The sequence below is a fragment of the Anomaloglossus baeobatrachus genome, chromosome 2 (assembly GCF_048569485.1).
Source record: "Anomaloglossus baeobatrachus isolate aAnoBae1 chromosome 2, aAnoBae1.hap1, whole genome shotgun sequence".
NCBI classification, from domain to species: Eukaryota; Metazoa; Chordata; class Amphibia; order Anura; family Aromobatidae; genus Anomaloglossus; species Anomaloglossus baeobatrachus.
In genome coordinates this window covers 347,989,629-348,061,717 of record NC_134354.1, presented here as the reverse complement: position 1 = coordinate 348,061,717, position 72,089 = coordinate 347,989,629, and the positions used below count along the sequence as shown (strand labels likewise).

The following is a 72,089-nucleotide window of genomic DNA, read 5'->3' as shown; positions in this document are numbered from 1 at the left end:
TGCCTGCGTTGCACACTCCAACTAATTATAACTAAGCCATTATACTAGCACACACTCAGTGTACCTAGTGGCATCCTATACGTGGCTATTGGACTTTGCTATAGTCCCACTAGTGCCAAGACATTTGCAGCACGTCTGCCTGCGTTGCACACTCCAACTAATTATAACTAAGCCATTATACTAGCACACACTCAGTGTACCTAGTGGCATCCTATACGTGGCTATTGGACTTTGCTATAGTCCCACTAGTGCCAAGACATTTGCAGCACGTCTGCCTGCGTTGCACACTCCAACTAATTATAACTAAGCCATTATACTAGCACACACTCAGTGTACCTAGTGGCATCCTATACGTGGCTATTGGACTTTGCTATAGTCCTACTAGTGCCAAGACATTTGCAGAGCGCATCTGCCTGCGTTGCACACTCCAACTAATTATAACTAAGCCATTATACTAGCACACACTCAGTGTACCTAGTGGCATCCTATACGTGGCTATTGGACTTTGCTATAGTCCCACTAGTGCCAAGACATTTGCAGCACGTCTGCCTGCGTTGCACACTCCAACTAATTATAACTAAGCCATTATACTAGCACACACTCAGTGTACCTAGTGGCATCCTATACGTGGCTATTGGACTTTGCTATAGTCCTACTAGTGCCAAGACATTTGCAGAGCGCATCTGCCTGCGTTGCACACTCCAACTAATTATAACTAAGCCATTATACTAGCACACACTCAGTGAACCTAGTGGCATCCTATACGTGGATATTGGACTTTGCTATAGTCCCACTAGTGCCAAGACATTTGCAGCACGTCTGCCTGCATTGCACACTCCAACTAATTATAACTAAGCCATTATACTAGCACACACTCAGTGTACCTAGTGGCATCCTATACGTGGCTATTGGACTTTGCTATAGTCCCACTAGTGCCAAGACATTTGCAGCACGTCTGCCTGCGTTGCACACTCCAACTAATTATAACTAAGCCATTATACTAGCACACACTCAGTGTACCTAGTGGCATCCTATACGTGGCTATTGGACTTTGCTATAGTCCCACTAGTGCCAAGACATTTGCAGCACGTCTGCCTGCGTTGCACACTCCAACTAATTATAACTAAGCCATTATACTAGCACACACTCAGTGTACCTAGTGGCATCCTATACGTGGCTATTGGACTTTGCTATAGTCCCACTAGTGCCAAGACATTTGCAGCACGTCTGCCTGCGTTGCACACTCCAACTAATTATAACTAAGCCATTATACTAGCACACACTCAGTGTACCTAGTGGCATCCTATACGTGGCTATTGGACTTTGCTATAGTCCTACTAGTGCCAAGACATTTGCAGAGCGCATCTGCCTGCGTTGCATACTCCAACTAATTATAACTAAGCCATTATACTAGCACACACTCAGTGTACCTAGTGGCATCCTATACGTGGCTATTGGACTTTGCTATAGTCCTACTAGTGCCAAGACATTTGCAGAGCGCATCTGCCTGCGTTGCACACTCCAACTAATTATAACTAAGCCATTATACTAGCACACACTCAGTGAACCTAGTGGCATCCTATACGTGGATATTGGACTTTGCTATAGTCCCACTAGTGCCAAGACATTTGCAGCACGTCTGCCTGCGTTGCACACTCCAACTAATTATAACTAAGCCATTATACTAGCACACACTCAGTGTACCTAGTGGCATCCTATACGTGGCTATTGGACTTTGCTATAGTCCCACTAGTGCCAAGACATTTGCAGCACGTCTGCCTGCGTTGCACACTCCAACTAATTATAACTAAGCCATTATACTAGCACACACTCAGTGTACCTAGTGGCATCCTATACGTGGCTATTGGACTTTGCTATAGTCCCACTAGTGCCAAGACATTTGCAGCACGTCTGCCTGCGTTGCACACTCCAACTAATTATAACTAAGCCATTATACTAGCACACACTCAGTGTACCTAGTGGCATCCTATACGTGGCTATTGGACTTTGCTATAGTCCTACTAGTGCCAAGACATTTGCAGAGCGCATCTGCCTGCGTTGCACACTCCAACTAATTATAACTAAGCCATTATACTAGCACACACTCAGTGTACCTAGTGGCATCCTATACGTGGCTATTGGACTTTGCTATAGTCCCACTAGTGCCAAGACATTTGCAGCACGTCTGCCTGCGTTGCACACTCCAACGAATTATAACTAAGTTACATTGTCAGGGATATTTATTCTTTATTATTCTGCTGTTAATAAAGCTAGACCACCACTGCAATCTTCACCACCTCTCAATTTTTACTACCACATTTTCAGTCCACAATCTTGTCGCAATCAACATGAGTGGCAAAATGACAGATGCTGGTGGAAAGGGGAAGAGGCGTGGTGGAAAAGGCAAAAAAGGTTTTGTCAGTGGGGAAGGTGCCAAAGCTCCATTATCATCTGCTGAAGATAGACCATCTACTAGCAAAAGTAAGATGTCTACTACTTATTGTGGACAATCCGATGTGCTCCCTTTTTTACGGACACGAACAAGAGGAACAAAGGTAGATGATGGGCAAAAAAGGAAAATGCTTGAATGGATCTCAAGTGGTCCAACAAGTGCCCTCTCAGCCACTTCAAGTACCGCATCCAAAAAACACCATTCCTCTGAGTTGTCATCCCAATCACACTTGATTTCTCCCAGCTCTGAAGTCTCCATCAGCCCTGCACAGTATGGTGGAACTGAGATGGCTGAGTCTGCAGAGCTGTTCAGTCACACTATAGCCTGGGAATCAGAGGTCTGCTCCCAAGCTACAGTGAGTACAGAACAGGAAATGGTCTGCAGTGATGCCCAGAACCTTTGTGACTCAGATTCAGGCCGTGAGGACCAAGTTTCTGAGCATAATGTTGACCCTTTGTCACAAACTGTAACACCTGTGGTTATAGACAATGAGGAACATACTGATGAAGATGAGACGCAGATACCCGATTGGGATGACAACTTAAATATTCGGTCAGGGCAAGAAGAGGCTCGGTCTGAGGGGGAGGGGAGTGCGAACACAACAATTGATGATGACGTTCTAGATCCCACCTACTGTCAACCCCCAGTCAGGCACTCGAGGAGGTCAACAGAGGCGGTGGAGGAGGATGCAACCGACGACGAAGTTACCTTGCGCCTTCCTGGACAGAGTCGGAGCACTGGTAGCACGTCTACAACTGCATCCTCAGCCACCACTCTGCCTATGAGCATTATTCGGGGTGGATCAACAGGTCGCATGGCCTCTAAGCCTTGCCTAGCCTGGGCCTTTTTTCACATCGAAAAAGATCGCCCAACTCATGTGATATGTAACATTTGTCATGATTCTGTTAGTAGAGGTCAAAACCTCAGCAGTTTGACAACTTCTTCCATGAATCGTCACATGAATAAATATCATAAGTCCCGGTGGGAAGCTCACCGTGCTGCAATGCCGGCTAGCGGAGCGAACCATCCACCGCCCGCCCCTTCCAGTGCATCCGCGCGCTCTTCATCTTCTAGGACTGTGGGGACAGCTGTCACACCTGTTTTTCCACGCAAAACTTCCACCACTGTAACCGCAACAGGCAGTTTGCTTGTAAGGTCGTCAGTTGGTTTGGAAGGGGAAACAAGTGAGTGTGTACAGCTCTCTCAGACATCGATAGCACCAACGTTGGATGAAGGCAACATCATGTCTCCGCCTGCACTTTCCTCACAAACCTGCATTTTTCCAGGGACACCCTACTCAACACCGTCTACACACAGCAGCCAGATCTCTGTCCCTCAGATGTGGTCAAATAAAAGGCCACTTCCTCCGACCCATGACAAAGCTAAGAGGTTGACTCTATCCCTCTGTAAGCTGTTGGCTACCGAAATGCTGCCTTTCCGCCTAGTGGACACACAGGATTTTAGAGACCTTATGTCTGTCGCTGTGCCCCAGTACCAGATGCCTAGTCGCCACTACTTCTCTAAGAAAGGTGTGCCCGCGCTACACCAGCATGTCGCACACAACATCACCGCTTCCTTGAGAAACTCTGTGTGTGAACGGGTGCATTTCACCACCGATACTTGGACCAGTAAGCATGGACAGGGACGTTACATGTCGCTGACTGGGCACTGGGTAACTATGGTGATAGATGGTGAAGGGTCTGCTGCACAAGTCTTGCCGTCCCCACGACTTGTGTGTCAATCCTCTGTCTGTCCAAGTTCCGCCACAGCTTCTGCATCCTCCACCTCATCTGGGTCCTCCACCTCCGCCCCAAGCCTGCCTGGTCAGGCCACCAGCGTTCTCACTGCGCAGAAGGAATCACGCACGCCTCATTACTATGCTGGCAGCCGAGCGCAACGGCATCAGGCGGTCTTTAGCTTGACATGTCTTGGTAATAAGAGTCACACAGCTGAGGAGTTGTGGTCAGCTCTGCGGTCCGAGTTTAATAAATGGTTGTCTCCACTCAACCTGCAGCCTGGTAAGGCCGTGTGCGACAATGCTGCAAACCTGGGTGCGGCCCTTCGCCTGGGCAAGGTGACACACGTACCTTGTATGGCTCACGTGTTGAACCTTGTCGTGCAGCAATTTTTAACACACTATCCCGGCCTAGATGGCCTTCTGAACAGGGCACGAAAACTGTCTGCTCACTTCCGGCGTTCAAGCGCCGCAGCTGAGCGACTTGCATCGCTACAGAAGTCTTTCGGCCTGCCGGTTCATCGCCTGAAATGCGATGTGGCGACACGCTGGAATTCAACTCTCCACATGTTTGTAATACTTATTCTATATTCTGAGGATTTCGATAGCGTAGGGCAATGACAATCAGAGACGAGTTCCGGGTACAAGATGTTTTATAGTATGTCACCACGGTAGAAACAGAACAAACACAACAATACAATAACACATACAATACTTTCCGGAATAGACGCGCAGGGGATTCCCGGGACCACGCACCGGACTCCCCCAGGGAGACCACCGGAGCGAACCCCTATACAGGGACTGTCCGGCAATCTACCCCGGAAGGCCTAAATGCGCAGCGGCCGGGATAAGGAGCAAGCGGTAAAGTCAATGAGTGTCCGTACGGAAATGTTTGTCCAGGATGGTTACGAACCAAAAGAGAACCAGGCGGAGTGCTGACCGAAGATGGTAAACGGAATCCGGGCACAGCCTTAAGAGCCGGGTACAGTCCTGAGACAATCGGTAGGTAGTCCTTTAGGGGAATCCCGAGGCAATCCGGAATAAGCAGCAAACACAGCAGGAGCACACAGCAGGCAGTATACTCAGGCACTGGACTGGGCTGGGAGGCGGCCTTTTAAGCTGCTGGACAGGAAGTAGGGCAACAGAACGGTAACCTCCATGTTAACCGAGGGCAAGGGCAGTCAAAAAGAGAACTGGAAAACCTGGAAACCTGACAATGTTACAGCGACTGTGGCAGCACCGCAGAGCCCTGGTGCAATACGTCATGACGTATAGCCTGGGCCAACGAGATGCAGAGGTGGGGCAGATCACCCTGATGGAGTGGTCTCAGATCAAGGACCTATGCACCCTTCTGCACAGTTTCGACATGGCGACGAATATGTTTAGCTCTGACAATGCCATTATCAGCATGACGATTCCAGTCATTTACATGCTGGAGCACACGCTAAACACTATTCGGAGTCAGGGGGTGGGACAACATGAAGGGGAGGAACTACAGGAGGATTCATATGTGCAAGGGACAACAACATCACCAAGGTCCAGACGTTCATCATCACCAACGCAGCAGGCATGGGACCATGGGGAACAGGGATCGACAAGGGCGCATAGTAGCAGGCGAAATGTTGAGCAAGGTGCAGGAGAACATGAAGAAATGGAGGACGAACTGTCCATGGACATGGAAGACTCAGCGGATGAGGGAGACCTTGGTCAAATTTCAGTTGAAAGAGGTTGGGGGGAGATGTCAGAGGAAGAAAGAACGGGTAGCACCTCTATGCCACAAACACAGCGTGGACTTGGTCCGCATGGCTGCGCAAGACACATGAGTGCCTTTTTGTTGCACTACCTCCAACATGACAGTCGTATTGTCAAAATTAGAAGTGATGATGACTACTGGATTGCCACACTATTAGATCCCCGGTACAAGTCCAAATTTTGTGACATAATTCCAGCCATAGAAAGGGACGCACGTATGCAGGAGTATCAGCAGAAGCTGTTACTCGATCTTAGCTCGGCTTTTCCACCAAACAACCGTGCAGGTGCAGGGAGGGAATCTCCCAGTTGTAACTTGACAAACATGGGACGGTCTCGTCATCTTCACCAGTCTACCCGTACCAGTAGGACCGTATCTGGTGCCGGTAACAGCAATTTTATGGAATCTTTTCATAATTTTTTTAGACCCTCTTTTGCAAGGCCACCAGAGACAACAAGTCTGACACATACTCAACGGCTGGAGAGGATGATACAGGAGTATCTCCAAATGAACATCGATGCCATGACTGTGCAACTGGAGCCTTGCTCCTTTTGGGCTTCAAACATAGAAAAATGGCCAGAGCTCTCCAGTTACGCCTTGGAGATTTTGTCGTGTCCAGCTGCCAGCGTTGTCTCTGAACGTGTCTTCAGTGCTGCTGGGTGTGTGCTGACAGATAAGCGCACGCGTCTGTCCAGTGACAATGTGGACAGACTGACGTTCATCAAAATGAACAAGTCATGGATCCAGAAGGAATTTACTACCCCTGTGTCATCCTGGGGAGAGTAAATGCTTGTGGATTTGGAATGTGCTTGATGCAAATCAAAACATCCTGTTTGCAACTAGGGCCCAAGTGCTGCCACTGATGGGGTGGGTGTCTGTGTGGCCCAATTTTTGGAAAAAAGGGAGACTCCGCTTGGAGTAACCCTTGCTTACATTGTTTTTAAAAGAAGCCAAGATGAACAAGTCATGGGTCAGCAAAGACTTTGCTACCTACCCCGGTGTCATCCTGGGGACGGTTAATTATGGGGTATTTTTGAATGTGATTGATGCAAATCAAAACATCCTGTTTGCAACTAGGGCCCAAGTGCTGCCACTGATGGGGTGGGTGTCTGTGTGGCCCAATTTTTGGAAAAAAAGGGAGACTCCGCTTGGAGTAACCCTTGCTTGATGTGTTTTTAAAAGAAGCCAAGATGAACAGAGCTGGGATCAGGAAAGACTTTGCTACCTACCCCGGTGTCATCCTGGGGACGGATAAGAATGGCGTATTTTTGAATGTGCTTGATGCAAATCAAAACATCCTGTTTGCAACTAGGGCTCAAGTGCTGCCACTGATGGGGTGGGTGTCTGTGTGGCCCAATTTTTGGAAAAAAAGGGAGACTCCGCTTGGAGTAACCCTTGCTTGATGTGTTTTTAAAAGAAGCCAAGATGAACAGAGCTGGGATCAGCAAAGACTTTGCTACCTACCCCGGTGTCATCCTGGGGACGGATAAGAATGGCGTATTTTTGAATGTGCTTGATGCAAATCAAAACATCCTGTTTGCAACTAGGGCCCAAGTGCTGCCACTGATGGGGTGGGTGTCTGTGTGGCCCAATTTTTGGAAAAAAAGGGAGACTCCGCTTGGAGTAACCCTTGCTTGATGTGTTTTTAAAAGAAGCCAAGATGAACAGAGCTGGGATCAGCAAAGACTTTGCTACCTACCCCGGTGTCATCCTGGGGACGGATAAGAATGGCGTATTTTTGAATGTGCTTGATGCAAATCAAAACATCCTGTTTGCAACTAGGGCCCAAGTGCTGCCACTGATGGGGTGGGTGTCTGTGTGGCCCAATTTTTGGAAAAAAGGGAGACTCCGCTTGGAGTAACCCTTGCTTACATTGTTTTTAAAAGAAGCCAAGATGAACAAGTCATGGGTCAGCAAAGACTTTGCTACCTACCCCGGTGTCATCCTGGGGACGGTTAATTATGGGGTATTTTTGAATGTGATTGATGCAAATCAAAACATCCTGTTTGCAACTAGGGCCCAAGTGCTGCCACTGATGGGGTGGGTGTCTGTGTGGCCCAATTTTTGGAAAAAAAGGGAGACTCCGCTTGGAGTAACCCTTGCTTGATGTGTTTTTAAAAGAAGCCAAGATGAACAGAGCTGGGATCAGGAAAGACTTTGCTACCTACCCCGGTGTCATCCTGGGGACGGATAAGAATGGCGTATTTTTGAATGTGCTTGATGCAAATCAAAACATCCTGTTTGCAACTAGGGCCCAAGTGCTGCCACTGATGGGGTGGGTGTCTGTGTGGCCCAATTTTTGGAAAAAAAGGGAGACTCCGCTTGGAGTAACCCTTGCTTGATGTGTTTTTAAAAGAAGCCAAGATGAACAGAGCTGGGATCAGCAAAGACTTTGCTACCTACCCCGGTGTCATCCTGGGGACGGATAAGAATGGCGTATTTTTGAATGTGCTTGATACAAATCAAAACATCCTGTTTGCAACTAGGGCCCAAGTGCTGCCACTGATGGGGTGGGTGTCTGTGTGGCCCAATTTTTGGAAAAAAAGGGAGACTCCGCTTGGAGTAACCCTTGCTTGATGTGTTTTTAAAAGAAGCCAAGATGAACAGAGCTGGGATCAGGAAAGACTTTGCTACCTACCCCGGTGTCATCCTGGGGACGGATAAGAATGGCGTATTTTTGAATGTGCTTGATGCAAATCAAAACATCCTGTTTGCAACTAGGGCCCAAGTGCTGCCACTGATGGGGTGGGTGTCTGTGTGGCCCAATTTTTGGAAAAAAAGGGAGACTCCGCTTGGAGTAACCCTTGCTTGATGTGTTTTTAAAAGAAGCCAAGATGAACAGAGCTGGGATCAGCAAAGACTTTGCTACCTACCCCGGTGTCATCCTGGGGACGGATAAGAATGGCGTATTTTTGAATGTGCTTGATGCAAATCAAAACATCCTGTTTGCAACTAGGGCCCAAGTGCTGCCACTGATGGGGTGGGTGTCTGTGTGGCCCAATTTTTGGAAAAAAAGGGAGACTCCGCTTGGAGTAACCCTCGCTTGATGTGTTTTTAAAAGAAGCCAAGATGAACAGAGCTGGGATCAGGAAAGACTTTGCTACCTACCCCGGTGTCATCCTGGGGACGGTTAATTATGGGGTATTTTTGAATGTGATTGATGCAAATCAAAACATCCTGTTTGCAACTAGGGCCCAAGTGCTGCCACTGATGGGGTGGGTGTCTGTGTGGCCCAATTTTTGGAAAAAAAGGGAGACTCCGCTTGGAGTAACCCTTGCTTGATGTGTTTTTAAAAGAAGCCAAGATGAACAGAGCTGGGATCAGGAAAGACTTTGCTACCTACCCCGGTGTCATCCTGGGGACGGATAAGAATGGCGTATTTTTGAATGTGCTTGATGCAAATCAAAACATCCTGTTTGCAACTAGGGCCCAAGTGCTGCCACTGATGGGGTGGGTGTCTGTGTGGCCCAATTTTTGGAAAAAAAGGGAGACTCCGCTTGGAGTAACCCTTGCTTGATGTGTTTTTAAAAGAAGCCAAGATGAACAGAGCTGGGATCAGCAAAGACTTTGCTACCTACCCCGGTGTCATCCTGGGGACGGATAAGAATGGCGTATTTTTGAATGTGCTTGATGCAAATCAAAACATCCTGTTTGCAACTAGGGCCCAAGTGCTGCCACTGATGGGGTGGGTGTCTGTGTGGCCCAATTTTTGGAAAAAAAGGGAGACTCCGCTTGGAGTAACCCTTGCTTGATGTGTTTTTAAAAGAAGCCAAGATGAACAGAGCTGGGATCAGGAAAGACTTTGCTACCTACCCCGGTGTCATCCTGGGGACGGATAAGAATGGCGTATTTTTGAATGTGCTTGATGCAAATCAAAACATCCTGTTTGCAACTAGGGCCCAAGTGCTGCCACTGATGGGGTGGGTGTCTGTGTGGCCCAATTTTTGGAAAAAAAGGGAGACTCCGCTTGGAGTAACCCTTGCTTGATGTGTTTTTAAAAGAAGCCAAGATGAACAGAGCTGGGATCAGCAAAGACTTTGCTACCTACCCCGGTGTCATCCTGGGGACGGATAAGAATGGCGTATTTTTGAATGTGCTTGATGCAAATCAAAACATCCTGTTTGCAACTAGGGCCCAAGTGCTGCCACTGATGGGGTGGGTGTCTGTGTGGCCCAATTTTTGGAAAAAAAGGGAGACTCCGCTTGGAGTAACCCTTGCTTGATGTGTTTTTAAAAGAAGCCAAGATGAACAGAGCTGGGATCAGGAAAGACTTTGCTACCTACCCCGGTGTCATCCTGGGGACGGATAAGAATGGCGTATTTTTGAATGTGCTTGATGCAAATCAAAACATCCTGTTTGCAACTAGGGCCCAAGTGCTGCCACTGATGGGGTGGGTGTCTGTGTGGCCCAATTTTTGGAAAAAAAGGGAGACTCCGCTTGGAGTAACCCTTGCTTGATGTGTTTTTAAAAGAAGCCAAGATGAACAGAGCTGGGATCAGCAAAGACTTTGCTACCTACCCCGGTGTCATCCTGGGGACGGATAAGAATGGCTTATTTTTGAATGTGCTTGATGCAAATCAAAACATCCTGTTTGCAACTAGGGCCCAAGTGCTGCCACTGATGGGGTGGGTGTCTGTGTGGCCCAATTTTTGGAAAAAAGGGAGACTCCGCTTGGAGTAACCCTTGCTTACATTGTTTTTAAAAGAAGCCAAGATGAACAAGTCATGGGTCAGCAAAGACTTTTTTACCTACCCCGGTGTCATCCTGGGGATGGATAAGAATGGCGTATTTTTGAATGTGCTTGATGCAAATGTAGCTGTGAAGTGTACAACTGGGGCACAACTGCTGCCACTGAAGGGGTGGGTGTGTGTGTGGCCCAATTTTTGGAAAAAATGGAGACTCCGCTTGGAGTCACCTTGCGGTGTTTTACATGATTTTAGAAGGGCGTGCCATGCCTATATCTGTGTGTCCTCCTCTTTTTCCTTGTCCAGCTGTTTTGTTTTCGCATGAGTATATGTCCTTGTCACTTTCCAATGTGTTTGAGTTGTTTGTCACCTTTAGGACACCTTTGAGGGTGTTTTCTAGGTGTTTTTCTGTGTTTGTGATTGCCTGCCATTGTTTCCTATGCAGTTCGAGTTCGGTTCGTCGAACGTTCGACGAACCGAACTCGAACGGGAGGTCCGTTCGGCGAACCAACCTCGAGCCGAACCGCGACCGGTTCGCTCATCTCTAGTTACTATATCAGTGATCAGTGATTCCATCTATGATACTGGAATCTTCCTTCCTTCCTTTCTTTGTCCCCTGGGCCTCCTGATGATCCGACAACGGGCGGGGAAACGTGTCGAGGCCATGCGTACTGCATCAGCTTGTGGGAAGTACCTTTATTTGATTATTTATATCAATATGCTGTGGGCTCATTGTAGCAATAGCTTAGCTATTCATTTGTGTACCTAATTTATTATTGATTAAGACATTGTTCTTGAATACTGTTTTCAGTGGATTATTATGGTCCATGAATAATCCTTATTAGATGTAATACTATTAGGTACATTATTAACTTTTGATTGGTAGGGCTTATGTAGGGAGAGTGAGGGATAGCCGACGAGGAACGGGGGCGCCCAGCTACGTAAGGGTGTCATACCCTCCGTTGATAGGCAGGGGTCAGATACAGTGACATATTAGGGTCACTGGAGTATAGGTGTGTATTTTTGATTATTACACCATAATGACCTCTGTCTAGATACATTACAGATTCGGCTACCCCTAATCTATATGACCTCCCCATTATTTAAATATTTGATTAATTTTTGAGTTGGCGGGTTTATTCACCTGGGAGATTTTAATAATGTTACTAAAAACGATTTTTAGAGGGATTTGTGTTGTTCACTTATTAATCTATTTAAACATTCCCATTAGCATTGTTTGATTGTTAATTGAAATCTTTTTGTAACCAAATCCGGCTTTAAACTTCTCCACAACAGTATCACGGGCCTGCCTGTTGTGTTCCTTGGTCTTCATGATGTTATCTGCGATTTAAACAGAACAGGGAGGCTATCACAGAGCAGGTGCATTTATAAGGAGACTTGATTACACACAGGGGGCTTATATTTATCATCATCAGTCATTTAGGACAACATTGGATCATTCAGAGATCCTCAATGAACTTCTGGAGTGAGTGTGCTGCACTGAAAGTAAAGGGGACGAATAATATTGCATACCCCAATTTTCAGTTATTTCTTTTTTTAAAAAGTTTAAGATAAGCAATAAATTTTGTTCAACTTCAAAATTGTGTCCCACTTGTTGTTGATTCTTCACCATAACATTAAAATTTCTATCTTTATGTTTGAAGACTGAAATGTGGGAAAAGGTGGAAAAATTCAAGGGGGCCTAATACTTTCGCAAAGCACTGTACTATAGCTATCAGTGCAGCACTGATAGAAGCATCTGGAATCATGCTCCTGGCATGATCCCAGAGGCTTTCCATACCTTGGTGAACCGGATGTCATCATGACAACCTCGGGTCACCATGGCAATGACCGGGCGCTCATGATCTTGCGTGGACACCCATCAGAAAGGAGAAGGAGAGCACTCAGTCTCCCAGACCCCTTTATGCTGCGATCGATATTGATTGCAGCAGTCACGGGTTAAACAGCCAGGGACGACGAGGAAACCGTCCCTCATTGTGAGAGACGGGGCTTGGCTGTCGGGTAAGCCAAGTCCCCGGCGGCAATTGCGCCGAGCACAGCTCCTGTGCCCTCCTGATCACCAGGACGTACCCCATACATCATTGGTCAGGAATGCACAAACCATCAGAACGTACGGCGGTATATCCAACGTCGGGAAGAGGTTAATGCCTTATAAGTTCTTTCTGCCTGATACCTGCCTACAAACGTGGGAATTAAGGAGGTACCTTAACCTACATTTTAGATGATTTTTTTTTTTTTTTTTTTTAGCTTGTGAGGAAGTCCCTGTGCACACTAGAAAATGGAATTTTCTTTAGAAAATTCCTCACCCTCTGAAAGATTACCGCATCTACGGTAAAAAACTGAAGCAAACAGCACCCAAAAAACGCAAGTGGTTTTACTGTGAATTTTTTGCAGGTTGTTCCCTGCGCTTTTTTACCATTATCTATGGCAAAAACCGCAGGTACCTGCGGAAAAGAAGTGACATACACATTAATTCCGCAATGGAAATCCCGCAGCAAAACCCGCAGGGACAAAAAAAAAAACCAGTGTGCGCACAGCATTTTTTTTATCCCCGTAGGTTTTGCTGGAGAAGGACTGCAGAAATGTTGTAAACATTTTCTGCAGCATTCCTTCAGCGAAATCCACGGCAATTCCGTGGGTAAATCCGCAGCGTGCACACAGGGCCTTAACCCATCATGAACACCCGAAGAATGAAGCCTGCAAGGTCGCTAATGCTGCTACGGTATTATATGGTTAGTACAAGGATGTTAATCCTTTCATCACAAGCCAATTTTCTGTTTTTCACTCCTGTTCTTCCAAGAGCTATACCCCCCCCCCCCCCCTCTAGATAACCATGTTAGAGCTTGTTTTTTTGCTGGAGGAGTTATACTTTTTAATCAAACCATTCATTCTACCACGTATTATATTGGAAAATGGGAAAAAAAAATCCTAGTGCTTTGAAATTACATAAAATTGCAATTCTACCATGGATTTTTTAGGTTTTTATTTATATGTTAACAATATGTTAAAACTGACCTCTGCTGAGCGTATGAGATCGATTATGGTAATGACACTCAAGTCTGAGCAAGGATTGATTCACTGTGATCAGATTCTCTTGCTTGAAAGAATCGTTTTACAGGTGCAGAGAAGACAGAGAAATTAATTTCTCCATTGTCTGTGTACGCATAAATTGGACTGCACTCGGGTGACATCCAAGTGCAGTTTGATGTTTTACATGTGTACCGCTCCCGTGGAAGCAGCCGAGCTGCTCCGATCCGAGTTCACTGTGACTCGAGGGTCTCCGGACCTGGGGGTCGTGCGGCCACTTGAATGAAAAGGAAGGGGGGTATTTACAGGTGAGTTATAGTTTGTGAGGCCATCCGTGGTGTGTGGCAATTAGGACTACCACCGCTGCTGTTGGGAGTACCCGGGGATGATGGACGGGGCAAGGTGTTGGGGGATGCCCCGGGACTCGGTGAAAGGAGGGAAGTGCTATGGGGATGAAGAGGTCACTCTCGTACTCACTCAGTTCATAAGCAGACACCGACAACCGGGTAAACCAAGTCTCTGGATACCGCTGCCGCTGAGTGGAGCTTATCTGGGTCCCGTCCCCAAGTGGTGCTGCGTGGTGGTCCGTGACCTGCCTCCTGACACTTAGTTTAGACTTCAACTTGATGGCCCGGTATATTGGAACTACCGTAGCTGGGCCCCGCTCCCTACAATGGCTAAGTAAGGGAGCTTGCTCTCAGGGCTCACGCTTGGGATTTTCTGGACAGTTTTTGGTTGGAAAGTCCTATCCCCCTCGTTGCGCTAATGCCCCGATCCTGGAATGGGTGGGAACGGATTGTGAAGGCTCCGTTCTCCTCAGGTGAATTGTTGGGTTGCCTGAAGCTACTCCCCGACCTAGGGTCCGTGTGCCCAGTCGTGCCTTCGGTCCCGGACTGGTGATAGGACCAGGCTGCCGGCCGTGCTCCTCGACGGGGCCGAGCACCTTGCCACAATTCCCTGCGACCGGGGGTCCAGCTCGAGGGCTACTTCCAACTTCCTTCTCTACTCACCTTACCACCCCCCAGGTGGGCGACTCTATTCCTCTCAAGCCATCCACTGTGTCAGGTGGGTGTGGTGCAGGGTGTCTCTAGGATTTGGATTCGCTCATTGAGGCAATACCACTTAAGTAGGGACCCATAACCAAGAGGGAGGTGGAATACTGCACGGAAGGGCAGCTTGTGCAGTACCCTGTGACGACCTGATAGTCCAGGGGCATCACACATGCAAGCTTAATTGAATGGCCGTGTGAATCTGCATGAGGGGAAAAACAAGAAATAAAATCATTGGTCGGCACTGCCACATAGTATAACATTGGTGCAAGGTCCATAACTGTGTTATATGCTAGAACTGTGGATCTCTTGTTCAGAGACTGAAAGGGAATCTATCAGCAGGTTTTTGCTTCCCCCAACTGAGAGCAGCATAATGTAGAGACAGAGACCCTGATTCCAGCGATGTGTCATTTACTGAGCTGTTTGCTGTCATTTTGATAAAATCAATGTTTTCTCAGCTGCAGATCTAGCATTATTTGAATGTAGAACAGGGTTATAACGAGCTCATACATATGCTGGACTATCTGGCAGCAGGCCAAAAAGTCCTCTAATGATAAGCTACTGCTGATTAATGAGTGATTGTTTAAAAGCTACAATAAGCAACCCACTAAGTGACACACTGCTGGAATCAGGGGCTCTGTCCCTACGTTATGCTGCTCTCAGATTAGGTGGCAAAAACCTGGTGACACATTCCCTTTAAAGGATAGATCTGGGACTCGAAAATAAATATGTGTAAACACTAACTGGCAGGTAGTGAATAAGTGACAGCGCCATTATAAATCACAAGCACGGTAAACGTTTGCATACCGCCAATACCGGAAGTCACGTGACGTGATCACGTGACTTCCGGTGGTTGTCATGGTAGCACAGGGTCATGTGATGACTCCTATACTTCACATGACTCACTTACTGTTTCACCCAGCCTAGAGCTGGGTGAGACAGGAAATGAGCATATCTGCTGTTCACAGCTGTGTAGCTGTGATCAGCATATATGGCAGAGCGATCAGACATCTGATCCATATAATCCCCTAAAGGACCTAGTAAGAAAAAAAAACAAAAAAGAAAAAAAAAGTATAAAAAAAAGTTTAAAAAAAAGTTTAAAAAAAATAAAAATAAAATCATAAAAGCTCAAATCACCTCCCCTTTCACTCCAATGAAAATTAAAGGGTTAAAAAAATTAAAAAAAATACACATATTTGGTATCGCTGTGTTCAGAAATGCCCGATCTATCAAAATATAAAATCAATTAATCTGATCGGTAAACAGCGTAGCAGCAAAAAAATTACAATTGCCAAAATTACGTTTTGGTCACCTCAAATTAGGCGCTAAATGCAATAACAGGCGATCAAAACGTAGTATCTGCCCAAAAATGGTACCATTAAAAAAGTCCGCCTGAGACGCAAAAAAGAAGCCATCACTATGCCATAGATCCCAAAAATTGAGACCGCTACGGGTCACGGAATATGGCGTAAAACGTACGCTACTTTTTTCGTTAAAACTTCTGATTTGACCAGTTAGATAAAAGGAAGCCTATACATGTTTGGTATAGAACCTAAAGGTTGTGACACCCTATGGAGATGTGATATACAATCAATACCAGGGGTACACAGACAAAGAGAGGAACAAGAAAGATGTATTGTCAAATACAAATAGAATTTATTGGTAAAAAGTGATAAAACAAATGCACAGTGGTAGCAAGGTATCATTTTTTTACCAATAAATTCTATTTGTATTTGACAATATTTGACATCTTTCTTGTTCCTCTTTTTGTCTGTATACCCCTGGCATTGATTCTATATCACATCTCCATAGGGTGTCACAACCTTTAGGTTCTATATCTTATTGTGGACCTTTCAGTTTCTCGAATATTTTTTGTAGGTTTATATGCTATACATGTTTGGTGTCTATGAACTCGCACCAACCTGAAGCATCACACACATACATTAGTTTTACCATATAGTGAACACAGTGAATAAAATCTCAAAAAAAAAAAAAATAGTGCTATCGAACTTTTTTTTGCAATTTTTCTGCATTTGGAATTATTTTGCCATTTTCCAGTGCACTATATGGTAAAACTCATGGTTTCATTTAAAAGTACAGCTCGTTCCGCAAAAAAGAGGCCCTCATATGGAAAGATAGACGCAACTTTTTTATGTCAGTCACTCGGAAGAATGGTGAAACCCCCCCCCCAAAAAAAAACGGAAAGCGCAAAATCTGCCGGTCGTGAAGGGGTTAAAGGAAGCTTGTCATCACAAAAAAAGTAGTCAAATCTGCAGGCCCAGTGTTATAAAGCAGGGACAGCTGTGTAGTTTACTAGTTTAACAAATTATTCCATATCACCTGTATTTTCATCATTAAAACCTCTGCTCTTTCTGGGGTTTTCAGTCCAGTGGGCGGTCCTCAGTGACTGACAGCTCTCTATGTATAAGTGTACATACAAGGAAAGCTGTCAGTCACTGATAGGACCGCCCACTGGACCAAACATCCCAGAGCAGGATTACATTAATAAAACACAGGTTATCCTGTATAGTTTTGTGAGACTATACAGTATTCTTCAATCTACTCCACTCCTGCTCTATAACAGGAACCCTGCAGATTGCACTGTATTTAATAGTGACATATTACATTTAAAGTGCCTGACGCATTAAAGGGAACCTGTCATCAGAAATTTTGCTCTAAACCTAAAAGTTTCCCCCTCTGCAGCTCCCGGGCTGCATTCTAGAAAGGTTTCTGTACTTTTTGTGGCCCCTTTTAAACCAAATTAAATACTTTATAAACTTGTACCTTTTGCTATGTAAATTTTGTAAATCGTCCATGGGGGCGGGCTCTCTGCTGACCGTTGCTGTTCCTCCAGCACATTGACGCCGTCCCCCCAAGCTCCATTTCATCCATCAGGACGCCGCCCACTGCGCCTGAGGTGCCGCCCACGCCAGGATCGCTGGTGACGTGGTCACAATCACGAGATTATGGGCGGTGCTGTGATTGCATCGCAAGTGCCCGCCCATAATCTCGTGGACGTGCTTTCCCCCACTGCCTCCAGCGTTCTGCGCAAATGACCCGACGTCACCTCCTTCCCATCTTACCCTGCAGCAAGGCAAGATGGGAAAGAGGTGACGTCGGGTCATCTGGCCAGCAAGCGCTTGCGCAGAACGCTGGAGGAAGAGGGGAAAGTGCGGTCACGAGGTTATGGGCGGCACTTGCTGATGACACTCACAGCGCCGCCCATAACCTCGAGCCTGCGCAAAACGTCACCAGCGGTCACATGTGCACAGTCCCGCTACAGTCACACAGCGCATGTGCGGGACCACGGGCGGTGTCCTGAGATATGAAATTCAGCATTGGGGGGCGGCGTAAATCTGCTGGAGGAACAGCAACGGTAAGCAGAGAGCCCACCCCCATGGACGATTTACAAAATTTACATAGCAAAAGGTACAAGTTTATAAAGTATTTAATTTTGTTTAAAAGGGGCCACAAAAAGTACAGGAACCTTTCTAGAATGCAGCCCAGGAGCTGCAGAGGGGGAAACTTATAGGTTTATAGCTAAATTTCTGATGACAGGTTCCCTTTAAAGATATAAGACCCTCACCTAGTCTGGATATCCCAGATATCGAAAACAGGAAACCTGAAGTTTACTATATATAAGTTATCTATCCAATGTTTTCTTTATTGCATCACAGCAATAGAAAAGAAACTTGTATCTAAATAGGATTTGTTTAGTTCACTTTAACAGGACTGTGCGTTCTTCTAACCGTACTATGTGCACCTTATGTGCGCTATCCGAGGAAGAAAAAAAATTATATATATATATATATATATGAGCAAGGATGGTTGACCTTAGGGAGATCAACATCCACCACTGCGGAGACACCATCACGTGTTTCTCCGCAGTGGTGGATGTTGATCTCCCTAAGGTCAACCATCCTTGCTCACATAGTCTTTTACTAGGCAATGTCCCACTAGCCAGATTCCTACTCCACACTGATGAGGGGCAAATACCCCGAAACGGCTGTCTGTGGATGGATACCATGTTTGGCATAGGTGGTCTCCTTGATTGGAGACTGCCCTTCCCGTGGTTGTTCCTTCCCGGTGAAAGACCTGGCTAGTTTCCTGCCAGCGTTGAGAAACATGTGATGGTGTCTCTGCAGGCCTTCTTGCTTTATATATATATATATATATATATATATAAAATCACACACTACTGACCACAATAATTCAGTAGGGCTGCTCAGATGAGTGTCTCGGATGAGAATCACCTCTACCCCTCCTGATGAAGCAAACATTATGCGAAACATGTCAGGGTTGATCTGATTCCCCGTGCTGCCACTCCTGGGATTCTTAGACCTTTTCAATCTTGGGTATTTTATTTACCTACAGACATTAAGGGTATGTGCGCACACGATGCATCTATTTCTGACCACAAATATGCAGCGTTTTTGGCCACAATAAAAGCACTTGTAAAAACGCATGCATTTTAGGTCGCTGCGTTTTTCTAATGCATTGCATGGTGAAAAAATGTAGAAAAGAATTGACCCGTTTCTTTTTCTCACCTCAAAAATGTAGCAAAAGAAAAACAAAAAACCCACAGCACTGTGCAGACAGCAAAAATGAAACTCAGACTTTGCTGGGGAAGCAAAGTCAAGCAGTTTTGAGACCAAAAACGCATCCGAAAAAATGCGCAAAAACGCAGCGTGCATACATAGCCCAACTTTGCTAGATAGCAGATTGTTACCAGCACGTTCTCTTTATGTGCAGAGCTCTTGCTGCAATCATCCAGTGTATACGGTAAATGATGTCCAAGTTAATATCTTGCTACAAAGCTATTGTCATTTTGTGGTTTGATCCTCAGTCATTTGATGTCACAAGCACTGAGTGAATATAGCCCTGCTATGCTGCAAAACTTACCTCTCAATAAGTTACTCCAGCATTGATCCCAATTTATGCCGCAACTTCTTTCTTGTCACTGTGCACAACTGTTATATATATTAATAGTGTCTTTGCATTATAGTCTTGAGTTCTCCATTTTTTCAGGTTGCAATGGAGTGTGTAATGTCCCATTTGAGCATACAATAAGCATGCCCAATGGTCACACATTAATGCTCATTAAGGATTGTGTGTTCATTTTTAGTTGGCGGTATTTGCTAATATGGAACCTGAAGACCCACCTCTCCAACAAGCCTAAGGCCTTGTACGCACACTGCGTTTTGGCTACAGAAATTTGAGAAGATTGTTGTACCCTTTCTGTAGACATTCCCCAGCAAAACCTGTGGAGGGGGGAATAAAAAAAAAAAATTGAGGCACACTGCGCTTTTTTGCTCAAGAACATTCTTTCTGCAGAATTTCTTAAGAATGTACATGTCACATTTCTGCAGGTACCTGCATTTTTTTGCCATAGGTAATGGTAAAATTACGCAGGAACAAACCTGCGGGGGGGGGGAAAAACCCCAATGCATGCGTTATTGGTGCGTTTTTTAACACAGGTGTGCTAATCTTTCACTCTCGAAATTTCTTAATAATCCTTCTAGTGTAATAATAATTTTATTCATTTATATAGCGCTATTCATGCCACAGCGCTTTACATACATTGTGAGCCCCAATGGGGACAGTGTTGCCAAGCTAGAGTCCCTTTCAGTATGTCTTTGGAGTGTGGGAGGAAACCCACGCAAACACGGGGAGAACATACAAACTCCTTGCAGATGTTGTCCTTGGTGGGATTTGAACCCAGGACCCCAGCGCTGCAAGACTGCAGTGCTAACCACTGAGCCACCATGCCGCCCTAGTGTGCACAGGGCCTACAACCTACAAAAACCCTCAGACCAGTACACCACTTCGCAACCAGCCCTGTGCTCTCCTCCTGTACCCACCCCCATGCCCTGTAGACTGAGCCCTCGCAGGCAGGGTCCTCTCTCCTCCTGTACCCTCCCCCATCCCCTGTAGACTGAGCCCTCGCAGGCAGAGTCCTCTCTCCTCCTGTACCCTCACCCATCCCCTGTAGACCGAGCCCTCGCAGGCAGAGTCCTCTCTCCTCCTGTACCCTCACCCATCCCCTGTAGACCGAGCCCTCGCAGGCAGAGTCCTCTCTCCTCCCGTACACTCACCCATCCCCTGTAGACTGAGCCCTCGCAGGCAGAGTCCTCTCTCCTCCTGTACCCTCCCCCATCCCCTGTAGACTGAGCCCTCGCAGGCAGAATCCTCTCTCCTCCTGTACCCTCACCCATCCCCTGTAGACTGAGCCCTCGCAGGCAGGGTCCTCTCCTCCTGTACCCTCCCCCATCCCCTGTAGACTGAGCCCTCGCAGGCAGAGTCCTCTCTCCTCCTGTACCCTCACCCATCCCCTGTAGACCGAGCCCTCGCAGGCAGAGTCCTCTCTCCTCCTGTACCCTCACCCATCCCCTGTAGACCGAGCCCTCGCAGGCAGAGTCCTCTCTCCTCCCGTACACTCACCCATCCCCTGTAGACCGAGCCCTCGCAGGCAGAGTCCTCTCTCCTCCTGTACCCTCCCCCATCCCCTGTAGACTGAGCCCTCGCAGGCAGAATCCTCTCTCCTCCTGTACCCTCACCCATCCCCTGTAGACTGAGCCCTCGCAGGCAGGGTCCTCTCCTCCTGTACCCTCACCCATCCCCTGTAGACTGAGCCCTTGCAGGCAGGGTCCTCTCCTCCTGTACCCTCACCCATCCCCTGTAGACTGAGCCCTCGCAGGCAGAGTCCTCTCCTCCTGTACCCTCACCCATCCCCTGTAGACTGAGCCCTTGCAGGCAGGGTCCTCTCCTCCTGTACCCTCACCCATCCCCTGTAGACTGAGCCCTCGCAGGCAGAGTCCTCTCTCCTCCTGTACCCTCACCCATCCCCTGTAGACTGAGCCCTCGCAGGCAGGGTCCTCTCCTCCTGTACCCTCACCCATCCCCTGTAGACTGAGCCCTCGCAGGCAGGGTCCTCTCTCCTCCTGTACCCTCACCCATCCCCTGTAGACTGAGCCCTTGCAGGCAGGGTCCTCTCCTCCTGTACCCTCACCCATCCCCTGTAGACTGAGCCCTCGCAGGCAGAGCCCTCTCTCCTCCTGTACCCTCACCCATCCCCTGTAGACTGAGCCCTCGCAGGCAGGGTCCTCTCTCCTCCTGTACCCTCCCCCATCCCCTGTAGACTGAGCCCTCGCAGGCAGGGTCCTCTCTCCTCCTGTACCCTCCCCCATCCCCTGTAGACTGAGCCCTCGCAGGCAGGGCCCTCTTCTCCTGTACCCTCACCCATCCCCTGTAGACTGAGCCCTCGCAGGCAGGGCCCTCTTCTCCTGTACCCTCACCCATCCCCTGTAGACTGAGCCCTCGCAGGCAGGGTCCTCTCTCCTCCTGTACACTCACCCATCCCCTGTACACTGAGCCCTCGCAGGCAGGGCCCTCTTCTCCTGTACCCTCATCCATCCCCTGTAGACTGAGCCCTCGCAGGCAGGGTCCTCTCCTCCTGTACCCTCACCCATCCCCTGTAGACTGAGCCCTCGCAGGCAGGGTCCTCTCTCCTCCTGTACCAGTCTGCTTTGTACAGTTAATTGTTGTTGTACCAGTTTATGTATACCTTTCACTTGTAAGCTGCCATGGTATAAATTGCGCTATAATTATTAGTAAATAACATTACACCTTCAGCTAAAATGCTGGTGATAGTACCCCTTTAACTATTAAAATAAATCTTTATATAGCACTAATCTATTCCACAGCGCTTTACATACATAAGAACACTGTCCCCATTGGGGCTCACAAAAATAGAAATTCCCCATCTATATTTCTTTGGAGGGTGGGAGGAAACTGGAATACCCGGAGAAAACACACGCAAACACGGGGAGAACATACACACTCATTGCAGATTTTGTCCTTGGTGGGATTTGAACTCAGGACCCCAGAGCTGCAAGGCTGCAGTGCTAACCACTGAGCCACTGTGCTGCCCCAACTATTCTAATTATTCAAACACACTCACTATAGCAGGGGCTTGGCCTGCAGTTACACTTCTCCAGCCTTTTGCCAGTCAGATCACTCTTCTGACTAGCTTCCCTTAACCAAAAGCTCATGCAGATGCAATCATTCCCAGGGACACTATTTTAGGGCATTACTGTACATGTGCTGCCCCCAGAATGATAGTGCCCACGCTGTCAGCAAATTGAGCAGTTCATAGTAGAAGAAAGGCCAGAGCTGTAATTGTAGACTAAGCCCCCCACACTCGTGAGAGCATTTACATAAGAATTCATAAATTACTGGAAGACAATGGAGACTGATATATATAAAGGCATGGAAATAAGTACTGTGATTACATTCTTTTTGGAGGTCTAATGGGCTGGCAGGTTCCCTTTAACCCTCATGACAACTGCAGCACGAAGCCACACAACTCAATGGATTTCAGTTTGAGTATTATTATAATAGCACTATAAATACTATATCAGTGGGGGTCCAAACGGCAGAATGTTTCTCAGAGCCCCAATGTGAGCAGAGCTGTGGTCACTAGTCTACGGTACAGCACATTTGCCATTACTTCTGCATTTGGCTACAGAGGTCATGTGCTGGTGGATGTAGGTAACAAACAAACCAGGCAGGTGTGCTCTTATTACAATGGAACCTCAATTAGCGAGTAACTCAGTTAGCGAGTATTTCGCTATACGAGCAAAGCTTGTATCTCCGTTTACAAGCAAATACCGCACACTTCAGAGTCTGTACATACACCGTACTCTAACCCGCTCTTGCAGTCTGCATGCACAAACATTATACTCACCTTACCTTCCATTGCCAGCCTCCTGCAACTTACACATCATGTGTACCAGCAAACTGCAAGTTCCAGGAGGCCGGCGATGGAACGGAAGGTAAGCATAATGTGCGTGCGTAGAATGGCACAATAGGGGACCAGGATGGGACATTTAACAATTTGTGGAACGAATTGTCTGCATTGCAATGATTTCCTATGGGAAATCTTGCTTTGCTGAACAAGTACCTTGGTTTACAAGCACAGTCCCAGAACGGATTGTTCTCATTAACCAAGGTTCCACTGTAGAATTCTGTTACTAATAAAGTTAGTGTATTTTAAAATTATGAAGTGTACAATACACAAAATAGCAGTTTGTATATTAAAAATACAAACTATTCCTTCTGTAATCTTGTAACCACAACCCTTACTTGCCAGTACATAGACCATTATCTTTCTTAATTCACATCTATGAAATCCTTGTACAGTCTCAGACTTACATTGAGAAAGTGACTTCCAATCCACCCAAAACAATGAGGCAGCTGGCAAAGTGGTGACTATGCAGGGGGACAGGGGCAGCGCTGAGAATGGCTGCCCAGGGACAGGTAGGGATTTTAATGCTCCCTACTCTTTCCTCTCATTACCAAAACCTCCAGCAGTCTTCATGTTCGCCTCAGTGGCAGCTATGTAAAGGTAGCAGAATTATACACCACACAGATGGAGAAGCCAGTTTATTAAAGTAAAACTCCACATTCCTCATGTAACATGATGATCTTCTAGTATCCTCCTCTCACCGATACCACAGCCTTGTTCCTGCATGGAGAAAGTCAAAGATAAGGAACACTGCAGAATAAGCCCCAATAACCCAACACCACATTATGTCTCACTCAAGCTCAGACTGAGTACGGTAAAGTTCTCATAATTGAACATGGTCCTCAGTGAGGGCAAGTTTAACATCCTTGCTTGATCAAGACACTGCAGTATCTTCTCCTATACCAAAGCCAACTTACCAGCTGATTGGGAGGGTCTATTCTTCAGACTTCCACTGCCAAGAAGAAAAAAAAAATATTTCAATATTTCAGGCTATAATATACAGCTGCATATAACCACCCACCTGCTGATAAGGCCTGGCTCAGAGTCAGTTGAGTACTGTTTGTTAATCGTCAATACTACATTCAGTGAGGGCAAGTTTGTCATCATAGCCAGGCCTTCACAACCGAAAGTGTCAAGCACTTTGTAACATTGGCTAAGCCAACCCTGCCATACATGAGATAGGAACACAACGTACCTGCTGCATCACTGCAGATTATTCTACCAAGCTGCCACCTATATATTTACCAGCCTCCCATTGAAAAGGAAACTAGTCACGTTGGACGTGCAATCCGAACTGTGGACAGCACGGTATAGAGAAGCTGAGCAGAAGGGATATAGGCTTGGAGGGAAAGTCTGTACAAATTTGTATTTTAAGCATTGAAATCCTTGGAGTAGGTATGCAGGAGTCCAGTGGGCGGTGCCATCAGTGATTGACAGCTATCCACATGCACAGAGATGCAGGGAAGACAAGCAATCGCTGTACAGATCTCAAGCACACGACCACCACAGATGTCACTCAAAATGCAAGCTTTACTGAAACATTTCCCACAGTGAGCCCACCAAGAGATCAGATACCATTCTCAACCTGATAGTTAAAATTAGGAGCGGGAAATGCCCATTAAATAGTTTGGATTATGGATTTCCACTTTACAGAAAAAAAAAAAAAAAAAAAAAAGTCTTAAGAAATGCAGCATACAATCCTCAGAATCCCTCAGACTGATCGGAATCCACAGGTATTCCCATAAGAGCAGCAAGGATTACCAAGGTGTGTACACTGCCTAATACTTCCAGCTAGACCTGTATCTGCTGCACACATGTAGACTTCGTATTTGGCATCACTTCTAAAGAGAACCGGACTCTGAAATGCCCCATTGGAACACAGGCTGAACACCAGCACTGCATTCATAGGCTGTGGGGCTAAGGACAGCAATATACATGGCTACTGGCCAAACAAAGCTCCAGCTGATCATGCAGCAGACTGCCATCTTTCCAATAAACAGGAGAACACAGGAGTCCAGCCCATCTACACCACTGGTGGCAGCTTCCCTCCATGAGGCAATACTACTGTTAGGCTGGTTTCACACTATGTCTTTTTAACATCCGTTGAAAACGTTTTTTTAGCGGACAAGCGGATCCAGTGCAAATGCGTTTTCATTTCAATGCATTTGCAATGGACTCGCGTTAACATCCGTTCACCTGCGTTTGCGTGCGTTATAGTGCGGATCCAGTGACTTGCAGTTTTTTTAACATGTTTCAAAAACGCTACTTGTAGCGTTTTTGAGCTCCGTCCAAATACTTCAAATTGCTGGATCCTGACTAAACAGCACGCAAACGCAGGTGAACGCTGGCGTGCTGATAGACAGGATCCTGCTTTTGTACTGAGCATGCCCAGAAAGTACTGAGCATGCCCAGAACCAGTCTCGTGTGATCTGTCTCTCCTCCTCCCTCACCCTCTCTCTCTCTCTCTCTCTATGTCTTTCCCCCTTCCTCCCCTCCCTCTCTCTCTCTCCCACCTGAGAGCTGCGGACACTCGTAACCAAGGTAAATATCGCGTAACCACTTCTCTTAGTTACCCGATGTTTACGTTGGTTACGTGTGCAGGCAGCCCTGCTCCTAGCAGCTGCAGACACTCGTAACCAAGATAAATATCGGGTATCCAAGCCCGATGTTTACCTTGGTTACCAGTGTCTGCAGCTGTCAGAAGCCGGCTCCCAGTCTAGTTCCCCTCACTCCCGATCACATGACTCCAATGCCCGCCCCTAAACATCCAGTGCAGGATCCTGCAAAATAACAGATGCGTTTGCATACGTTATTTGCTGTAAAAGCAGGATCCGTATTTCCGCTAAAATAACGTTAAGTACGGATGTTAAATAAACGTAGTGTGAAACCAGCCTTAGTCAGATATTGGACACTCCAGATTGATATCGCCCCAGATGGCCGCCTGGCAGTTTAACCCCTTCACCCTCAGGCACTTTTCCATTCTCCACTTCTAAGAACTGCAACTTTGTCAATATAGCCGTAAGGCTAGGTTCGCACACTGCGTCGAAAAAAACGCATCAAAAAACGCATGCTTTTTTGCCGCGATTTGGAGCGTTTTTGGCTGCGTTTTTCCAATGCATTGCACGGGGGGAAAACACAGAAAAACGCAGAAAAGAACTGACATGTCCATTTTTTTTTTTAAATCAAAAACGCAGGTAAAAAAAACAGTTGTGTGCGGACAGCAAAAATGAAAACTCAGACTTTGCTGGGGAAGCAAAGTCCTGCAGTTTTGAGGCCAAAAACGCACCCGAAAAACGCGCAAAAACACCGCGAAAAACGCACTGTGCGCACATAGCCTATGAGGGTTTATTGCAGGACAAGTTGTACTTTTGAATGACACCATTCATTTTGTCCTATATTGTACTGGAAAATAGGGCCGTGACAGTGCAATTGCATTTTACAATGTTGTGGTGACCAAAGAACCATACTTCTGGAGTTTGGAATTTCTATATTTTTGATAGATCAGGCATTTCTGAATCCAGCATTTGTTTTATTTTCAAAGAGGCAAAAGTAGGGGTGATTTGAACTTCTAGGTTTTATTTTATGTTTAAAAACTTTACATTATTTTACTAGCCCCTCAAGGGGACTTTATGACTGTACTGTGACTGCTTGTGCTGATCAGCACGGTGCTGAAGTATTGCTCTAATCAGAACTGCTGTGTTCCTGTGAGTGTCACTGGCAGCATTCACAGAAAGTCCTAACAGTGACAGGGGTCATCTGGCCCCCCACGCATGACAGCCCATTGGCACCCTGTGCTCAGGTACCGGGGCCACCACGATTCCCATGAGAGCATGTTAGATCGCGCTGTCCAAGTTTGAAAGCACAATCTAGTTAACAGGAAGGGGTTGATCTGCGCTCTACGATCCACCCACGCCTGTTAGCTGCAAGTCTGCTGATCAGATCAGCAGACGTGGGGAATAATGCAGGCTCACCACACAAGTCTACATTAAAGGGGCAGATACGATCTAGGACATTAAGTAAATCCTAGGTCATAAAGGGGTGCCTTAAAGGGGCACTAATGTTCATTCTAAGTGTCCATCATGAAACTTGCATTTAATTCCCTACTGTTTGTCAACGACACTAACACCGGGGCCACACAGGGACTACTGCGATCCTCACATGACACTGCTTACACTGGCAGCACAGCAGCAGCCAAGTGTCTTTGACTGAGGTCCGATCGGACCACAGCTGCAGGGGCGGGCCAGCGCTGGTGGGGAGGGAGGGATTTCTCTCCTCCGTAGAGGGCTATTGCCATTCTCACTCTGCACTTGCAGTACACTGGTGTAATGAGTGCAGTGCGATTTTTCTCTCGCCCCATTCACTTGAATGGGTGTGAGAGAAAGTATCGCATTGCACCCGCAGCATGCTGCAATTATTTTTCTCTGCTCCAACCGGACTGAGAAAACAATCGCTCATGGGTGCTGGCCCATAGACTAATATTGGTCGGAGTGGAAAGAGATGTTTTATCACATTCCACTCACTCTGATTTTCATGCAGAGTTGGGGAGGGGGGAATAAAACTTAAGTTTAACCCCCCCCACCTCTCCCTGGTAGATGCTGCTTTACCTGAGAATCCCAGTGCATGCTGAAACTCAAATGAAGTCATTTGGCGGTAGAGGCTACAATTAGTGCTGCAGGCCCTGCCCCTGATGACGCTTTGTTGAGCCACCCAGCATGCACTGGGGTTATCAAAAGTAGTGTCATCACAAAATATGAGGGGGAGGGGGGAAGAGATAGAAGAGCAGTTAGTTAGAGTAGTATGGGAAGGATAGGGAATTTTTAATCAGTCTATTAGATAACTAATTTACAGCACTAAATAGATTGGGATTTAGGAGGAAACCTACTTTACCCTTCAGCCACCCCTTAGGCTCTGTGCGCACTGGGAAATGAAATTTCCTTGCGTAAATTCCGCATGCTCAAAGATTACCACACCCGCGGTAAAAAACCGCGGGAAACCGCACCCGAAAACCGCATGCGGTTTGCCGCGGTTTTACCGCGGCATTGTTCGCGGTTTTGCCGCGTGCGGGTTGGGATGTGCTTTATTGCATTTAATGCAATAAAGCACATTGAAGAAAAAAAAAATACATTTAATTCTGATAGTGGATAGACAGAAGAATAGATAGAGGGATAGATAGATAGACAGACAGATAGATAGAGGGATAGATAGACAGACAGAGGGATAGATAGATAGATAGATAGATGACAGGTCGCTGCATTTCCCACGGTCGGCAGTGAGTTCACATTACCGGCCGTGGGAAATTACCGGTAATTACCTCTGCTGTCTGCTGCATTCATTCAGCGCTGTGTCTGACAGTCGCGGCTGGATGTCAGCAGTGCAGGACACCGGAGCCAGAGCTGTGGACTACGCCGGAGCTTTGTTTGGGGGGGGGGGGTTAATAAAATGGTGAACGAGGCTTGTTGGTTTTATTTAAAATAAAGGATTTTTCTGTGTGTTTTATTCACTTTACTTACGGGTTGATCATGTCAGCTGTCACATAGACGCTGCCATGATCAAGCCTGGAGTTAATGGCGGTGGTCCCCCATCACCATTAACCCCTTGTATTACCTTGCCACCACTGCTACACGGTGGCAAGAAGAGCCGAGGACACGCCGGTATTGTCGCATAATGCATGCGACAGTGCCGGGGCAGCTGCGGCTGATATTCTCGGCTGCCGGAGGGGGAGTGAGGCGGGGGACATTAACCCTGCCCCTCTCCCTCCCCAGCCTGAGAATACCGGGCCGCCGCTGTGTGCTTACCTAGGCTGGACGGTAAATATGCAGCGGAGCACACGTTCTTTTTTTCTATATTTCCGTTTTCTTTCTATGTGTGTTCTATGTGTCTGTGTCTATGTGTTCTATGTCTATGTTTTCTGTATATGTCTGATGTGTGAGTGTGATGTCTATGTGTGTGATGTGTGTGTTTACTCTCTGCACGGCTTCCTCTTCCTGTAATGACATCACTTCCCTGCAAAACCGCAGACAAGCGATGTACATTACCGGAGGTAAACCGCGAAATACCGCAGGGAATAACGCAGTGAACCGCACAGAATTTGCTGCCTGCGTTATTCCCTGCGGGATTTCACGATTAACATTGGAGTCAATAGAGTGGAATCCCGCAGCGATGTGCGGAAAAGAAGTGACATGCACTTGTTTTTGCTGCGGGATTCCCGCAGCAAAACATGCAGCTGTCAAATTCCGCCCAGTGCGCACAGGATTTTTTTTCTCCATAGGATTTGCTGGTGATTCACTGCAGAGATGTTATGAACATTTTCTGCAGCGAAACATGCAGCAAATCCGCGGCAAAATCCGGTAAGTGCGCACATAGCCTTACAGTGCCTGGCAGCTCCACAGAATGCATGTCCCCTCATCAACTAGTGCTCAATACCAAGGAGACATTTCAGAACCAGTTTAACAAAAAAAATTTATATTATTAACAATTACTTCATACTTGTTACATTTACTGGGAAACTCATTTATTAGAGCCGGGTACAGATAAAAATAAACATTGCAAGCAGATCCCTGTGCAGAGGTCCCACAGCATGTCCCCTGTGCAGCCTGCACACCAGCGCATTACACAGGGGCAGCGGAATAGGGCAGCTCATACAGATCTATTCGGCTGCTCTGACCTAGGAGAGGCCCAGGACAACAAGCCCCATAACTATATAAGCCCCCACCTGACAGTTACAGCTTACCTGTAAGGGGCCTGAAGATGCCGGCCGACCGAACTGCAGCAAACTCCACGTCTAAGAAACACTCCTACAAGTAGAAGAAATGCTGTAAAAATCTGACACCTGCAGGGGGGCCACACAGGGGCTGGCTGTCCCACGGTGGCTGGGGGGGGGGGGGGGACCACACAGGGGCTGGCGGTCCCACGGTGGCTGAAGGGGGGGGGAACCACACAGGGGCTGGCGGTCCCACGGTGGCTGAAGGGGGGGGGGAACCACACAGGGGCTGGCGGTCCCACGGTGGCTGAAGGGGGGGGGGGGGGGGGAACCACACAGGGGCTGGCGGTCCCACGGTGGCTGAAGGGGGGGGGTGGGGAACAACCACACAGGGGCTGGCGGTCCCACGGTGGCTGAAGGGGGGGGGGGGGGACAACCACACAGGGGCTGGCGGTCCCACGGTGGCTGAAGGGGGGGGGGGGGGACAACCACACAGGGGCTGGCGGTCCCACGGTGGCTGAAGGGGGGGGGGGGACAACCACACAGGGGCTGGCGGTCCCACGGTGGCTGAAGGAGGGGGGGGGGGGGACCACACAGGGGCTGTCAGTCACACGGTGGCTGGAGGGGGGGGGGGGACCACACAGGGGCTGTCAGTCACACGGTGGCTGGAGGGGGGGGGGGGGACCACACAGGGGCTGTCAGTCACACGGTGGCTGGAGGGGGGGGGGGGGGACCACACAGGGGCTGTCAGTCACACGGTGGCTGGAGGGGGGGGGGGGGGACCACACAGGGGCTGTCAGTCACACGGTGGCTGGAGGGGGGGGGGGGGGACCACACAGGGGCTGTCAGTCACACGGTGGCTGGAGGGGGGGGGGGGACCACACAGGGGCTGTCAGTCACACGGTGGCTGGAGGGGGGGGGGGACCACACAGGGGCTGTCAGTCACACGGTGGCTGGAGGGGGGGGGGGGGACCACACAGGGGCTGTCAGTCACACGGTGGCTGGAGGGGGGGGGGGGGACCACACAGGGGCTGTCAGTCACACGGTGGCTGGAGGGGGGGGGGGGGGACCACACAGGGGCTGTCAGTCACACGGTGGCTGGAGGGGGGGGGGGGACCACACAGGGGCTGTCAGTCCCACGGTGGCTGGAGGGGGGGGACCACACAGGGGCTGGCGGTCCCACAGTGGCTGGAGGGGGGGGACCACACAGGGGCTGGCGGTCCCACAGTGGCTGGAGGGGGGGGACCACACAGGGGCTGGCGGTCCCACAGTGGCTGGAGGGGGGGGGACCACACAGGGGCTGGCGGTCCCACAGTGGCTGGAGGGGGGGGGACCACACAGGGGCTGGCGGTCCCACAGTGGCTGGAGGGGGGGGGGACCACACAGGGGCTGGCGGTCCCACAGTGGCTGGAGGGGGGGGGGGGGGGGGACCACACAGGGGCTGGCGGTCCCACAGTGGCTGGAGGGGGGGGGGGGGGGACCACACAGGGGCTGGCGGTCCCACAGTGGCTGGAGGGGGGGGGGGGGGACCACACAGGTGCTGGCGGTCCCACAGTGGCTGGAGGGGGGGGGGGACCACACAGGGGCTGGCGGTCCCACAGTGGCTGGAGGGGGGGGGGGGACCACACAGGGGCTGGCGGTCCCACAGTGGCTGGAGGGGGGGGGGGGGGGGGGGGACCACACAGGGGCTGGCGGTCCCACAGTGGCTGGATGGGAGGGGGACCACACAGGGGCTGGCAGTCCCACGGTGGCTGGAGGGGGGGGGGGACCACACAGGGGCTGGCAGTCCCACGGTGGCTGGAGGGGGGAGGGGCACACAGGGGCTGGCAGTCACACGGTGGCTGGGGCACACAGGGGCCGGCAGTCACACGGTGGCTGGGGGGGGGCACACAGGGGCTGGCAGTCACACGGTGGCTGGGGGGGGGCACACAGGGGCTGGCAGTCACACGGTGGCTGGGGCACACAGGGGCCGGCAGTCACACGGTGGCTGGGGGGGGGGGGCACACAGGGGCTGGCAGTCACACGGTGGCTGGGGCACACAGGGGCCGGCGGTCACACGGTGGCTGGGGGGGGGGGCACACAGGGGCTGGCGGTCACACGGTGGCTGGGGCACACAGGGGCCGGCAGTCACACGGTGGCTGGGGGGGGGGGGGCACACAGGGGCTGGCAGTCACACGGTGGCTGGGGCACACAGGGGCCGGCAGTCACACGGTGGCTGGGGGGGGGGGCACACAGGGGCTGGCGGTCACACGGTGGCTGAGGGGGGGGCACACAGGGGCTGGCGGTCACACGGTGGCTGGGGCACACAGGGGCCGGCAGTCACACGGTGGCTGGGGGGGGGGGGGGGCACACAGGGGCTGGCAGTCACACGGTGGCTGGGGGGGGGGGGGGGGGAGGGGGCACACAGGGGCTGGCGGTGCCACGGTGGCTGACTGCCACATTACTAACCCACACACTATTCACATTGCATGGAGTCAGATCAACCATCAACCCCGGCACTGCTGCCAGCCTGCACCTACATAACCAGGCGCCGCCGCCGCCCACCCCAGATCCACACAACAATGCACCGTGCCCACCCAGGGATAACACTACAGGCAGTACGTACACGATTGCGGACGGGACCGTGGACTCCTCCTATGGCGGCCTCCAGCCCTGGCCAGCACCACATTGACTCCAGCAGCCATGTGCAGCACACAGCTCCATGCTGGCAACAAGAGGCCGCCTACCTACGGCAAGCCCCTTATATTTCCTGCGTGACGTACCCCGCGCCGGAAGCAGTACTAGGGGGTTCTGGGAGTTGTAGTGTTGGACCGGAGAAGCCCTCGATGACGCCAAAGATGTGAGCACGTTGCGCATGCGCGTTTGAAATAGTTTGACGTTGGGGTTTATTTTTACCACAAAGTAGTTGTGTCATTGTGCGGGAGACCCCAAAGCAGCTGCGCCACATGCATGACACTGCCCTATTGTGCCATCAGTGTGTGGAGTATGCCACATAGGAGGGCTAGCACCAGTGTGGCAAAACCTGCAATGTATACTGCTTATCCTAGGGATATTACAATGGCGGGGGCAGGTACCAGCACCCCTTCCAATTAGCTGATAACAGGATTATCCAGGCTAGGCACAAATGTCTGCAGTCCCTAAGGCCTCTGTCACACGTATGTGCCTCCGGTACGTGTTTGCCAGTTTTTTCACGTACCAGAGGCACGTACACACGTGGACATATGATTTCATAATGGTTTGGATACACGTATTTTGCAACGGAACGTGTGTCCGAGTGTTCTTCACGCCGACGTATTCTCCGGCAGCACGGGTGTCACATGGCCCGCACCCGTACCACACGGATGTAGTGTGAATGCGGTCCCATGTGACACGCGCCGGAGAAACGTGTCATTATTTTAAAATAAAAAAAAACAAATACCTCCTTCAGACCTGCAGAATCTTCCGCTCCAAACAGTTGCTGCCGACCGCTGCTCGTTATGAGCGTGTTATGGAGGTGGGCGTGCTGTCACGGGTGCTGATCTCCGCCCCTCCGCTCGGCCGGAAGCAGCATCAGCGGGGAGTGGGCGGGGCTGGAGCCGAAGATCAGAACCCTGGACAGCAGCAAGGACCACATGAGTATGTAAATTACTGGTTCTCCGTGTGTTATCGCGGATAGCACACGGAGAACACACGTGGACCGCACGTACCAGAGACACGTACTTACCTGCACGCAACACGCAGGGGAAATACGTGTCTCGCGGCACGTGCGTGATTTTCACGTGAGTGTGGCAGAGGCCTTAATGTGGCCGGTGATGCCGAATTCTGGCAATGTGTGATGTGCATACGGTCATGATTCCTGGTATTCCTAGGACATGGCCACTTATACGGTGCTGAAGCTGGTTTCTTATTCGGCAGTTTCTTATTCGGAAATTTAGTATTTTCAGTTGTTTACAGGTTTAACAACACAAATAACACATCACAATAATAAAATACAATGCACTGATGTGCCCTAATATAAATAAATCAGCTGCGTAAATTATAAAACTGGCAAAAAATGGGCATTAAAGTGGGCACCGAAGTATGTTAGTGAAAGGGTTAAATGGCTTTGGGCCACTGATCTCACACCACATTTACATACCTAGTGATGCCCCACATGTGATCTGCATACATGGCTTCTCAGAAGTGAATTAGAAATCACATATATGCGGTCACATGATGGGAAATAATGTGCATGGTTCAGCAGATTGCACACTTCTGTCCCAGACACTTGTGGGTACTTTAGAGAAATGAACGATGTGCGTGCGATGAACGTTTTACCGTTCAATCACAATCGCACGTACCTGTCACACACTACAATGTACCTTACGATGTGCGTCACTTTGTCCTATCTGCGCTACTTTCCTGCGATAATGCTGTTCTGAATTGCTTGGACCACTGTATTTTAATGGATCTATGAATAAAAAGAAAGAAAAACTTTTTAACAGCATCCTGGATTGCTCACGTTATTGCTGGACTCTGCTCTGTCGTTGTTCACATTTGTATGGATGGACTCCTACATCCTGACCCGGGCACAACGGAGTTAACCAGGTCAGCTGAGGTTTCAGGAGTGATCTGGTCTACATTGTTGGATATATATATATATATATATGTTACAATATCTATATTTATATTTAACATTATATCTATCAATATTCATCTATCTTTATCTATCTATCTTTCTATAGCAATCTATCAAACTTTCATTTTTATTTTTTTATATATTTTTTTTTTAAATTAAAAATCAACCTATCTATCTATCAATCTATATACGGTATATATTTACCGTATTTCCATAATCTTGCTTACTTCCTATCTATATATATATATTTCAATGCATCTATCTATCTATCTATATTTATCTCTTTATCGATCTATATATCTATGCATCTCTTCATTATCTAACTATTGGTTTAGCTAACTATCTTTTTTTATTTTTTTTAAAGGACCCCCTTAAAAAAATAACATATATAGATGAGTAGATTGCGTGAATGTTTGAACGATAGTGAGGCCAAGAGATCGAGGGTTTTAAAAATGAGATGAGGGAGGTTTAGTTTGTTAGATTTATTTATTTAAAATATATATATCTATATATAGATATATATAGATATATTTTTTTATAAATATATACATATATATATATATATATATATATATAGATAGAAATAGAATGATAGTTAGATAATTATATTATTTGATTATTTGAAAATCAGATAAAAAAATACAAAGAAAGATATCTAAATACATAGATATAGAGATCGATATATTGATTGATATATTCTTCAAAAAAAATAGATAGACAGAAAAATCAAAATATTTATAGAGAGAGTTAGTTTGTTATCTATTTGGCTAGATACCTAGATAGAAAGATAGATTCAAATTTAGATAGAAAGAAAGATAGATTGATAGAAACATGAATGGATAGATAGATTGTAAGGCCGGCTTCTCACTTGCGATTAACTTGCACGAGTGCTATGCGAGAAATTCTTGCATTGCACTCGGACACATGTTAATCAATAAGGCAGCTCCCATCTGCTATTTTTTTCTCAGTCCAAATCAGACTGAGAAAAAAAATCGCAGCATGCTGCGTTTCGGAGAGTTTCTCGCGCGAGTCTCTCCAATGCAAGTCTATGGGAGCGGGTAAATAAACGGATGTCACACGGACGGCACACACACCATCTGTTACGGTTGCTGCGAGCACTGGAGACTAAGTCCAGATTTCCTGCTACTGCACATGTGCGAGCGCTGGAGACTAAGTCCAGATTTCTTGCTACTGCACATGTGCGAGCGCTGGAGACTAAGTCCAGATTTCTTGCTACTGCACATGTGCGAGCGCCGGAGACTAAGTCCTATTTTGGAGCCATTGCACATGTGCGGGTGACATCATCGCTGACACGAGGTCACATGTCTCTGACACCTTCTATGCCGATTGGTCGCTGGTCATGTGCTTGTGATGCCTTGCTCGGTGATAGGCCAGCATGATGTCACTCCTGTCGTTCTGGCAGCGGATTGGCTCTGGTGTCCTCCATCTTGGATGAGGCACAGAGTCTATATAAGACCCTGACACACGCTGCATGGCGCTCAGTCCTCTTGGTTTATGCATAAGAGTAGACGCTCTGTGCGCGTTCCTCTAGGCATTCCTCTGTCTATGCTAGGTGAGCGCTACCGGCAGGGTAGCGTTCTTATACCTTACAGCTTCGGCTGCTGTCCGTATCCTTACCTCTTAGGGGAGCGGACATAGGCAGGTGCCTGAGGCACATGGTCTGGCTGGGCCTTGTGGTTCGACTCGTAGGTGGACGTTGCCGCTAGGGTAACGTTCCTTATACTGCGACTAGCAGTTGTTCGTATCCTCGCACACTAGGGGAGCGAACAGAGGTAGGAGCTTTGTGCGGCTTACGCTGCTGTTCGTCTCTTTTGCACCACTAGAAGAGCGGACCTAGGTAGGTGCCATTTCGCACACATTGCCTTTGTCTCTGTGATTATTAACAGAGATCATTCCACACACCCTCCAAGTAAGGGAGGAATTGCTTTACTTTCTTATTATATCCTGTGAGTTAACAGAGGTATTGCACTCTGCCATAGTCTGCAGCAGAGTCTTTGCACGGTGGACCCTGACTGTCTGATACTCCTTTAGGTTTTTATCAGACAGCCCCCCGTAACACCATCCTAGTGACATCCGTTTTTCTAAATACATTTATCGCATGTTTCAGAAAACACTGGAAATGAGTGAGGTCTGACAATGTCGGTCAATCTCTATCTCTGTCAGTCTGTCTCTCCCTCTCGGTCTCTATTCTCTCTCTGTCGGTCGGTCTGTCGGTCGGTCTCTCTCTCTCTCTGTCTCTATCTCTCTCTCTATCCATGTCGGTCTATCCCTCTGCCTCCCTCTCTCATACTCACTGGTCCCCGATTTCCGGCGGAGCGCTGCACGGCGTTCACACTGCTCCGGTGGCTTTTACGCTTTTGAAAAAGCGCCGGCCGCTTATTATTCAATCTCGTATTCCCTGCTTTCCCCACCCACTAGCGCCTATGATTGGTTGCAGTCAGACACGCCACCACGATGAGTGACAGCTATCTCACTGCAACCAATCACAGCATCCGGTGGGCGGGTCTATATCATGAAGTAAAATCAATAAATAAATAATTAAAAAAAACGGCGTGCGGTCCCCCCCAATTTTGATACCAGCCGGGGTAAAGCCACACGGCTGGAGGCTGGTAGTCTCAAGATGGGAAGCTCCACGTTATGGGGAGCCCCCCCACCCTAAAAATATCAGCGTGCAGCCGCCTGGAATTGCCGCATCCATTAGATGCGACAGTCCCAGGACTGTACCCGGCTCATCCCGAATTGCCCTGGTGCGGTGTCAATCGAAGTAATAAGGAGTTAATGGCAGCAGCCCATAGCTGCCACTAAGTCCTAGGTTAATCATGACAGATGTCTCCCCAAGATACCTTCCATGATTAACCTGTTAGTTAAAGAAAACACACATCCAAAAAATCCTGTATTTGTAATAAATGACAAGAAACAACAACCTCTTTCACCACTTTATTCAAGTCCCCAAATACCCTTCCATGTCCGACATAATCCAGAGAGGTCACACGACGCTTTCAGCTCTGCTACATCAGAAGCTGACAGAGAGCGGACACAGACCACGACCGCTCTCTGTGAGCTCCCCGCAGCGACTGAAGTGAGTCGCGCTATCAGCGATGACGTCACTCAGGTTACCCGTGGCCACAGATCTCAGCGGGAGGACTACAGCTGTGGCCGCGGGTAACATCAGTGACGGCACCGCTGATAGCGCAAATCACTAAAGTCACTCGGTATTTATGTCACACAGACAGAGCCGCGGGATGACAATGAAGTCGGGTGACGTTCATCCGACTTCATTATGATCGTGCGGCTCTGTCTGTGTCTGCTGTCAGTGGCCATGTAGGAGAGCTGAATGGCAGATGACATAGCTGCAGAGAATAAAAAAGGATCCGTCAAATGTACTTTAAAAAAAGCACTCAAACGCATGCAAACACTAGGGAACGGTCCGTTTTTTGGCAGGATCCGGTAGACGGATCCAGTAAAAAAACCTTCAGGTCTCTGGCGTTGTCATGCGTTGTAATTTAAACAAAAAGGATCCGTCAAAAATAAGACAAAAAACAGCAACCAAACGCAAGTGAACGGTTCGTTTTTTTGCTGGATCCGGTAGACAGGTCACTAGCGGTGGCATGCGTTGTTCTCCTTTAAAAACGGATCCTGTAACATGCAGTTTGCGTTTTTTTGCCTTAAGGCAAAAAAACGCTGATGTGAAGCCAGCCTAAGCACCCAGCCTAAGCACCCAGCCTAAGCACCCAGCCTAAGCACACAGCCTAAGCTATGTGTGCACTAGAAAGTGCCTTTTTCTTAAGAAAAGAAACGGACCCTCTTAAAGAATCCCGCACCCACGGTAAAAAACCGCACCAAAACCGCAACGAAATCTGCATGCGGTTTTGCGCCGGATTGCTGCCGATTAGCAGCGGATTTCCAGCGGATTTTCCGCAAGTTGGTCCCTGTGGAAATTTTACCATTACCATTATGGCAAAAACCGCAGGTACCTGCGGAAAAGAAGTGACATGCTCATTAATTCCTCAGCGGAAAATCGCGGGTAAATCCGCGGGTATAAAAAAACGTAGTGTGCGCACAGCATTTTTTAAAACCCATAGGATTTGCTGGGGAATGACTGCAGCAATGTTAGACACATTTTCTGCAGCAAATCTGCGGCAAAATCCGCGATAAATCCGCAGCGTTTGCACAGGGCCTAAAGGTCTATGAACACACTCCACCCAGACGACGGAGGAGTCACAGCAGTGTGCGTATTAACGTTCTTTTCACCTGTTTCATTAGCATCGTATTCTTTTAATTTGCACTTTTATCAACCTCTGTTTTATAAGTGTTTACCTATTTTTTTATGACAAAAAAAAGAAAAGTGACTTAAAAAAACTGCAATTGATGAATTGGGCTCATAGTATTTAGCATAATGACTTAAATATTGAAAAAGGAACTTCCATATAAGTAAACATCACATGAAACACATGGGGCAGTAGGTGGCAGCAAACAACTGTATATTGTAGGCCAATGATGTCAGTTTCATAGGGCATTGCAAGAGCAGGGACTTCCACTGAGCAAATGGCTCCATGCTCTTAATCCCACATATCTGTAAATGAGTGGCTACACAGGAAAAGCCAATGATCTTAATGGTGTCAATTATGCTGTCAAACAGTACCAGAAGTGCAAGGATAGTACCCCCTGGAGTATCCCCATTCACCTATCTATCTATCTATCTATCTATCTATGTGTATATATATATATATATATATATATATATATATATATATATATAGTATACAGTGCCTACAAGTAGTATTCAACCCCCTGCAGATTTAGCAGGTTTGATAAGATGCAAATAAGTTAGAGCCTGCAAACATCAAACAAGAGCAGGATTTATTAACAGATGCATAAATCTTACAAACCAACAAGTTATGTTGCTCAGTTAAATTTTAATAAATTTTCAACATAAAAGTGTGGGTCAATTATTATTCAACCCCTAGGTTTAATATTTTGCGGAATAACCCTTGTTTGCAATTACAGCTAATAATCGTCTTTTATAAGACCTGATCAGGCCGGCACAGGTCTCTGGAGTTATCTTGGCCCACTCCTCCATGCAGATCTTCTCCAAGTTATCTAGGTTCTTTGGGTGTCTCATGTGGACTTTAATCTTGAGCTCCTTCCACAAGTTTTCAATTGGATTAAGGTCAGGAGACTGACTAGGCCACTGCAACACCTTGATTTTTTCCCTCTTGAACCAGGCCTTGGTTTTCTTGGCTGTGTGCTTTGGGTCGTTGTCTTGTTGGAAGATGAAATGATGACCCATCTTAAGATCCTTGATGGAGGAGCGGAGGTTCTTGGCCAAAATCTCCAGGTAGGCCGTGCTATCCATCTTCCCATGGATGCGGACCAGATGGCCAGGCCCCTTGGCTGAGAAACAGCCCCACAGCATGATGCTGCCACCACCATGCTTGACTGTAGGGATGGTATTCTTGGGGTCGTATGCAGTGCCATCCAGTCTCCAAACGTCACGTGTGTGGTTGGCACCAAAGATCTCGATCTTGGTCTCATCAGACCAGAGAACCTTGAACCAGTCTGTCTCAGAGTCCTCCAAGTGATCATGAGCAAACTGTAGACGAGCCTTGACATGACGCTTTGAAAGTAAAGGTACCTTACGGGCTCCTTTACTTTCAAAGCGTCATGTCAAGGCTCGTCTACAGTTTGCTCATGATCACTTGGAGGACTCTGAGACAGACTGGTTCAAGGTTCTCTGGTCTGATGAGACCAAGATCGAGATCTTTGGTGCCAACCACACACGTGACGTTTGGAGACTGGATGGCACTGCATACGACCCCAAGAATACCATCCCTACAGTCAAGCATGGTGGTGGCAGCATCATGTTGTGGGGCTGTTTCTCAGCCAAGGGGCCTGGCCATCTGGTTCGCATCCATGGGAAGATGGATAGCATGGCCTACCTGGAGATTTTGGCCAAGAACCTCCGCTCCTCCATCAAGGATCTTAAGATGGGTCGTCATTTCATCTTCCAACAAGACAACGACCCAGAGCACACAGCCAAGAAAACCAAGGCCTGGTTCAAGAGGGAAAAAATCAAGGTGTTGCAGTGGCCTAGTCAGTCTCCTGACCTTAACCCAATTGAAAACTTGTGGAAGGAGCTCAAGATTAAAGTCCACATGAGACACCCAAAGAACCTAGATAACTTGGAGAAGATCTGCATGGAGGAGTGGGCCAAGATAACTCCAGAGACCTGTGCCGGCCTGATCAGGTCTTATAAAAGACGATTATTAGCTGTAATTGCAAACAAGGGTTATTCCACAAAATATTAAACCTAGGGGTTGAATAATAATTGACCCACACTTTTATGTTGAAAATTTATTAAAATTTAACTGAGCAACATAACTTGTTGGTTTGTAAGATTTATGCATCTGTTAATAAATCTTGCTCTTGTTTGATGTTTGCAGGCTCTAACTTATTTGCATCTTATCAAACCTACTAAATCTGCAGGGGGTTGAAGACTACTTGTAGGCACTGTACACATGTTCAGCTTTATATATTAGATATATTAGTGTGTATGTATGTATGTATGTATATATATATATATATATATATATATATATATATATATATATACAGTGCCTACAAGTAGTATTCAACCCCCTGCAGATTTAGCAGGTTTACACATTCGGAATTAACTTGGCATTGTGACATTTGGACTGTAGATCAGCCTGGAAGTGTGAAATGCACTGCAGCAAAAAAGAATGTTATTTCTTTTTTTATTTTTTTTTTTTTAAATTGTGAAAAGTTTATTCAGAGGGTCATTTATTATTCAACCCCTCAAACCACAAGAATTCTGTTTGGTTCCCCTAAAGTATTAAGAAGTATTTCAGGCACAAAGAACAATGAGCTTCACATGTTTGGATTAATTATCTCTTTTTCCAGCCTTTTCTGACTATTATGGAGACCATTGCGGTGGAGTACGTTACTTATGATATTGACTGAAACCAATGTCCCCACTGCCATGAGATCTTCCCGGAGCTCCTTCCTTGTTGTCCTTGGGTTAGCCTTGACTCTTCGGACAAGCCTGGCCTCGGCATGGGTGGAAACTTTCAAAGGCTGTCCAGGCCGTGGAAGGCTAACAGTAGTTCCATAAGCCTTCCACTTCCGGATGATACTCCCAACAGTGGAGACAGGTAGGCCCAACTCCTTGGAAAGGGTTTTGTACCCCTTCCCAGCTTTGTGACCCTCCACGATCTTGTCTCTGATGGCCTTGGAATGCTCCTTTGTCTTTCCCATGTTGACCAAGTATGAGTGCTGTTCACAAGTTTGGGGAGGGTCTTAATTAGTCAGAAAAGGCTGGAAAAAGATAATTAATCCAAACATGTGAAGCTCATTGTTCTTTGTGCCTGAAATACTTCTTAATACTTTAGGGGAACCAAACAGAATTCTAGTGGTTTGAGGGGTTGAATAATAAATGACCCTCTGAATAAACTTTCACAATTTAAAAAAAAAAAATAAAAAAAGAAATAACATTCTTTTTTGCTGCAGTGCATTTCACACTTCCAGGCTGATCTACAGTCCAAATGTCACAATGCCAAGTTAATTCCGAATGTGTAAACCTGCTAAATCTGCACGGGGTTGAATACTACTTGTAGGCACTGTATGTATGCGTGTGTGTATGTGTGTGTGTATGTCCGGGATTGGCATCTGCACCGTTGCAGCTACAGCCACAAAATTTTGCACACTCACACGTCTGGACCCCGAGAGAATCATAGGCTATGTTGTGACACGCAATTTTAACCCCGCACGTTCCAATTTACCAATCAATTTTGTCCCTATCTACATAACGGGGAAAAGTGAAACGAAAAGTGTATCCGCACCGTCCCATTTACAATCACAAAATTTTGCACAGACACCTCATGTGACCCAGGGAATGTCGTAGACTATGTTTTGACAGGAAAATTCAACCCCGCGCTTTACAGTTACTCTCCAAAAAACATGCCTTCATTAAAGTAAATGGCGCCTGGAACTACAGGTTATTAGTAGGTGCTGTGAGTGGTTGCTATAGGAACAAAAGACATTCACATATAAGAAGCTTATATGTGAGGTAATAAGATGTCGATGGGGAGACGGATAGAGAGAGACAGACAGAGAGAGACAGACAGAGACAGACAGGGAAAGAGACAGACAGAGACAGACCTGGAAAGAGACAGACCTGGAAAGAGACAGATGGGGAAAGAGACAGACAGACATGCAGACAGGGACAGAGACAGGCAGACATGGAAGGAGGAGACAGCCAGAGAGACAGACAAAGATAGATGGGGAAAGACACAGACCTTGACAGAGACAGACGGGGAAAGAGACAGAGAAATAGAGACAGACAAAGACAGGCAGACAGGGAAAGAGATATACAGGACAAGACACAGATAAAGAGACGGGGAGACAGACGGGGAAAGAGACAGACCTGGGAAAGAGACAGACCTGGAAAGAGACAGATGGGGAAAGAAACAGAGAGATAGAGACAGACAAATAAAGAGACAGAGACAGGCAGACGAGAAAAGAGGCAGACCTGGCAAGAGGCAGACCTGGAAAGAGGCAGACCTGGAAAGAGACAGACCTGGAAAGAGACAGACCTGGAAAGAGTCTGAAAAACGGGGAAAGAGACAGACGGACCACATTACTTGAACAATTTAGTTAAATCTGTGTGGAATATCTGTGGTGTTGAAATATATGTTGTGAAATGCTTCTATTAGCTTAGTTTTTGCCTTTTAATAATTACATTTATATCTATTTGTTATGTGGTTTTTGTGTGCAGAATACATTTTTGTTAATACATTCTATTTTGTTAACAGCAGTTATTAACCCGGGCGAAGCCTGGTAGTACAGCTAGTATTATATATACACGCTATGAATGCAATAAAATTTTACTAGATACACGTTACATACATGTATTTTTTTGTGAGAGCATTTTACCGTACACTCCTCAACATTGAAATTGTAACACCTGGAAGGAAAAGTCACGGAATTCTGAAAATCACAAAATAGACAGAAATTTCAATGATATGGAAATGATGAAATGGAGACATTTTCTGTATATCTTGATTTATTCAGTATCTAATATGAGATCCATGTTCAGAAATCCCCGCACTTACATGTCTTGGCTGCTGTCAGTGAGGTTATTAATGTCTCAGAAATCTGCTGCCACGCTAAGTGAACTTGGGCATGTTAATCATCAAGTTCCCTTTTCAATTGCCATTCAACGACGTTTCAAACCAAGATGTGCTCAATGAGAGACAAGTCAGGAGAAATTTGGAATTTTAATGTTGAGGAGTGTATATATACACAGATATATACAGCTCTGGCAAAAATATAAATGATTATTTTCAGTTTTTCTCTTTATAGGTATATTTTTGAGTGTTCTTTTATTCTATAACTACTGACAACGTCTCAGAAATTCCAAGAAATAAATTTTGTTTTTATTTTCTGAAAATGAGAAATGGTCAAAATAACAAAAAAAATGCATTGCATTCAGACCTCAAATAATGCAAAGAAAACAAGTTCATAATCATTTAGAAACAACAATAATAATAATGTATTATTTCTGGAAGAGTCCAGAAATCAATATTTTGTGGAATAACCATGATTTTTAATCCCAGCTTTCATGCGTCTTGGCATGCTTTCCACCGGTCTATCACATTGCTTTTGGGTGACCTTATGCAACTCCTGGTGCAAAAATGTAAGCAGTTTTTCTTTGTTTGATGTTTTGTGACTATGCATCTTCCTCTTGATTACACTCCAGAGGTTTTCGATGGGTTTCATGTCTGGAGATTGGGCTGGCCATGACAGGGTTTTGATGTGGTGGTCCTTCATCTACACATTGATTGACCTAGCTGTGTGGCATGGCGTATTGTCCATCTGGAAAAAACAGTCCTCAGAGTTGGGGAACATTGCCTGAGCAGAAAGAATCAACTGTTTTTCCAGGATAACCTTGTTTGTGACTTGATTCATACATCCTTCGCAAAGTTTAACCTGCCCAATATCTAGAGTAAGGTAATCTTCTCTGATGAGTCTAATTTTCAGCTTTGCCCAACACCTGGTCATCTAATGGTTAGACGGAGACCTGGAGAGGCGTACAAGCCATAATGTCTTGCACCCACTGTGAAATTTTGTGAAGGATTGATGATGATCTGGGGATGCTTCAGCAAGGCTGGAATTGGGCATATTAAAATTTGCGAAGGACGTATGAATTAAGCTTATCAGTAAACTCCCATTTGGACAACATAGTCGAACAGCACTGGGCAGTACACCCTTATAGCGGATACCGAAAGCAATGGTACTGAAAAGCTCAAGCCTTCCATTAAATTGTGCACATTTTGCTAACTGCTATGTAAGCGCTTTCTTCAACATGCCCTTATAGGTGATAAATCCTTGAAGACAGGGAACTAAACAGCTCATCTTTTTACAGCCATACATGGTACGTGTAAGGCGGCATACGAATCCCTGACATCAGCATTGTGGGGTTAGTTTATAGAGCTTAGAGTAAAAAGGGAAAAAGTAGACATTTTATAGCACATCCGTACTGGTCCATTCCTGTGGTGGATAAACTGTACATTGTCTGATGTCCACCCTTGTCCATGGGCAGATGAGCAGGCAGCAGATTGCTGAAGTTAGATTGCTACAGTCTGTTCATTCCCTGGTTAGACATTTCGATCAGCCGATAGTACAGTTCTATTATGGCCAATAATGGGAACAACATTGCAATCACCTTGCAGTAGAGGATATTAGAGCTGTATTTGTTATTCTTTTTGTTCTTAGTTTCACCTTTTATTTTGACCAGTAAATTAAGATACACATACACCTTAAACAGGTGTCCTCCCAATGTGACTGGTTGACAGCCATGTGCAGTGAGTTCTAATAAAAAACAAGCCATCAAACATATTTTTGGCGGTGGCAGAGAAGACAAAGAGTGCAAATTCAAGTTCAACATCCCAAATTCTTCTTTCCAACTAAATCATTAGGAGATACCCATACACATAAGACTGAAAAGTTTTCTAGTAAGGACTTACCAGACAGACCAAGGTGAAACCTGGACCTCACCATCGATTTTGTAAATCTATGCCAAAATTAAAATATTCTCCATTTGCTTTGATTTGTCTTCTAAACTCCATATAATGTTAATAGTAGAAAAATAGCTAATTATGTTACAGTCAAGGATTCCTACAGCCATTGAAAAAACTCCAGATTTTTACCACTTCTGACTCACTAACAACAGGGGGCGCTTCACAGCTTGAAATGCACTGCACAAGACAGTAGAAAAGACTTGCACAATCTTGTCTTGCCATATTAGTGAAAAAAAATGTAATAATTGGCGAAAGAAGAGCCAAAAGCCAAGCAAAGGAAGGTACAATGTGAACAATAGTTGACAGGTTTTACTCTGACGTTTCGACCAGGATGGCCTTGTTCACAGAGTTACTGTCATTGATAATTCAGTGTATTGTAAGTATGAAATGGCAGGAAGCCCTAGAAGGGTTAGCTGGATAGACGTGTTCACCGCCACTCCCGTGCCTTGGCTCCGTGGAATGGCTCTTCACAATGAATGTGAAGGACAATAATGCAATGCAAAAGTAAAACATAGATAGATAGAGGAATAGAAGTACTCCAGAGGGTACTATCCCCAGCAGTAAAACTCCCTAATCAATCCTTGCACTTCTGGAACTTTTGACAGCATAATCGACACTATTAAGATCATTGGCTTTTCCTGTGTAGCCAATCATTTACAGATATGTGGGATTAAGAGCATGGAGTTATTTGTTCAGTAGACGTTCCTGCTCTTAACATGTCGGAAAATGCCTTATGGAACGGATATCATTAGTCTATGACAGGGCTGGGCAAAGTGCAACCCGTACGTGATGTTTTTGTTTTTTTATGTGTATGTGACGTTTGCATGTATGTATGAGGCTGTGTGAAGGCTGATAATTGTGGGGGTTCATATTTTTATCAGGCTATGTGGAGTCTCATAATGTATTTAGGAGGCTATGTGGGTCCTATACTGTATATAGGGGGCTTATAATGTATTTAAAAAGCTGTGTGTTCTCATACTCTATTTAGGAGGCTATGTATGTGCTCATACTGTTTGTAGAGGTGCAATGTGGGGCTCACACTGTATATATACGTTAGGCTTCATACTGTATGTAAGAGGCTATATGAGGGCTCATACTGTGTATAGGAACTATGTGAGGGCTCATACTGTATGTAAGGGGTTGTGTGGGTGCTCATACTGTATATAGGGGGCAGTGTGGGGGTTCATACTCTATATAGGGGCTGTTAAGGGGCTCATACTGTATATAGGGGCTAAGTGGGGGTTCATACTGTATATAGGAGGGCTGTGCAGGGGCTCATACTGTAAGTAGTGAGCTCACACTGTATAGAAGGGACTGTATATGGACTCATACGGTAAAAAGGGCTCATCCTTTATCTAGGGAGCTATGTGGGGGCTCATACTGTATATAGTGGCTATGTGGTGGCTCATCCTTTATGTAGAGAGCTATGTGAGGACTCACCCTGCATGTAGGGGGCTTTGTTAGAACTCATGCTATATATAGAGGGGCTGTGTGTGTGTTCATGCTGTATATAGGGATGGCTGTGTAAGAGCAATAAAGCAGATCTGCGCTCGTGGAGCTACTTATTCAGTGAAGCATTAATCGGTGTAGAACTAAGTGATATGCAATGTAGATACCTGTAGTTCTAAATAGGTTTGTGTCGGAAGTTATTTGTTTGTTAAATATTCTACCTTTTAATGTATAAAATTGGTAAATTCTTTTTAATTGAAGAATCAAAAGATGGAAAACTGAGTGATTTGATTATTCTCTTTATGCTGCAAGAAAATCTGTCAAGTGTTCTCGTTCATTTTCAGCTGCTTCCTCTGCGCATAGAAACTATTCTCTAGAAAGACATCTTTTATATCCTCCTTTATATAGGGAGCTATGTGTTGGCTCATGCTGTATATAGGGGGATGTCAGCATACTTAATTCTGCTCAGTATTAAGTAATACAATTAATATAAAATATATAATAATATTAATATTGAGCAGAATTTCAGCCTATTGGTTCAACCCTCCACACACCAGTCATGGTCTCTCATGTGGCCCATCAGGACAATTAATTGCTCACCTCCGGTCTATGATATACAGTTCTTTGCTACCACCTACTGCCTCATGTGTTTGATGTGATGTTTACTTATATGCAAGTTTCTTTTTCAATATTTAAGTCATTATGCTGAACGAAATGAGCCCAATTCATCATTTGCAGGATTTTTTAGTCACTTTTCTTTTTTTTTGCCTCTAAAAAACAGTCAAACACTTATAAAACAGACATTAAAAAAAGCACAAATTAAAAGAATAATATGCAAATGGAACACAGATGAAAATTGCTGCTATGCACGCTGCTTTGACGTCTCCGTCGTCTGGGTGCAGTGTGTTCATAGACCTTTATCATGACATCCAGTAGTAGTGCACCGTGTAGAAATGTGAGAATCCATATGTATACCCCACACACAATGGAGGAACGTTGGCTGGACCCACCTATATTGGCAGGTGTTGGGGGACCTTCCTGTACTGAATGCTGTAATCACATGAAGGTAAACAACTTTCAGAGGTGCTAGCAGCTTATTTATCTCCACATTATCACATGCCTGCCGGGCTGAGGCGGGAGGAATAACTGCCAGCTAACTACGGTGTGTGGCTATAAAGGGGCAGTCCAGTGTTTCCATACAAAGCCATGAATATTAGACTATGCCCACACATACCTCAAGTGTTTTTCATGCAGACGTTCCTTCAGAAAGCTCTGGTGTTCTTTTTTTCCTGTAGCATCTTTTGCGTGATTCTTGTGGTTGATTTCTGAGCGTTTCTCCGACAGTTTCGGCCACTAGCGTCTTTTTTTTTTGGATGATTTTCCCATGCTTTTTGTGGTCCTTTTTACTGTTCTTTTCCCAGTTTAGTTTTCAGTCTACTGAATAGTGAAACAACTGCTATGGCTTTTTAAAGGAAAAACAATGACAAAACGCTCCACAAAACGTCTGGGCGTCTATTAGGAATCTTAATAAAACAATTATTTGCCAAATAATTTCTTGTCGGCTTTTACAAGATCCGGCAGTCAGAAATAATTACTGCAGATATCCACTTCTAAGTTGGTGACAAATCTTCGAGCGTACCCAAAAGCTACAATTACCATAATATCTAATACTTATGAAGTTTAGAACTTTGTGTAGACCCTTTCCTGCAATATTTAGGGCTCGTGCGCACATTGCGTAATTGCATGCATCCGGCGTCCCCAGCACAATCTATGAAGATTGTGCATAATTCGTGCGCACGTTGCTTTTTTGAATGCAGCGATTTGGATGCCAAAATTTTGACCCAAATCCGTGCGTTCATAAAAGCAGTATGTCAATTAATTTGTGCGTTTTGGATGCTGCTCCCACTCTGTCTATGGTGGGGGTAGCATCCCAAGCGCATGAATTTGGCATTTATTCTGCTGAAACACTGCATCCATTATGCAGTGTTTCTTTGTTTCTGCAGCGATTTGAAGAGCACATGTGCTGTCAGATTGCTGCAGAATATTCAGCAGGTGCGTACGAACATAGCCTAACACCGTAGCCAAGTGTGCAAAAAATACAGCTTAATATGAAAATGATTGACTATACTGGATGTGAACAGTGTATGGAGCGCACCACCTCTCCATCACACTGTTTAATGACTACTGCAGGATACTGCACATCAGCTCCCATTATTTGAATACGGATAAGGTCATCAATATCCATCAATGTGGGGGAAATCCCTATAAAGGGCTCAAGAAGAACTTTTGTCTGAGACTGCAGATTGCTGAATCATGACAGGGGGCAATGTGCACACTGTCGGGATTCCCTTCTATTTCCAGCATACGTGGGTGGTCACATGACTGAAAGTGTGCGATTTGCATACCTGTGGTCACATGTTGACTAACTTGTCATCATTTTCTCTCAATGTTCTATACCTATAGGTAAAAGGAACTTTTTAAATAAATTGCTACATCGTGGTACTGTCAAAACATAAGGTCAGGGCAATCCAATGAAAATTCTGTGAGGAAATGCTCATGCAGTACAATCAGCAATTTTTGCGCAGTAGGTGATCAACCTGGGCCATTTCTGAAATGGAAAAATTCCAGTAGCATACTTTATAGTATACTTTATGTATCAATTTCTCTCCAAGGCCTTGTGCGCACACTGGTTTTTTTGCTGTGTTTTTGGTGCAGTTTTGGGTGCAGTTTGTGGTCCTAAACTGCATGTATTACTTTCCCCAGCAAAGTCAATGAGAAAGGCTGTGCTCAGGTTGCTTCTTTTTTGCCTGCAGTTTTGATTGCAGAAATAAGAAGCAGCGTATCACCTTTCTGTCTTTTCCTGCGTTTTGCCACAGACAGTGTTAAAAAACCGCAGGGGCAAAAATTAACCGAAAACGCTGCAAAAATGCATGTGTTTTTTTATGTGTTTTTTTCAGCCAGAGGTGCATTTTTCTGCCAGAGAATGCGTTTTTCCCTGGAGAAACAAAAACAGCAGTGTGCGCACATAGCCTAAAGGGGGTGTTACACACAGCACCCATCCCCGTCGTTTCTGCGTCACGGGCAAATCGCTGCCCGTGGCGCACAAAATCGTTTGGAGGCGTCACACATACTTACCTGCCTAGCGACGTCACTGTTGCTGGCGATCCGCCTCCTTTCTAAGGGGGCGGTTCGTGCGGCGTCTCAGCGGCGTCACTAAGCGGCCGCCCAATAGAAGCGGAGGGGCGGAGATGAGCGAGACGTCACATCCTGCCCATCTCCTTCCTTCTGCATTGTCGGCGGCCGCAGGTAAGCTGTAGTTCGTCGTTCCCGAGGTGTCACACGTAGCAATGTGTGCTGCCTCGGGAATGACAAACAACCTGTGTGTTCAACAATCAACGATTTTTTAAAAAGGAACAACGTGTCAACGATGGACGATAAGGTGAGTATTTTCCATCGTTAACGGTCGTTCCTTGCTGTCGCACGCAACAACGTCGCTAACGATGCCGGATGTGCGTCACAGAATCCGTGACCCCGGCGATATATCGTTAGATCCGTCGTTACGTGTAACACCGCCTTTAGGCCCAAGATACCATAATCTGATGGTTATTTTATGCTGACATGTTAGCATAACATAGCATACTTGTGTCTTAGAGATGCACACTTGATGCGTCTTTCTTCTGTCTGTAAATAGTGAGGAATTCCATCTTGTTTATGTGTTTGAAAAGCCGCAAGGTGGTAATTTTATTTCATTTCAATTACAACTGTATCATTATTTCAAGAACAAAGTACTGTAATAATATTGCCTATTTCTAAATAGAAGACGACCAGCCCTCATTAATGATTAATGTGGGACATCCGGAAACATACAAGAAATCATTTTATGCACCTACAGTAAAATAAAATCTGCAATATTGTTTTATTTCATGGCCAAGTCAACAGCAGGAAGGAAGCGTTAAACCACCTGAGTAGATTTATAAACTAATGTATGATTATCTTTTTGTCTTAATTTTCTTGCTGGTTCTCCTTAAAAGGTGTTGTATCATTAAGATGACCCATTTTAACACAGAGGACAGCTTCCCTTACCTGTAGTGGTTAGCTGTGTCTACTATACATACAGAATAACAAGGGTGCCATTCCTGACTGTAATATGTGCATGACAGTGTCCTCCACTGCTTTTGAATCTTTTCCTATGGTGTCTTTAAGCTTAGTAGGAATAATAAGAGTTGTTTAAATGAAAAGGTCCCTTTAAGTCCTCCTTCACATCTCTGTTTTCAGTACTTATGGTCTCCATTTTCACACGTACCGGAGACACATTTACACACATACTAACTAAAATCACTGGTGATCTTCACACCTCCTGTTTTCTCAGACCTTGTGTCCATATGAACCATGTGTGAGTCTGTGTGATCCACATGAAAACGTCCATTTTTACCAGCAGCAAAACACGTACAGAATACGGATTTTATGTGTGCCGTCCGTGTGCTGTTTTTACCCATACCAGAAAAACACAAGACGGCACACTGATAGCACAGGGATGAACGGACTGTGCAACACGTGCGTTTCTAAGGACCCTTTCACACATCAGTTTTTTGCCATCAGTCACAATCAGTCGAATTTTGAAAAAAACTGATACGGCGACTGATGCCGCTGGATCCGTTTTTTTCTCATCGACTTGTATGAGCAACGGATGGCCTCACATTTAATCCGTTGTTCAATGGATCTGGTGAAAATTGTCCGTCAGATGGAGACAACGGACAAAGTAACGTTTTTTGTCTACATCGAAAAATCAGACAGCGACCGATCCATCGCCATCCGTCGTTTGGTAGAATGGAAGCCTATGGGCACAGGATCCGTCGTCATCCGTCAAATGGTCCGGCAACGGATTCCGTTTTTTTTTAACTGAGCATGCTCCAAATTATTTTATTTACTATCAAATAGCCAGCCAGTTGGATCTGTTGAAAAACAGATCCGTCGCATCAGTTTTTCCACAATCTGCGATGGATCAGTCGATCCAACGGATTGTGACTGACGGCAAAAAACTGATGTGTAAAAGGGGCCTTAAACGGACGTGTAAAGGGGACCTAAGGAGCAGGCTTTGAGTAAGGTCATTTTATGTAGAAATAAGGTTCATTCTGTTCAGATCTAATCTTACTATTACCGTGTAAATCCACAATGCAGCGTCATCATTTATCTTTTTCTTTGCAATACTCAATGTGACTTCCCAATTGTATTTATTCCCCCGATTCAGAGCCTAGAGTTCCTGTAATGGAATCATTTACTGTTATTTCCACAAAACAGGCCATGCCCAACTGTATAGTGCAAACGTTTATTTCCAATTCTCTAAGCTTGTCAGATATTGCCTGTGGGTTGACACCTGAACAGACACGAATAAGCCATTGCTGGCTGTATACAAACAGTGGTGAGCAGTGTCTATAATGGTGTAATTACACAGAGATCTCACAATAACCCTGGAACACTTCGCATAGGCGTACAGTTCATTCATTGCATATTAGGATACATCTTTCCGACAAAACAAGCAGATATAGTTTTCCTCTCTTAGGTCTACCTTTGGATAAAAGACAATACATCAAAAACCGCACTGTGTGAGCCTGATCTACGAAAGCTTCGGCCACCTTAATAAGCCAGCTCTGGTGACAGTCAAGTAATAAGCAGTCTAGTGCAAATCAGGAGGGGATTGGAATAATAGTTGTCCATAGGTAAATAAAGAAAAGTGGGGTTTTATATGGGAAACTGATTGTACATACAAACAAAATGTAAACCCTCACCAGTACAGTGTCATGAAATCAGTGGAATTATCCCATGTAAACAGAACGATTCCAATTGTAATTGATTATAGTTGTTAGTGGTGATCAATGTGAGAAAATAACCCCTAACTGGTGGTCATGGCTTAGTGCAACGTTTGAAGCTAAATGCATTCTGCTAATTTATTTTTCCTATCTTATTTCATGAATCCTTCAATTACAGATGTGATTACTGAACAGTATCTCTCATGATTAAAACTAGTCCAGACAGTCTGATTTGACCAAATTCTGTCTAGAGGGCAGTGGTGACGGGTTGTTACAACTAGGACCACTGGAAGCCTTGTACAGTGCAGCCGAGTTTCACAGTTGTCTCTTACGATATTGTCCATCAGCAGGTTATTGTGCCGACCTGCTGCTTGCCAACAAAGTCCAAGATGAAATCCATCTCATTGTGCCCCAAGTAGAGTTCAGGTAGCTCTTCAATTCTATCCAAACCTAATTCCAGCACCAGAGATGTTAATACATCCTCATCAATGAGGTCAGCGTCTGTCACATTTAAGGTAGGCATATTTTGGTGATGACTTGGAGCCATTTTGTAAGCTGGAAGTCCCTGTACAAGTCCATTATTAGTCATCATAGGATGTCCCTGGTACTGAGTGTTGAGTTTTTGAAGATGCATTGTAGCCATTAGTTGCTGGGTTCCCATACAGGATTGCGCTTGTCCTGGGTACATCATAGAGTTTGCCATATGCTGTTGCATATTCATCCGTGCTCTCATATTTCCATCTGGATGAACCACTCCATACTGCATCATTGGTACAGAAGGCATGCTTCTAGCAGGATGAGGATGTGGCTGGGACTGCATGCCGTTCATGGTCATCCTATAACTGAGGTGTCCATTTTGCATGCCCTGCATCATCATTGGGTCTGCCATTCCCACTGTTAGGAAAAGGGGAGAGCGTTATTTTTATGATAATGTAATATTTATCAAAATTTATAATGTTTAAATCCAAACAGAATGTCCTTTGCTTTGTTTTACAGACAATTGACAGCCGTTGTAAGCTACTCTCTCACAGCATATAGATTCTACATGAAGACAAGGAAGCCCCCCCAAGACCAGATTACTTTAGCCATACTACTGAGCCGAATGGGGTAAATGGCAGACTCACCAAATAATCTGCCCAATCTTCCATTAATCGACAGTGAACTTCCAGATGACACTTTCTCACATTTGTATGTAATTCCTGTATCTTTATTTAGAACTTTAAAGTATACCGCATTATTTTCCTAGATATCTTGCATCACAAATCCTAAATATAAGGGCTTTAGAATCTATTCTGGTCTATTGTATAGGAGTATTGCAAAATATTACATCTAGCCTCTGTGGCAACTATTCATGCAAATATGAATGTTAGGAAACAAGAAGTGACCTCCCTTCTCAAGTACAAACCACAAGAAAAATGCATACTCGCATAGCCCCAGCTAAGTACACAAGGGCATGAGCAGTTAGGGCAACCTCTGAATATTTTGTCTTTATTTCCATGTATTTCCGCTTAGCATATTGATCTCATTCTATAGTTTGATGTTGGAAGGTCGATCTTATGAAATGCTCCCTTGTGTGTCTGTGGTTAGGCAATCTAAGGATTCATTTCTCCGATATACATAAGAATAGCTACAAGACATTGATATGGCAGTCCTTTTTATATATTATAATATGTAAATCCAGATTTATTGGACTTTAAACTACTAGACTGGTATGATGAACAGAGTTTGCGCGTTATTCTAGTCCTTCACAAGGCAGTTTTCTAATGGGGCACATTATTATTGTCCATGCCTTTGTGACCATGAAGAAAAGCAATCGGAATACTAGAAAGCCAAGTGTATCCATATGTAGCTGGGTTTACACACCAGGCTCTAATAGGATTGACTGGCCCTTTTCACACCCATTTGGCTGTGCATTAAAGTCACAAGGGATTTAACAATGAAAACAAAAGAGTTTCAACAGAAAAAGTTTAACCCTTAAGTCAAAGAATTTCTCGGGTATTGGAACAAAGGAATATGACAACACACGTATTGTTTTGTGTTTTGTTATGTTATCTTTGTAGCATTCTTATGATTTAGGGCTATCTTCGGGTTTAGTTTGAGCACAGTGTTTGTAGACTGTTGTTGGACATGTCGGCACAATATATATAACAAACACATATTATATAACACATACTATATTATATAATAAGAAGGAGTATGGAGAGACTAAGGCTAACATAACACATGCAAGCTTCTGGCAAAAAAAAAAGAAGAAATTAGCTACAAAAGAATAAAGGAAAGATTGATACATCTCCATTCTTTTGTGTCCACTCCTGTGTTTGGAAGAAGAAAAACTGACTCAAAAAGTGCAAACGTGATTTCAGCCTGAATGTAACAACAGGGTTAATGCACTCACCAAAGCTGAAGCTCCCTTGATCCTTCCTTTGTAAATCCAATCAGTGTGTAAATGAGAGGAATCCTGAGCAGTCCTCCAGACTACTTCCTACACCAGTGTGCATTGCTAAATAGGACTTTCAGGACAGAGAATACAGGGAGGTGGTGGCTAATTAGGCTCGCCCCTCGCCCCGGATTGGTTGGCCTCAAGCCACTTTAACTGTAGCTCAGCCCACGTGTTGTTGTTAGACTGCTGCCTATCAGATGGTTATGCCACTGAGGCAAGGTGCCCTATGGGAAATGACAGTCAGCGTTTAAATAATGTCCTTGTAGAACAAGGCAAAAATAACAATGATATTTAACGAGATGGAAATTACAAGCCATCTATAGTCAGTGAGCCATGAACAATATACTCCTTATAAATTGTTTGTAAGCTCACATTATTATTTATTATTATAGTGCCATTTATTCCATGACGCTTTACATGTGAAATGGGGTATACATAATAAAAACAAGTACAATAATCCTAAACAATACAAGGCACAGACTACAGGGGATGGGTGAGGATACAGTAGGTGAGGATAGAGCTGGTCATGCAGAAGTATAGTGGACTGAGGGTTACTGCAGGTTGAAGGCTTGTCAGAAGAGATGGGTCTTCAGGTTCTTTTTCAAGGTTTCCACGGTAGACAAAAGTCTGATATATTGTAGAGGTAAAGAGTTCCAGAGTATGGAGGTTGCACAGGAGAAATCTTGTGTGCGATTCTGTGAAGAGGGGAGTAGAGATGGAGATTGTGTGAGGATCAGAGGTGACGTGCATGTAGGTACCGAGACACCAAGTCACAGATGTATGGAGGAGGCAGGTTGTGGATGGTTTGGTTAGGGTTTTGAATATGAGTCTTTGGGCAATGGGGAGCCAGTGAAGGGATTGGCAGAGAGAAAAGGCCAGTGAATAGCAAGGGACAGTTGGATTAGTCAGGTAGCAGAGTTTTAGGATAGATTGGAGGGGTGCAAGAGTGTAAGAAAGGAGACCACAGAACAGGGAGTTGTAGTAGTCAAGGTGGAAGATGATGAGGGCATGTACTAGTGTTTTTGCAGATTCTTGGTTAAAGAATGTATAAATCCGGGAGGAGGTGGAAACGGCTTAAATATGTGGTTTGAAGGAGCGAGCAAAGTCAAGAGTTATAAGGAGTGGCCTGTATGCGGGAGTCAGGAGAGTGAGCAGCCATTGACTTTGAGTGAGATAGGGAACAATACTGAATTCTGTTTTGTCCACGTTAAGCTTTAGAAATTGAGCTGAGAAGAAGGATGAAATGGCAGACAGACATTGTGGGAATCTGGTTAGGAAGAAGGTGATATCAAGGTCAGAGAGGTAGATTTTTGTGTCTTTAGTATAGAGATGATACTGAAAGCTGTGAGACTCTATGAGCTGTACCAGGCCAAAGGTGTAGATGGAGAATGTCAGGGGTCTTAGACTAAACCTTAAGGGACACAGACAGATAGGGGGTGAGGTCAGAGGGTTTAAGATCCGACTTCAAGATGGACATGCTGTTCTAGTAGTTTTGAGGCATAGGCGAGAAGATATGGGGCAATACCTGGACACAGATTGCAACCATGTCTTCCTGTGAGATGGAGGCAGAAGCTGAAAGGAACCTGCAGATGTGTCAGTTATAATCACACACAGCTCTGCTGTGAGATCAAGGGAGCAGAGAGTGACCATCACATATCACACTGGTAACGCCCCATTCTATTAAATATGATCTCTGGAGGCTGAGTTATCTTCCAGGCAGAATGTGCCCCATAGCCTGGAAGAGCTCATTTACATAAAGTGATAAAAGATGATTTATCCACAAGGCCTCTGATATGAGACATAAGGGTGCTTTACACGCTACAACATCGCTAACGATATATCGTCGGGGTCACATCGTTAGTGACGCACATCCGGCGCCGTTAGCGACATCGCAGCGCGTGACACCAAAGAGCGACGATCAACGAGCGCAAAAATGTGAAAAATCGTTGCTCGTTGACACGTCGCTCTTTTCCCAAATTTTGTTGTTGCTGCAGGTACGATGTTGTTCGTCGTTCCTGCGGCAGCACACATCGCTGTCTGTGACACCGCAGGAACGTTGAACATCTCCTTACCTGCATCCACCGGCAATGAGGAAGGAAAAAGGTGGGCGGCATGTTCCGGCTGCTCATCTCCGCCCCTCCTCTACTATTGGGCGGACGCTTAGTGACGCCACTGTGACGTCACTATGACGCCGAACGCTCCTTCCCCTTGAAGGAGGGATTGTTCGGCGGTCACAGCGACATCGCTGAAAAGGTATGTGCGTGTGACGCTGCCGTAGCGATAATGTTCACTACGGCAGCGATCACCAAATGTCGCACGAACTACGGGGGCGGGTGCTATCGCTAGCGATGTCGCAGCGTGTAAAGCACCCTATACAGGTAGGACTATTGTAAGCATCCTATAACCTGTATGCCCAGATTAATAGGTTAGATAGGTCAAATGTGGTGACAGATTTCCTTTAAAAACAAACATGTCTTCAGGAAAGGGGGCCACCACAGTTGTGTCCTGCTGCAAATAGCAGTGGAGACACTCTTATCTAAATAGGATTACTAAGCAGTATGTGGTGCCACCCGACAGCACATGACAATAGGCATAATAAAAGCATGCATAACAAGAATTGGCTTAAACTGCATCACTTTAGTGGAAAATAAACATATTCTGAAGCCCAAAAATGCTCATCTGGAGCCCAAGTGAAGGTTCTTGCTGTCATCACAATCTTCTGACTGTTCCATACATGGAAGCTCGGTTTGGCTGAGCATACATGAGTTTCCAGTTGAGGAGAGCTGTCCACTGAGAACTATAGGATAGAGATATGAGGCCCTCAAACACATAAGATAGTTGACCAGTCCAACTGAAATCTGCAGTGCTGTCTGACTTTTCTGCGATATGTTTGGGGAAACATTTCTACAGATTTGAATATATAATGTTTATTTAGTTTAAGGTCTTTATCTAATAGTCTATGATATAGCCTGCCCTGTTTACTAACCATAAATCCTTTACATTCCATGAAAGGAATGTACTGTATGTGCTGAGCCTTAATTATACCCTTATCTGATTCATCGCTCGCTTGTGTTTATATGCATTTATTTTTAGTGCTGGGTGTGTGTATTGCATGGCAAAGACAAAGCAATAGTTTTGCTGTTACAGACAACAGTGACGCTGAAGCCTGGGTCTGTGTGCTGAGCTGGAACGTGGTCGTTATTTCCTTGACAAAAGAAGGAGATCAGATTATACTTTATGGGAAGAGTTAATGCATACATGGCATTGAACACACTATATGCACCAATGGATAGCATCTGTACCCTCGGGAACTGTAGGTGCCTAGAGTAATAGAAATAATGCGGCAGCCTTCCGAATAATGAGAACATCTGCTGTACTGTTACTAGTGCTGGCAGGACCCTTCTACTAAGCTACTCTACACAATGTCCATGTGTGCACTGTAAGCTGAGGAGAACATAAAGCCATTCTTAGGGTGTATTTACACTGACAGATATTCGGGACAGACTATCACAATAATTTTTCAATATAATCAGGCTGAGAATCACCCGATAAATGAGCAAAACGCTCATTAATCTGGTAAAATTATCTTTTGTGCAGCAGGAAAAAGCATTGGTCTTGGTGGTACATCATCTTATATAAACAGGACTCGAAATATGTCAGCCTGAGCGTTTGGTTATCGATCACCCAATGTTTAATTTTGTCTGCCTGTGTAAACAGGCTAGTAAAGGTTTACTGATTGGCCATCACTTAAGGCCGCTTTACACGCTATGATTTATCTGATGATATGTCGTCGGAGTCACTGTTTTCGTGACGCACGTCCGTCATCGTTAGAGACGTCTTTGCATGTGACACCTACATGCAACTCCAAACGTTCGCAAATAGGGTGAAAATCGTTGACCGTTGACACGTCGTTCAGTTTCAAAATATTGTTCGTCGTTTGGAACACAGCAGACATATTGCTACATTTGACACCCTGCCAATGATGAAAAACATCCACACGACCGACTTGGCCAAACAATTATATTGCTGAACGATGTAGCGTCGTTTATGAGATGTGTACTTGTGACCGCTACAACACGACCTATGAGCGATCTCGGCAAATCGTAACAACGATCTGGGCGTGTCACATCACTAACGAGATCGCTAACTATATTGTTGTGTGTAAAGCAGCCTTTAGTGTCACCGGTTGGTCCATGGAAAAGGATTCTTAGTTTCTGCTATAGGGATCTCTGAACCGAAAGCAGATTTTAATGTTTTTTTAGCTATAATTGGTTCTTTTTCTTTTTTATACCCCTTCTTCCAAGAGCCATAACTTTTTTATTTCTTCGTCAATATAGTCATATGATGACTTGTTTTTTGGAACAAGTCGTACTCTTGACTGACACCATTCATTTTGCCCCATATCCTACTGAAAAATGTGAAACAAAATTCCAAGTGCAGTGACATTGCAAAAAAAGTGCAATTGCACGATTTTTTTTATTTACAGTGTTCAAAATATGGTAAAACTGACTGTTGAGAATATGATTGCCAAGGTCGGTAAGAGTTCGTAGATACCAAACATGTATCTAAGTAGTGAAAAAACGTTTGAAGTTTATAAGAAAAAAAAAAAAGAATAGCTCTTTTGTCTCCATTTTCCGAGACCCGTAGCGTTCTCATATTTCGGGATCTAGGGCTCAGTGATGGCTTATTTTTTGTGTCTTGAGCTGATGTTTTTAATTATACCATTTTGTGGTAGATGCAATGTTTTGATCACCTGTTATTGCATTTTAATGCAATGTTGCAGCGAGCAAAAAACGTAATTTTACCATTTGGAATTTTTTCTCGCCACGCCGTGTACCAATCCAATTAATTTATTTCATATCTTGATAGATCGGGCATTGCTGAATGTGGCAATACCAAATATGTGTCTTTTTTATTGTTTTATTCTCAATGGGGCAAAAGAGGGGTTTTTTGAACTTTTAGTTTTGTTTTTATTTTTTAATATTTTTAGAACCTTTTTTTTTACATTTTTTATTTATTTTACTAACGCCCCTTGTGGATTTTATGCCTACAAACTCTGATTGCTTGTACTGTTCAGAACGATGCTCCAACATCGCTCTGATTAGTAGAAATGCTGTGTTTATGATATGATATCATGTGGTTATCATATCACCCTGTGCTGTCATGATAGCCCATTGGCGCCCCGTGATCGCAACACGGGGCTGCCGATGGCAGCGGGTAACAGTTCGATCCCCACCAGCGCATTAGATCGCACTGTCAGAGTTTGAGAGTGTGATCTTGTCACGCTCCCCGGGTCCCGACGTCGTTTCTCACTCACCGCTCCGGTCCCCGGGTCCCCTGCCACCAGCCACACGTCCTCCTCGGCACCGCTCCCTGCTCTGGCCTCCGGCACCCGGGCGTCACGCATGTGCATTAGGGCGCGCGCGCGGTCACTGACTTCCTCTTAAAGGCCCTGCACTCCCTAACAGGATATTGCATCAGTCAGGGTCAGGTATATTAGGAGCTCCCTGCCTGGAGGGCGTCGCCTGTTCGTCCAGTTCTGCAAGCTAGAAGTCCAGGTCCCCTTGTGTCTTACTCATACTAAAGACCTTGTCTCTTCCGTAGAGCCTGCTCTGCCTCCGTAACCGGTCCCTGAATCCAGTCTTGCCAAGAGGTCCTCAGGTGTCCGTCGGCGGGGAATCCAACCACCGTTTCGGCAGCCTGTGCCTGTCTGGTATCTCCGACTTCACCCAGCTGCCTTCCATCACACCCAGCTAACCTGGATCCCGCCTGAGCTTCCTAACCGTCACCCATACTGGACTTCCGTAATTATCTCTGAGGACTCTGTGGCTCCAAAGACTCCGTTTTACCCGTTCCTGTGGGACGCTAACCCGGTTCCGCTAGTACTCCGGCTACCGTGTACCTAGGCCCTCTGGTGCGGTGACTGGACAGTCCCTGTATAGGGGTTAGCTCCAGGTAGCCTCACTGGGGGAGTCCGGTACACGGCCCAGAGGATCCACCATCACCCGGACCTAACAGATCTGATTGGTTAACAGGAGCAGGTGGATCTCTGATTCACCCACGTCTGTTAGCCACACATGTCTGCTAAACAGATAAGCAGAGATGTGCGCGGATGATTGCGGGCTTGCTGCATGAGCCAACGGTAACTAGGACGTATATGCACCCTAGGTCATCAAGGGGTTAAACGTTGGAAAAAAGCAACATTAAAAAATCAAATGTGCGTTATACAAGTCTGCTTGTTGTATTAGATTAGGAAGATGAGTTTCCAATGAAATGTGTTATGTCAAGGTGTAAGTATAGAATATAGCTATATGTCATGCAATAGACATGTAAATAAACCTTAGTATTGCATGTTATACATAGTGTATCAATTTCTCAGTATTTTTTAGATTTCTGCCTAGAGGAGTTGTTGAACAGGAACTCACCGCTCCCAGGCCTCCCGGTATCTGACTGCTGCGTGGCAGTATGCTGCTGATTGATTGACAGCTAGGACCAGCAGCATGGTTGAGCTTCTCTGTTAAAGTGTTCACTCTTTGTCTACAGAATTGAAGGAGCACAGTGGCACAAAAGCTGGTCAGACCCAGAAACCTGGCCCACTTCAGAGCAGCGCTTACAAGCTATACATCTCTGTAGATATGAGCATGTCAGTAGTGTACTCCTAGACTGGCCACCACTGCTAGGCTGCAGAGGCGGCTGGTAGCCCAGGAAGTGAACAGTGAACAAATTAAAAATCCCTCTATTCTTGAGAAAATGTTAGAATGACTGATTATCTGAATTATCACTGATACTAATTTACCCCAATCCCAATAATAAAGAAGCGGTCTGATTGGAGCTTGATTCTACCAGATATGAGCATTTTTACCCGGCATCCCCGTATTCGCTTCAATCCTACTTCTGGACAATTCGGTGTTAATGAAGGAAATCTGCTACATAAGGCCTATGGAATTGGGTGACGTATCCTACAATTGACACATACTGCTTCCTAGGATGAAGCTATCACAGAATTCTACTGAAAGGGCACAGCCTTGTTTCACTGTGTTTATTCTCTCAGGGGTGTGAAGAGGAGGAGCTGGCATTTAGAGTAAATGCCTAAATGCCTGCTGAGGGCAGCCTGAGAAAACACATACTCCAGGCAGCTGTCAAAGCTAATAGAAAAGCCCTATGCAATTTATGAATGAACTACTTTATCTAAGTGGAACCATTCTGATTTTACATAACAACAAAAGCTCAATGGATTCTCTACCATACAATACATGAAAGTGATACATTGTTCTTGAGTTTAGATGGCCAGGTTTCATGTATATTAGGATTATTTAGGAACTAAATCTATTTCTGAAGATTTCAATAATCTATAATGTCTTATAGACTGGAATGTATTTTAAGTAGTTTTTTTTATTTCTGATGTTAAGGCCACGCGGATGGTTATTCTTGTCTGAACATTTTTTTTCGCTATTATGTTTTTAATTCCTTAAAGGGGTTATCCAGGATTATTTTTTTTATTTTTTTTTTACATTGGGCCTGAACTTAACAGCCAGTAGGCTCAAAGCGGTCACTGACTGCTCCTGTTGGCGATTCAGCGGCTCCAAGTCAACACAGCAGCTCTTCCTCTGCAGTTAGGTAGCGAGGAGCCGACTGTCAATCAGTATGGCGTCGTCAGTCACGTCCCATCAACAGAGCAGAGCGGAAGAGAAGCTGCTGCTCTGGCAACATGACGTCACTGGCAGAGGCGGTCTGTGATCACTCTGTGCCGGCAGAGATGGGGCCGGGCCTAACAGACAGGGAGTTAGCAACCTATCTGTTAGTTTTTAGGGCACTAGTAGAAAAAAATTAAATAGTCCTGGATAATCTCTTTAAATATGTTTTTGGTCAGAATTCTTTATTTGTGAGATAGGGCTCCATATCTCTTGCCTGGTCATGGACATAAATGATAAAACTCAGGAAGTACAAGTTGAAGCACAGAGTTTTGGGGCATACTGTTTATACATTGGGCTTCAGAATAGCACATCATGTTTACACTCCTAAGTGCCCTTAGCCGCAGCTGCAGGTAGCTTAGATTTTGATAATTATAAAAGTAAAGCAGAACCACATCTGTCCACAGATTGTTTGGTTTTGCAGACCAACCTTTTAAAAGGCAGGATTAAGACATCTATATTTCACTGTCCTTATATACAGATTGTAATGCTTACAATGACTGCAGATGTCCCGACCCAAATGTACATCCTTATATCTGCCTATGGATCCATGAGGATCTCGGTGGTTAGACCCCAGTGACCTACAATTATCACCTATCGTGTGGATAAAGTGTGACATCTGTATGTCTGTTTTTGACATCTGTATGATAGCTGTATGACATCCATGTTTTACATCCACAATTAAAAAAATAATAAAAGGCCTACCGTAGTCCTGTGCAATGGATCTTCAGTAGATGTCATACTAATGATGTCCATATGACATGTTTTCTTTTATTTGCACCCACTTCAGTCTATGGACGAGTCTCGTCCAAAAATGCAAAGCGTTCATGCAAACTATCACGTTAATTAACATTGGTTTGTGTGCAGTCCTTTTTGCATATGTATTGTACCTCACTTGAACCAATAATCTGCTCATTGATTGGTTAAATATAGGTTCAATAAGTCTGCTTCCAGTATGTTACAAAAGACCTGTAATATTGTATTCTAAACAAAACTGATATTTTTAGTAGAAAACAGATAGTAAAAAAATATGTGGGAAAAATCATACATTTCCATCAGCAAATAAAATTATAATCACTAATTTTAAAGATTAAGTCAATGGTCGTTTTAAAAGGAACATGTCAGCATGATGTCACAATGAAAACTATTTATATGAACAGGTAGCTGTTTCAAAGCTAAGTCCAGAAATACCACTACATGGCCAGTCCGTTCCTCCATTACTGAGAAATCAGTGTTTGAATTAATATTCACAAGAGGTTGTAGAGCTATGGTAGATATGAAGCCTCCGTCACTCCAACTCTATTCCCTTCCCAGCACCACCTCCTTCTCATTGACTGATGGCTCCTTTATCACAAGTCACACAGTAAAAGGCAGATTATAAAGCCGAAGTGACAGAAACTTACCTCCAAACTAATCTCTCGATATCTTCCCACACAATCTCCAGTCCTTCCAAGACCTCCCACTCTCCTCCACACCTATCCGTTTCCCATCCAACTGCCTCCAAGACTTCTCCTGACTATCCCCCATCCTCTGGAATTCTGTGCCTCGATATGTCAGATTATCTGCTACACTTGCAAGCTTCAAATGGAACTTGAAATCTCATCTCTTGAAGGAAACTTACAATCTGCAATGACGGCACTATCTCCTCCTCACCACCAGAGCTGCCACCTCACCACCACCGGAGCTGCCTCCTCACCACCACCGGAGCTGCTTCTCACTACCAGCAGAGCTGCCGCCTCACCACCACCGGAGCTACCTCCTCAACACCACCGGAGCTACCGCCTCAACACCACCGGAGCTGCTGCAATCCCTCCCCCACCTACTGTCTGCTCCCCATTAGCCTATTGACTTTAAGGCCACAAGCCTAGGGCTCTCTTTTCCCTCTGTACCAGTCTGTCTACTTGTACTCTGTATCTGTATTTTGTATGTAATCTCTTCTCATGTACAGTACCTTGGAATCAATAATGCTCTCTAAATAAATAAGAATAATCTACAGCCTAATTTGCATATCAATTCAAACATTGATTTCTCAGTAATGGCCATGCAAAGGTATTGCTGGACTTCGAAAGAGCTACATGTACGTATACATATTTTAGGAGGTGAAATCCTGCTGACATAATGCATTTAAATCATTGGAAGAAAGCTATACATGCCTAAGGTAACTTTCAGGCAATGCACATCTTTAAAGGGTATTCAGGATTTAACAAGTTGTCACCTATACACTGGATAGGTGACTACTGAAAGATCCATGGGGGTCCAACCCATTTGAATATGTGTGTGTGCTGGCGCTCTATTCAAAGTCCATAGTACTGATGTAATGACAGGCAGGTATTTCTAGTTTTCTACCATGTTTTATTTTCTTTCAGAGACAGAAAGGTTTTAGAAACCATATGTTTAGTCAATTCATGCTTCCCTGTATGGCGGCCAGTTTCAGCAGGAACAAGCAGTGTTGTAAAAAGTACCATACATTAAGAAAACCCAAATATTCATAGGAACATATAAAGGAAATTGCATACCAACCACCATACGACTACTTCTTTTTAAGGTTGTGTAAATTCATACACATACTTATATGGTGTGGTGCAATATGCTGTACTTTAAATAAAAAAAAAATCGATAAAACCTTACACATAATGGTGGAAATGTCAACTTTTAGTAATGTGAATGAAGAACTCTTTCACCTCAAAAGCAGATGGGACCTGAATCAATTTTATTACTTTCAAATGACATTTTTACAGGTGACCAGACAGTTAAGTCATGCTTCCTCTGTCCTAACCATGGACAGCATGGATTAGGGTCCAACATGGTAATTGCAGCTCCAGTTGTGCTCAAAACTTTACATACCCCGGCAGATTTTTTGCTTTCTTGACCTATTTCCAGAGAATTGTTATTATTTATTTTTAGAGCACCATTGATTCTATGGTGCTGTACATGAGAAGGGGGTTACATACAGAATACATATACAAGTTTCAATAGACAGACTAGTACAGTGGGAAGAGGGCCATGCCCTTGCGGGCTTACATTCTAAAGGATTTTGGGGAGGACAGTAGGTCTGGTGCAGGTTGGGCGGCAGCTTCGTACGGTGGTGGGGCGGCAGCTCCGCACAGTGGTGGGGCGGCAGCTCCGCACGGTGGTGGGACGGCAGCTCCGCACGGTGGTGGGACGGCAGCTCCGCACGGTGGTGGGGCGGCAGCTCCGCACGGTGGTGGGACAGTGGGGTCATTGAAGGTTATAGGCATTTCTGAACAGATGAGTTTTCAGGTTCCGTTTGAAGTTTGCAAGTGTAGTAGACAGTCTGACATGTTGAGGCAGCGAGTTCCAGGAGACTGGGGATGCTCGGGAGACGTCTTGGAGTCGGTTGCGTGAGGAGCGAATGAGAGAGGAGAGAAGGAGATCTTGGGAGGACCGGAGATTACGTTTTGGAGTGTAGCGAGAGATTAGTTTAGAGATATACGGAGGAGACAGATTATGGATGGCTTTGTAGGTCAGTGTTAGTAGTTTGAATTGGATACGATGGAAGATTGGGAGCCAATGGAGGGATTTGCAGAGAGGAGAAGCGGGGTGGTATTGAGGAGAGAGGTGGATCATTCGGGCAGCAGAATTAAGGATGGACTGAAGAGGGGCGAGCGTGTAAGCAGGGAGACCATAGAGGAGGATGTTGCAGTAGTCAAGGCGGGAGATTATGAGAGCGTGCACTAGCATTTTTGTAGATTAAGAATTGAGGAAAGGATGGATTCTGGAAATATTTTTGAGTTGAAGACGGCAGGAGGTGGTGAGGGATTAGATGTGTGGTATGAAGGACAAGGCAGAGTCAAAGGTCACTCTGAGGCACGAAACTGTGGGTGCTGGGGAGAGCGTGATGTTATTTATTGTAATGGGTAGATCAGGTAGAGAGTGTAGGTGAGACGGAGGAAAGATGATCAGTTCAGTTTTGGCCACATTGGCCACATTGAGCTTTAGGAAGCAAGAGGAAAAGAAGGAAGATATAGCCGATAGGCACTCTGGGATTCTGGACAGCAGAGAAGTGACATCTGGACCAGAGAGGTAGATCTCAGTATCATCAGCATATAGGTGGTACTGGAAGCCATGGGACTTTATGAGTTGTCCCAGGCCAAATGTATAGATGGAAAAGAGTAAGGGTCCCAGGACAGAGCCTTGAGGGACGCCAACAGAGAGATGGCGGGATGAAGAGGTTGTGTGGGAGTGGGAGACACTAAAAGTGCGGTTGGAGAGGTATGAAGAGATCCAAGAGAGGGTGAGGTCTCTGACACCAAGGGAAGAGAGGATCTGTAGTAGCAGGGAGTGGTCGACAGTGTCAAAGGCTGAGGATAGGTCAAGAAGTAGGAGTATAGAGAAGTGGTTGTTAGCTTTGGCAGTAAGTAAGTTATTTGTGATTTTAGTCAGGGCAGTTTTAGTGGAATGATGTAGACGGAAGCCGGACTGTAGGTTGTCAAAGTGAGAGTTAGAGGAGAGGTGGGAGGAAAGTTCAGCATGGACGTGCTGTTACAGGAGTTTTGAGGCAAACGGGAGTAGTGATATGGGGCGATAGCTGGTAGTAGAGGTTGGGTCAAGGGAAGGTTTCTTTAGAATGGGTGTGACTGTTGCATGTTTAAAGGCAGAAGGGAAGGTACCAGTTGTTAAAGATAGGTTGAAGAGATGGGTTAAGGCTGGAATAAGGATAGTGGTGAGGTTGGGGAGGAGGTGGGATGGGATAGGGTCAAGTGCGCAGGTGGTGAGGTGCGCTTTTGAGAGAAGATGTGCAAGCTCTCCTTCAGTGATGGTGGGGAGGAAGTTTATGGGGGAGGGGCAGGGGTCTGTTACATGAAGGGGTTGTGGTGGTTGAGCAGAAAAGACTTGTCTGGTTTGGTCGATCTTTTCTTTGAAATGTGTAGCAAATGCTTCTGCAGAGATGAGGGAGGTTGGAGGGGGCAGAAGGGAAGAAGGGAGTTAAAAGTATTAAATATGATGAATATGAAGAATAACACAAAAACTTTTTCCACTAATGGTTAGTGGTTGGGTGAGGCCATTTATTGTCAAACTACTATGTTTTCTCTTTTTAACTCATAATGAAAACCAAAAACATCCAAATGACCCTGATCAAAAGTTCACATACCCTGCTGATTTTGGCCTGATAACATGCACAGATGGTGACACAAATAGGTTTGAAAGGCTGATAAAGGTAACATCCTCACATGTGACCTGTTTGCTTCTAATCAGTGTGTGTGTGTGTGTGTGTGTGTGTGTGTGCATAAAAGCTGACTGAGTTTCTGGGATCCATACAGACTTTTGCATCTGTCATCTAGCCACAGACATTTTTGGATTGTGAGTCATGGGAAAAGCAAAAGAATTGTCAACGGAACTATAGGAAAAGATAGTTGAACTGTATAAAACAGGAAAGGGATACAAAAAGATATCCAAGGAATTTGTAATGCCAGTCAGCAGTATTCAAACTGTGATTAACAAATGAAAATCAGGGGCTCTGTGAAAACCAAACCACAATCAGGTAGACCAACAAAAATTTCGGCCACAACTGCCAGGAAAATTGTTCGGGATGCAAAAAAAACACCACAAATAACATCAGCTGAAATACAGGACTCACTGAAAACTAGCGGTGTGGCTGTTTCAAGATATACAATAATGAGGCACTTGAAGAAAAATGGGCTGCATGCTCTAGTTGCCAGACGAAAGCCATTACTGCGCAAATGCCACAATGTATCTCACCTACAATATGCCAAATTGCACAGAGACAAGCCTCCAAATTTCTGGAACAAGGTAATTTGGAGTGATGAGACCAAAATCGAAACTTTTTGGCCACAACCATAAATGTTACATTAGGAGAGGTGTCAACAAGGTCCTATGATGAAAGGAACACCATTCCTACTGTAAAGTATGGAGGTGGTTCGCTGATGATGTGGGGATGTGTGCGCTGCAAATGAACAGGAAACTTGGTCTAAGTTGAAGGAAAGATGAATGCAGCTTGTTATCAGCAAATACTGGAGGCAAATTTACACTCATCAGCCCAGAAGCTGCGCATGGGACATACTTTGACATTCCACTATGACAACAATCCAAGCCACAAGGCCAAGTCAACCTGTCATTGCCTACAGCAGAACAAAGGGAAGGTTCTGGAGTGGCCATCTCAGTCTCCTGACCTCAATATCATTGAGCCACTCTGGGGAGAACTCAAGCGTGTAGTTCATGCAAGAAAGTCCAGGAATTTACAGGAACTAGAGGCTTTTTGCCAAGAAGAATGGGCAGCTTTACCATCTGAGCAAATAAAGAGCCTCATCCACAACTATCACAAAAAGACTTCAAGCTGTCATTGATGTTAGAGGAGGCAATACACGGTTTTAAGAACTGGGGTATGTAAACTTTTGATCAAGGTCATTTGGATGTTTTTGGTTGTCATTATGAATTAAAAAGAGAAAGCACAGAAGTTTGACAATAAATGACTTTACTCAACCACTAACCATGAATGGAAAAAAAGTTTTTGTGTTATCATTCATTGTCATGCTCCGTTCTGTACTTACCAGTTTCACCAAGCTGACACAGCCCGCGCGTGCGCCCTGCTTTCCTGTATCCACAGTGGCACTGCAGAGCCCTGCATGTACTAGGAATCATGTGATCTCTGACTCCTCCTCTCCCTCTGACATCATCGCAGGTCCTGTTAGTACAGAGCTGTTTTGAGTGCAATTCCCTCTTAGCCTATTACTGAGCAGCTCTGTGTATATAAAGCACCCTCCCCTTATGGGAAGTGCTTGGGCAACATTTCCTATTCTTAGGTATGTTGTCAGTGTAGAGGTCGCACTGCGTACCTCTTCTGGTGCCTCTTATTAATATGTAATTTCCTATCCTTAGGTTTCCTCTTGTTTGCTGAGCCTCTGGAGCTGCTGCTTCTGTGTTGCCAAAGGGACCCGCAAGCTGTGCCTCCTTCCTGGTCTCCAGCTCCACTCTTGGTTCCACGTCCACAGAGCCTTGTTGTAACAGTGGTGCCACATCCGGAGAAGCCACTTCAACTTCCTTCACGTTTGCTGCGTCTTCGCAGGTTATGCAGTGCCACTGTCGGGGTACACTAACCTGAGACTTTGCTATTTTCTTGTGACGCGGTGAGTCGTAACCACTGTCTGGGAGCTCATGCATTTAGTCCCCCTGGGGTTGGGCCAGACAGCCCCTGTATAGGGGTTTGCTCTCGGTTGCTGCTCCAGGGGAGTCCGGTGCATGGTCCGGTGGAGTCTCTCTCGGTCACCTTCGCACTCCTTTCCTATTTAAGGATTGTCAATAAACCCAGTCTATTGCTCACCATCTACGCTCTCCCGTGTCCTGCTTGTGGTCAGCTACTGCAGCTCCGCTGCGGTCTAGTGGGTTCACACATCCACGCTCGCCATGCTGCGATGAGCGTTATATTCATATTCTCTGAAAAAAGGCCAAGAAAGCAAACAATCTTCTGGGATATGTAAACTTTAGAGCACAACTGTAGGTACAGTGCTGTGAAAAAGAGTTTGTCCCCTTCCTGATTTGTTATTCTTTTGCATGTTTGTCACACTTAAATGTTTCACATCAATATGTAAATATTAGACAAAGATAACACAAGTAAACACACAATGCAGTTTATAAATTAAGGTCTTTATTATTAAAGGGAAAAGAAATCCAAAACTACAGGGCCCTGTGTGAAAAAGTGATTGCCCCCTAAACCTAATAACTGGTTGGGCCACCCTTCACTCTTTTACGATGCTCTTGAGGAATTTTGGCCAACTCATCATTGCAGAATTGTTGTAACTCAGCCACATGCAAGGGTTTCTGAGCATGAACCCCTTTTTTAAGGTCATGGCACAGCATATCAATCGGATTACCGTCAGGACTTTGATAAGGCCACTCCAATAGGCCCCTTTACACTCTGCAACATCGCAAACGACATCGCTGTAACGTCACCGGTTTTGTGACGTAATAGGGACCTCCCCAGCGACATTGCAGTGTGTGAAACACATCAGCGACCTGGCCCCTGCTGTGAGGTTGCTGATCACTACACATCTCACAGGACCATTCTTTGGTCCTTTGTTTCCCGCTGTGCAGCATGATCGCTAGAAAGTCTCAGTGTGTAAAGGGGACTTTACAGCGACTTCGTTAGCGACTTCCCTTTCAAAAAGCTGCTTTACAATGACTAGCTAGGTCGTTCTGCAGGTCCGTATCGCTGTTGCGTCGTTTTCCGGGTTTGCCTGTTTGACAGCTCACCAGCGACTTACCAGAGACTTTGTAGCGATCCCAGCCAGGTTGGGATCGCTGGTGGGATCGCTAGAAAGTCTCAGTGTGTAAAGGGGCCTAAAGTCTTCATTTTGTTTTTCTTAGCCCATTCAGATGTGGACTTGCTGATGTGTTTTGGATCATTGTCCTGCTACATAACCCAAGTGTGATTCAGCTTGAAATAGATGGCTGGACATTCTCCTTCAGGATTTTTTGATAGCAGAATTCATGGTTCCATTTACCATAGCAAGGCTTCCAGGTCTTGAAGCAGCAAAACAGCCCCAGACCAGCACACTACCAACACCATATTTTACTGTTGGTATGAAGTTCCTTTTCTGAAATTCTATGCCAGATGTAATGGGACATTCCCCTTCCAAGAAGTTGAACTTGTGTCTCGTCAGTCCACAGAATATTCTCCCAAAAGTCTTGGGGATCATCAAGATGTTTTCCAGCAAATCTGAGATGAGCCTTTATGTTCTGTTTGCTCAGCAGTGATTGTCGGCTTTGAACTCTGACATGCAG

General features: G+C 45.6%; 1 protein-coding gene, 2 long non-coding RNA genes and 2 other non-coding genes across 5 annotated transcripts; 1 reads left to right on the top strand and 4 right to left on the bottom strand.

The window, feature by feature from the left end:
• Positions 1-24,148: 24,148 nt before the first annotated feature.
• LOC142291450 (uncharacterized) lies at positions 24,149-32,964 on the bottom strand. Its single transcript, XR_012750486.1, has 4 exons — positions 32,831-32,964; positions 30,256-30,319; positions 24,443-24,477; positions 24,149-24,245 (listed from the first exon to the last, which is right to left on the bottom strand). It is a non-coding gene; the product is annotated as an uncharacterized LOC142291450 (long non-coding RNA).
• On the bottom strand, positions 24,320-24,399 carry LOC142292812 (small nucleolar RNA SNORD103/SNORD85). The gene has a single exon (XR_012750831.1). It is a non-coding gene; the product is annotated as a small nucleolar RNA SNORD103/SNORD85 (small nucleolar RNA).
• Positions 24,559-24,639, bottom strand: LOC142292813 (small nucleolar RNA SNORD103/SNORD85). Its single transcript, XR_012750832.1, has one exon. It is a non-coding gene; the product is annotated as a small nucleolar RNA SNORD103/SNORD85 (small nucleolar RNA).
• A 35-nt stretch (positions 32,965-32,999) lies between the features above and the next one.
• On the top strand, positions 33,000-61,473 carry LOC142291449 (uncharacterized). The gene is made up of 3 exons (XR_012750485.1): positions 33,000-33,064; positions 54,195-54,386; positions 61,243-61,473. It is a non-coding gene; the product is annotated as an uncharacterized LOC142291449 (long non-coding RNA).
• Positions 52,702-55,703, bottom strand: LOC142291448 (cbp/p300-interacting transactivator 3-like). Its single transcript, XM_075335979.1, has 2 exons — positions 55,594-55,703; positions 52,702-54,092 (listed from the first exon to the last, which is right to left on the bottom strand). Exon 2 carries the CDS (start codon positions 54,085-54,087, stop codon positions 53,542-53,544), a length of 546 nt encoding a protein of 181 aa, XP_075192094.1. The 5' UTR covers positions 54,088-54,092; positions 55,594-55,703; the 3' UTR covers positions 52,702-53,541.
• Positions 61,474-72,089: the final 10,616 nt, after the last annotated feature.

Excerpts from the sequence above, each read along its gene's own strand:
- LOC142291448 (XM_075335979.1), bottom strand. The coding sequence starts at position 54,087 with ATGGCAGACCCAATGATGATGCAGGGCATGCAAAATGGACACCTCAGT.